This window comes from Equus asinus, chromosome 5, assembly GCF_041296235.1.
Source record: "Equus asinus isolate D_3611 breed Donkey chromosome 5, EquAss-T2T_v2, whole genome shotgun sequence".
Taxonomy (NCBI): Eukaryota; Metazoa; Chordata; class Mammalia; order Perissodactyla; family Equidae; genus Equus; species Equus asinus.
Window position 1 is genome coordinate 83,366,394 of NC_091794.1, and position 69,467 is coordinate 83,435,860.

Consider the following 69,467-nt stretch of genomic DNA (forward strand, 5'->3'; position numbering starts at 1 on the left):
TTGTCTCTGCTCTTTTAAATTGCTATTTCTCTTTCATATTCTATACGGGGGTAGGTCTTGGTGATGGTGAATTTAACCTTGTGGTTTCAGGAATGAAAATTCGTGGATTTGCATTTGTGGCCAGTGTGCAAGAGACCCAGTTACATAACCAAAGAGTGAGTCTGCTGGCCACGGACCCCCACGCTCCAACACAGCTTCGTCTTCTGTTCCTTGCTCCCATGCAATGATGAACACTTCTCAATGGAAGGATTCACGAAGGTCAGAAGCTACTCCTTTCTCAGAGACTAGTAAATTCAGCAAATATTTATTGAAACCCTAAACATGAGCCTGACACTGGGATCCAAAGGTAAATTGGCATGACAGTCTCTGCCTTGAGAAGTCCCCAGTGGAGAGAGGGAGTGGAAGGAGTGAACGTGTGAGCAAGCAAATGCCCTTCAGTTTGAGGATGTGAGTGAGTTGGGAAGGAGAGATCCATCTACCCATGAGGGTGGAGAGGGTCTCAGGAATGGGGGCAGGGGGTTGCTTCAACTGCGTCTTAAAGAGAGGTAATACTTGACCAGACAGGCCAAGGGGATTTTGACCTTCTTGGTAAAGAAATCCACTTGTAGATGAACAGAAATGTCAACAGCAGAACAAGTGAGGGGAGCACAGGTAGTCCCATGTGACTGGAGCAATGTGTACACTGTTAGTGGCTAGATAAGACTGTGAGGAGGGGTCAGCACCAGAGACCAGGTGATGAATGTCAGACCACTGAGTTCTGGGGACTCCATCACATCCTGGTCCCCGAGATGTGGTCTTCAAACCCTCCCCCCCCAAAATCATGGTCAAATGCATTTGGAAGACATTGAGTTAAAGCTAAGCAGGTTTCTTTACTGCAGGACTTCCCAGAGCTTAATGCCAATTGCATTAGGACTCTCCTGGGGCGGGGGGGCAGCGGGGAGGAATGTAGCATACAGTGTTTACCAAACTTCTTTTCATAGGAAGCCCCTCAAAAACTTCAGTTCGGGAAATTCTGCTGTAAGCGATCAAAGGCCATGGAAGGATTTTGAACTGTTTAAAAGATATCAGGTTTTTATTAAGAAATTCCTTCTGGGGAATGGAGAGTGAGGGAGGGATGGGGACTGAGATGAGAAACAAGGAGACTTGTTGGAAGCCTGTTACAGCCGTCCAGGGTGGAGATGCTGCATGAGCCACATTAAGTGTAGGAGGGTCTGGAAAGGCTCGGCGGACTCCAGAAGTGTTAGAAGGTAGATGAATAGACTGAACTGCCATCGGGAGGGAGGGACCTACATCACCAACCAGGTTTTTTTGGTCATGTCTAATCAGTCATTGGATATAAGATTCTGACGTCCAGGAGGAGGGTCTGCTCTGGGGATATATTTGAAAGTCAGGCATGACCCTATGGTGGCACTGAGGTCTCAGGTGGATGAGCTCATCACCAGGTCAAAAATCTAAGAGGGAGAACAGGACTGTGGACGGAACCGAGGGGCCCGTCAGTGTTTAAGAAGTGGGCGAGAAGGAGTTGTTGGGGAGCAAGGAGGAGAAGCAGGAGAGTGGGGGTCCTGGGAACCCAGGATAATATGAAGCAAAGAGCTTAAAAACTGTGTATGCCCTTTGATCCAAATATTCCATCTCTAGAAATTATCTTAAAGAAATCACCGCAGATGGGCACAGATTATTGAACAAGATTGTTTATAACAGCATCACACATAATATTAAAAAATAAACTGGGGCTGGCCCCGTGGCCAAGTGGTTAAGTTCGCGCGCTCCGCTGCAGGCGGCCCAGTGTTTCGTTGGTTCGAATCCTGGGTGCGGACATGGCACCGCTCATCAAACCACGCTGAGGGAGCATCCCACATACCACAACTAGAAGGACCCACAACAAAGAATATACAACTATGTACCGGGGGGCTTTGGGGAGAAAAAGGAAAAAATAAAATTAAAAAAAATAATAAAATAAACATGTTTTTCAATAACACAGGGTTGCTTAAATAAATTATGATAGCCATATGATGAAAAAATACCATGAAGCCAGTAAAAAAAATAAATAGCTTTTTGGAAATAATAAATGGCATGGTGAAATATTGCAATATATTATGAAGTCAGGAAAGCAAGCGTGATTCTGTTTTTTGTATTAAAAATATACACATGTATTAATAAAAAGATACACCAAATATTACCAGTGGTTGTCTCTGGAACATGAGTTTGGGTGGTTTATGTTCTTTTTTTACTTTTATATATTTTAAAAATTTCTACAATAAGCAAGTTACTTTTGTAATTAGGAAAAAGTATTTTTTAGAGCTTTGAATAATCGCTTCTCGGCCTTTTGGCTAAGATCAAGTGTAGAGCTTTGAATAGTATAATAATATTATTTTGATAGTAATAACAATAAACAATCGCTAGCATTAATGAGAGCTTAGTGTATGCCAGTCACCATGCTAAGTGCTCTAGATGCTTGCTCCTGTAATCCCCATCACTGTCCTACAATTGTGAGCCCCATTTACAGATGAGAAACCGAGCCTGAGAGAGGTTAAGTGACTTGCCCAAGGTCACAGTGTTGCCAGGTGGCTGGGGAAAGCCCTTGTTTGACACCACTTTCTGCAAGAAAGCTTCCCCACCTCAGTTCCCTTGCAGCTCTGGAGTTCTAGGATTCTACGCACACATCACCGCCTCTGCTCCCTCTTCCCTTCCAGGCACTTTGCCCGCCCCTCTGTCAAAGAACAGCCTTCACTCTGCCTTCGGGAATGACTCAGGTTCACCTGACTGTCACCCCTGTTAGAGTGGGGGCCGCTCGGGCCAGGGAGCTGGCTGGCTTCATCTCTGACTCAGGCCACAGCACAGAGCAGCCCAGGGGTTGTTGCTGAATCGAATCATGGGGTGACGCCCTTTGGAATGGCTAAAACCCAATGTTTAGGTTTATGGGAATGTGAGGCCCATTGTTTAAAGGACACAGCTATCTCCGCTTGCCCTAAACTGAGTGAAATGATTTCTGCTATTACAAGAATCAGCCCAGCACTGGGCTGCTTGCAGTCTAGCTGGGAGCCCGGTGTTGCACGATGCACACCCTGAGAATTACAGGCTAGATCTGAGGCCCCAAATGATAGTGTGGACTCAAAGGGGAGTGCAGAGGAATGCCCAGCAGCACAGAGAAGGACAGTGAAGGGCGCAGGAGATTCAGAGACCCAGACCAAGCCTAACAGTCAAGGACACCCCCTTGACTCTGCTCCCTGCCTCCACATGCAGTCACCAAGCCCTGTGGATTCAGCCTCATAACAGCCTTCTCCTCTGCCCTCCACCCATGGCCACTGTCTCCCTCTCTGCCCTCTCGTTACTGCGACTGTGTCCAACTGTGGCCCTGACTCCAGTCTCTCTCCAGTCCATGGTCCCCTCTGCATCCAGGCTCTGGTCTCGCCCTGGGCACATTCAAGGCTAACCTGCATTATCCTTATGATAAAGTTCAGCATCCTTATTGGGCCTTACCAGCGGTGTGGAAATTAACCTTTTGGGTAAGACAGACTAGGCATGGGCTTAAGGCAGCAGCAAATGATTGTTTAGATTTGAATTTTGGTATTTTTTAGAATTGAAGTCATCAAGGAAAAGTGCGAATTTTATTGGACATCATACATTCATTTTGAAGTTTAGCCTTGAATCTACCTAGGGGCCCATAACTGCCTGGAGTCCAGAGCCCTCATCCAGCCTCCCTGCAAGGCCCCTTGTGGTCTGTCCCTTGCCAGCCCCTCCAGCCTCAGCCTCACCCTCCCCTTTTGTCCTGCCCTTCTCCCCGCTCCAGGCTCTCCAGGTTCCACTGAACAGCTCACCTGCACGTGGCCACCTGCCCCACCCCAGCTCCACTGTTGTGTGACCTCCGGTAAGCCTCTGTGTGCCTCAGTCTCCTCATCTGTTAACAGAGGGGATTTAAATGGCATCCACTCTATACAATGTATGTGCATGAAAGCCTTGCCACTATGTGGCAAGCACAATTCTAAGCACTCTAAATGGGTTTTGATGCAGAACGTGCCTGGCACACCGTAAGCGTTATTTGTTACCTGCCGTTGTTATGCTCCCTCGAATCTCAGGGCCTTGACACAAGCTGTTTCCTCTACCTGGAACACTTTCCTCCCACTGACCTTCCCTGTCCTCCCAGGCCAATTCCTTCTAGTCTTCCCAGCTCGGTCTAGGTGTCACCGCCTCCCAGCGCAGCGCCTTAACCGTAAGCGAATAGACGCAGTGAGAGCGCGCCTCGGGAAGTGCAGGCTGTGCGGAAGGGCTGGTCCACCGAGGAGTTTCCCTGAGGAGCCATCTCTCTGCAGGCCGCTGGGGGCCGTGACAACTTAGACGCGCAAAGGCTCTTCCTGGACGCTGGCGAGGGCCCCAGAGCTCCTGGGACGGCCGGAGGCGGGTGCGCGTCTTCCGCGCCGGGCTGAATCGGCACCGGGTTCCCCGGGGCGCACAGCGAGAGCTGGCGGGGACCGCGCAGCCGCAGGAACAGCTGGGGCGGCCCGCGTGGGCGCAGCCGGGGAGCACGCGGGAGCCAGGTGGGTGGGCGCGCCAGGAGCAGCGACCGAGCAGGTGTCCGGAAACGACAAGCCCCCAAAAACGGCTCAAGGGGACAGCGGGGAAGGCGCCGAGAGGCCACGAGGAGCTGCGGTGGCGGGGAACGCGGGCCCGGCTGCTGCTGGCAGAGGAACGCGCCCCACTCTCGGGACATGGCCAGCACCCGCGGGGCTCCTCTACCTATAGACCCGGCTGAGGCGTTTCGGGTTCTGGGGCGACAGTCTGCGCACCAAGGCTGGGCTGTCGGGTCCCTCCGCTGGCCGGACCGAAACTCGGGATCCCCGCCCAGGCGAGGGCGCCCGGACCCGCCCCGCGGGAGCCAGGTTCCTGATTTCCCCGGACAGCGCTGCTGCCCTGGGGTCCCTAGGCCGAGGCCCCCAGCCTGCAGGACGGCGCGGCCAGCGGCAGGGAGCGGAGCCCAGGACGACCCTGAGGCCCCTGACGGCCGGGCTGCGGACCCCTCGCCCGACGGGCGCATCGCCCACTAGCGGGTCGCATCTCGAGGTAGCCACCTCCTGCCACACCAACCGCACCCCAGAGCCCCTTCCCGGGGCGTGGGTTCCGCGGCCTTGGCCCCGCCCCTGCGCCCCATTGGTCGGCCCGGAGGGGGCGGCACCCGGCGGCCGCGCGGGAGCACCGGGGCGGCGGCCCAGACGGCGGGGCCGCCCGGGAGGAGCTGGGGCGTCCGCGCTCCGCGAGCCCGACGGCAGCTCGCCCGCCGCCCCTGCGCTGAGCCGGCCTCGGCGACGCCGGACTCGCCGACAGTCCCGGGTCCCCTCGGCCGGAGCGCGCCAGGTGCGGCGCGGGGGGCGCTCTAGGGCGGCGCTCGCCGTCGGGGCCCGGCCGGGCGGCCGCGGGGCGGATGCGCGCCCGGTGATTGCCGCGGTCCGGCCCGCCATGGCCGCGCGCCCCGGCCCGCTCTGGCTCCTGGGCCTGGCGCTGTGCGCGCTGGGCGGCGGCGGCCCCGGCCCGCGCCCCCCGCCCGGCTGCCCGCCGCGCCGCCTGGGCCCGCGCGAGCGCCGCGACCTGCAGCGCGAGATCCTGGAGGTGCTCGGGCTGCCCGGGCGGCCCCGGCCCCGCACGCCGCCCGCCGCCGCCCGGCCGCCCGCGTCCGCGCCGCTCTTCATGCTGGACCTCTACCACGCCATGGCCGGCGACGACGCCGAGGACGGCGGGCCCCCCGAGCGGCGCCTGGGCCACGCCGACCTGGTCATGAGCTTCGTGAACATGGGTGAGCGCGGGCCCGGGGGGCGGCGGGGCCCGGCGGTGACGCGCGACCTCCGCCCAGCGCGCGTGCGGGACGGCGGGCTGTGTCCGCGCCCATCGGGCCCCGGGGGAGGGACGCGGGCTGCAGGGGAGTGTGGAATGACCTGGGCAGGGCGCGCCCTGGCCATGAGCCGGGCGTGACCGTGTCGTGGACAGGGCCCCTCAGGGTCAGGGCAGGGCAGGCTAAGGGGTGTGGAGGTCGGGGCGCTGCGGGAAGGGCAGGGGCAGACGCGGGAATGTGAGTCAGGGCCGTGAACCTCCACCCGCCTCCCAACACACCCAAGCGTAGGAACCATGTCGTGTCGGGTGGCCCTGGGCAGTCCAGGAGGACGGGCTGGGGCTGGGCAGACAGATGAGTAAACAGAGGCTGTGATGCTGTCCCTGTGATAAGGGCAGCGCTGAAGACAGTGGCAAAGTTCAGTGTGGAAGAGCCTGGTCACATCATCAGAGTGACCAGAGCTGAGATGAGAACCGGTGTCCTGGGTCCACAGCAGCCTCCTCCCCGGGCCAGGGCCCCAGAGGCGTGGGTGGGGGTGTGGCTGTCAGGGAGCCAGTGGGCAAGGAGGTGACTCTGAGCTCAGTGGGGCAGGCTCTGTGATCTGTCACCCTGGGCCCGTGCTTGGGACATGGCTTGGCCTGTGGAATGACCCACTGGGCAGCCTGGACCCTTTTCATTCTCCCAGGCAAAGCCCGGCTTTTCCTCTGCAGAAATTTTACGCCAAATTACGGAGCCATTTGCCCTTAAAGTTCTCAAAGAAACCTTTTCCATCACCAAACTCTCTTTAATCTACTGTCATGAATGTTTGTCCCCTATCTGCTTTGCCTGCTGCCTGTGGCTAGGGAGGGGCAGGGGCTGGGCTGGGGCAGACACCAGCCTGGACCTGGGGACCCAAGGACTACAGCTCAGCCTGCGGTGGGAAGAGCTGTGGGCCCGAGAGGAGGGAGAGGACCCTTGCAAGGCCACTAGCCCCCTTCACCTACAGCATCGCCCTTAATCCTCCCAAGAACCCTGTTACCAGCCATGATATTTGCCCCTCTCTCAGATGAGGACAGTGAGGCTCAGAGAGGCAGTGACATGCCCAGGATAGCACAGCCTTTCTATGGCCAGAACAGGCTCAGACTGTTTGGCCCGCCATCCAGTGCTCAAGGTGGCCACGTTTCTGCTGTCAGTGGATGGCTCTCGGAGCAGAGAGAGATTTCAGAGGGGTTCGGGTGGAGGAACCTAGGGACCAGGCAGCACCGGGTTCTGTGGGATCTCAGCCTTTTGCTTCGTACACTATTGCGGGAAGAGGGGACAGCCATGGAGGCCTCTGTCCCCCACTCCAGAGCTGGTGGTGGGCTGAGCTGGGGGAATGAGCAGCAGGAGGCCACTGTCACCCTCTGCTGAGAGCCCAGTGCCCGGCACAGCACTTGGGCCAGTGGGTTCTGGATGCCACCTTCCTGGCTAGAGGCAGGGTGGGGACTCGGGACAGAGAAGACCATATGTGGACCTGAGGCTGGAGCTCTGTCCTCGGGACAAGCTGACCTGGGCTCAGGACCAAGAAGAGCTGTAGATGCAGTCACCCCGGGAATGTCCCCAGGGGAGCCATCCATTAGAGTGAGTCACCGCCCAGCCTGTGTCCTGCTTCCCTCAGCGTCTCCTGGGTCAGGGCGTGCACAGCCTCGGTGGGAGCTGCTGCTGGAATCAAGCAGTGCCCTTTGCTCAGGTGGACCTGGTCCCTTTCCTGCCTCTGCTGTGTGATCTTAGGCAAGTCCCTCCCCCTCTCTGAGCCTCAGGTCCCTCCTTGTAAAATGGGGATCCTAGTGATCAATGCATCCTTGGGGTTGTTGTGCGTTTGGTTGATGGGGGGGAGGAGCAGAAATCAACCCCTCTCGTAGGGTGAACCGGGCCCTGGTCACTGCTGACCCTGTCCCTCCCAGCTGCCGCCCAGCCTAGGTGTGGATGTGACAGGAATGTCCCCATGTATCTCATACATACGAGAAACCCAGGAACAAATTTTAAAAGCCAACCAAAGGTGTGTCTACCTGTTTTAGACTAAAAGTTAGCATTTGAAGGTCCATAGCTTTATAATTCCCCATTTCATCCATGCGACGACGGGTGAAGCAGTTTCACCAGCCTCATTTCATGGGCTCAGAGAGGTTAAATGTTCACCCCAGGGCCACACAGCACCTCCCTGGCATCATCCAGGCTGTGGATGCCAAACCCCAGCTTCTTCCCGCGCCATCTCTGCGCGTTTCATTAAGAGCTGAGGCCTGTGACGCTGTGAGATTCACCAGCAGATCTCTGTTCGTGGAAGCCCAGGCTGCGGACGGCCCAGCCGGCTGTCAGAGGGCCTGCTTCATTCTGATGGCCTCATTGCCCTCGCAGAGCTCTGTTGGGTACACTGGTTTTAACTGGTAATTACCTGGGCTGATGTGGGGGTTAGACACCTACCAGGATTCTGACCTGGTTTGGAGGCCCGGGCCCCAGGCCTCTGTGGGTCGGCGGCCCCTGAGCCGCCATGGAGTCTAATAGCAGAGTCGCTGTGGCACCAGCGCCCACGCCCAGGCTCCCACACCCGTTGTCTCCAGCTCCAGCTCTCCTGGCAGCCACATCTGGCTCCTGGGAAGCCAGAGCTGGTGCCTGCCGGGCTGCCGACCGTCAGTGGCAGCCAGTAGGACCCAGAGGCCGTGGGCCTCTCGCAGCCCTCCCGCCCGTGGTCAGACGTCTGTGTCCGAGCAGATGCTTTAGTTGCCCGGCTCCTGACTGGCAGTGCCTGTGCTGGGAGGTCACGGCTGTGGCCAGGGCCGCCGTTGGCCCTGCCTGGCCTGTCTGTCAATCTCAGCCTTGTGGACTCTTGGTTCCCCTTGGCCAGGATGCTGGAATGGGGGCCGATACCCACGAGGAGCAGACGGAGCCTGTCCCTGGTGTCGCCTGTGCTCAGGGAGAGGAGAGCCCTGAGCTGGGAGGCCACACGCAGGTTCTTGTACCGCCTGGGCCCACCACTGATTCCTGTACGTCCCAAGTCGTGTCCCTTCCCTGCTCAGGGCCTCTGATTCTCGTCCAGCCTACGGTAATGGTGTCAGAGGACAAGCGGCCTCCAGCCCTGGCCCTGTGGCTCTGTGTGGGAGGTGCCTCCTCACAACCCCGCCCGGTCCCCTCGACCCGAGTGTATGCGTGACTGGTGCACCTGGGGCGCCTCAGGCCGGCCCCGGCCCCTGAGGGAGGAGGAGGACATGAAGGACCAGCTCCACGTGTTCCTCCTGAATCCTGTCACCTCGTGTCAGCCCAGCAGCAGGTGCCCGCGTTCCAGACTGAGAAACTGAGGCACAGGCAGCACTGTGGGCAGAAGGCTAGCCAGGAACAGATGGAGCCACCTTCACTTTTGTCCCGACCCTTCCCTGCACCAGACTGAGCTATTCCTGTGATCTCCGGCGGCCGGGGACAGGGGTGTTGGGTTTGGGAGAGGCAGGGCTGAGTGGGAACGAGGGACTTGCCCGGGGCCTGCTCGACTCCGTGACCTTGAAGGGGTGATGCTTTACCTCCACGAGCCCCGGGCCACTTTCTTTGGATCTTTACTAGGGAATTCTTCCCTTTTTTCACCGAGTCACTCAAGGATCATGACGTACCTGCTCGGTGCCGGGCACAGTTCTCGTTCCTGGGATATGACAGTGAGTGAAACAAAGTCCCTGCCTGCATGGGGCTGACCTTCTAGTGGGAGAGACAAGTGACAGATACATAAGCCACGAAGATGAGTGTCAGGTGGTCTGGACAGTGACACCCCCATCTGGACACCAGGAGGGGATGGATAGTGGGAGGGCAGGCAGGACTAGGGTGGGGACTTCTGACCTGGACTCAGATGGGCAGGGTTTGCATCTTCGCTCCACCACGTGCTCTCAGTGTGACCTGGACTTTCCAGTCCATCTTGGAGCCTCAGTTTCCTCCTCTGTAAAATGGAGATGCTCACGGCGCCCATGCTATGGGGCTGTTCAGGGATTGTGTGAGATGGTACCCAGTGACGACCACTGCCCAGAACTTTCATGTTCCTTCATTTGCATGTCACAGTTACTGTCACGTCTTTGTTTTAAAAAGAGGAGAGTGAGGCTCAGAGAAGTTAGGTGATTTTCCCAAGGCCACATAGCAGGTCGTCTCCCTGCCTGCACATCTTCTGCTCTTCTGCTATACAGAAGCTGTTTCTCCACCCAGCCTGGGGCCTGGCCCATCATTAGGTGCAGTAAGTGCTGCTGAATTGGACTGTGTTGAATGTATGTTGTAAACTGAGAATCTCACTTACACAATATCTGTGTTTCTAGGGGTCGGCCTGGTGGCGCAGCAGTTAAGTGTGCACGTTCCGTTTCGACAGCCTGGGGTTCACCGGTTCGGATCCCAGGTGCAGACATGGCACCGCCTGTCAAGCCATGCTGTGGTAGGCGTCCCACATATCAAGTAGAGGACGATGGGCACAGATGTTAGCCCAGGACCAGTCTTCCTCAGCAAAAAGAGGAGGATTGGCAGCAGATGTTAGCTCAGGGCTAATCTTCCTCAAAAATCAAAACAAAACAAAAAACAAAAAACATCTTTATTTTGGGATTTATAGAACTAACGCATGTTAATTGTAGCAAATTAATACCATGTAGATTTATTATAGAATTTTGTTACAGAAAATTCAGACCGTATGTTCAGAAACATATAACATAGCCCCCCAACCAGCCCTGATATTTTGTCGATACAGATACTAATACTTTATTAATACTTTTCACAAGGTGGGACAGAAATGCCCACTGTTTTGCTACTTTGTCTTTCATTTAACACTAAATCCTTTCTCTATCTTAAGAACTATTAGAGTGACCAAATGCCCAAAGATATTTCTCTTTTTAAAAATTAATTCATTAATTCAGCTTTATTGAAGTGTAATTGACATATAAACTTGTAAGATATTCAAAGTATACATTGTAGTGATTTGATATATGTATGCATTGTGAAAGGATTCCCCTCTCATTGCGTTAATTAACACATCCATCACCTCGCTTATTCATTTGTTTATTTTTTGGTAAGAACATTTAAGTTCTACTGTCTTAGCAAATTTCAGTTATACAATATGGTGTTGTCAACTATAGTCACCATGTTTTACAGCAGATCTTCAGACCTTGTTCATTTTATAACTGAAAGTTTGCACCTACCAACCTCTCCCTATTTCCTCCACCTGTAGCCCCTAGCAACCACTTTTCTGCTCTATTTTTTTTTTTTTGAAGTCTAGCCCTGAGCTAACATCTGCCACCAATCCTCCTCTTTTTTGCTGAGGAAGACTGGCCCTGAGGTAACATCCGTGCCCATCTTCCTCTACTTTATATGTGGGATGCCTACCACAGCATGGCTTGATGAGCGGTGCCATATCTGTACCCAGGATCCGAACCAGTGAACCCCAGGCCGCTGAAATGGAATGTGTGAACTTAACCGCTATGCCACCAGGCCGGCCCCTCTACTCTCTATTTTTTTGACTTTGACTTTTTTTTTAGATTCCACATTTAAGATACCATGCAGTATTTGTCTTATTTTACTTAGCATAGTACCCCCAAGGCCATCTGCATTGTCGCAAATGGGACAATTTCCTTCTTTCTCATGGCTTAATAATATTCCTTTGTATATATATATATGTATACCACCTCTTCTTTATCCATTCATTCATAGATGGAATTTAGGTTGTTTCCATATCTTGGCTATTGTGATAATGCTGCCGTGAACATGGGGTGCAGCTATCTCTTTGAGATCCTGTTTCCCTTTCCTTTGGGGATATCCCCAGAAGTGGGCTGCTTAGATCACATGCCAGTTCTATTTTTAATTTTTTGAGGAGCCTTCATAGCGTTTTCCCTAGTAGCTGCACCAGTTTACATTCTCCCCAATAGCGCGCTTTTCTCCACATCCTCACCAACACTTACTCTCTTGTCTTGTTGGTGATTGCCCTTCTAAGAGGTGTGACATGATAGCTCATTGTGGTTTTGGTTTCCATTTTCCTCATGATTAGTGATGTTGAGCACCTCGTCGTGTACCTTTTGGCCATTTGTATGTCTTCTTTGGAAAAATGTCTATTTAATTCCTCTGCCCATTTTAAAATCAGGTTATTTGGTTTTTTGCTATTGAGTCATATGGGTTCTTTATATATTTTGGATATCAACCCCTTATCAGATACAGTCATGTATCAGTTAACAATGAGGATAGTTTCTGAGAAATGCGTCATCACGCAGTTTTGTCGTTGTGTGAACATCACAGAGTGTACTCACATAACCTAGGTGGTGTAGCCTATGACACACCTAAGCTTACGGTACTAATCTTATGGGACCACTGTTGATTACGCGGTCCATCGTTGGCTGAAACGTCGTTAGGCAATGCATGACTGTATGTGGTTTGCAAATATTTTCTCCCATTCCGTAGGTTGCTTTTCATTTTGTTGATGGTTTCCAAAGGTGGTTTCTCTTTCAAGAGTTGAAGGTGGGTCCCTTTTCTCTAAAACTCTATCTGGCCACCAGGACAGTGTGCCCTGTGGATCCTGATGCCTGACTCTTTCTCCCCCAATCCCTGTCTCCTCAGTGTTTTCTCATCCTTCTGGGTAAATGACTACTATTGCCTCCAGATCTCAGGGAAGGAAGTTGAGTCTCAAAGAGTATAAGTGACTGACTCAGTTCCTGGGTACCCAGATGCATAGGAGCAGATGCGCAAACTGGATCAGAGCAGTGAGGAGGGTGGGCCCTCGAGGTGGCGGAGCACAGTGGTTAATTACTCCGGAGTAGCGCACACCGAGTTTCAATCCTGGGTCTGCCCCTCGAGAGCTGTGAGATGTTGAACAGGTTACTTAAAGTCTCTGCATCTCAGTTTCTTTACCTTTAAAATTGGAATAATAATACCTATATCATAGTACGATGGTTAGATAGCTTACGGCATTTAAAAACTTAGCAAATGCTTGGCACTGCTCAATAAATGGCAGTCAGTATGCTGAGGAAGGACCTGCTGTGCTTATCTACACCCCTCCCCCCCAGCCTGTCATTTACTTAGGGACCTGTCGCTGAGTGGTAAAGAGCACAGTTCCAGGATCAGGCCGTGTGGGTTCAGATTCCCATTCCACCACTTACTGTTTATAGTGGATGCTGTGGTGCCCCCCTGACCTGCCTTTCAGGATTGAGTCACTCATTGCCCCAGCTGCCTGGGCAGGCTCTTGAAAGTTGAGTTCTTCTCCAGGCATCCATCAACTAGGCCCACAGGAGCTTCTTGCCCACAGTTAGGCACCCCATGGTTAGGCACCCCACATTCAGTGACTGGTTTGTGGGAGTATAAATGTCCAGCCCTCTTGCCTCAAGGAGGGACAACTCGGAAGGGCCACCAGCCCTGAGCTCTCTGTACAGATGGAATGGGCTGAGGCCTTTGTTGTGGTTGCGTCACTGCTCAGCTGTGTCCAGTCCTGCACCCTGCATTCCCTACAAAGAAACACACTCTCCAGTAAACGAGCTGACTCGGAGTCTGTTCCCCGGGAAGCCTGACCTAAGATAATATTTATTTGATTTTTGTGTGAGTTATTTAATGCCCTGTGCCTCAGCTTCCTCATCCATAAAAGGGGAGAGCTAGTAGTTCCTGCCTCATGGGATGGCTATGAGTATTAAATGACGTAATAATCTCTGTAAAGTGCTGCAACAGTACCTGGAAAATGCTCAGTACTGTCACGCGTGGCTTAACGACAGGGATACGTTCTGAGAAATGCGTCATTAGGAGATTTCGTCGTTGGGTAACATCACAGAGTGCACTTACACAAACCTAGGTGATTTCGCCTACTACAAACCTACGCTGTACGGTACTAATAATCTTACCATCGTGTACGCCATCTGTCCTTGACCGAAAAGTTGTTATGCAGCCCTTGACTGTAAATGTTAGCTTTGTTTATTTGTTTGTTTTTAGCCAAAGGCCAGCTGGTTAGTGACAAGACCAGAAGTAAACCCCAGTTATTTCCTTTAACTGCTGGCTCTGTGCCCTGAGCAGCAGCCGTTCTTCTGAGCAATCTAGAGCTCTGAAGATGGTGAGGGTTCTGGGGAAGCTGAAGGCTGCAGACTCGGGTATGGAGCAAATTGCGGTAATTTGCGTCGAGCTGACCGTGGGCCTGTCTTTGCCTCTGTAAGGGCGGATCAGGGGCTGCGGCTGGGCTCTGGAGTCGGCTCCGAGGTAACCGGGAAGGGGAATCGCGCACAGTAGGTTCACGGTAGTGTCGGTAAGGAATGGCCACAGAGCGAACAAGCCAGTACTGCAGAAGAGAGACAAGGTCTCTCTCTCATTCTGTGGGCGACGAACAAGGCTGGAGGAGGAGGAAGAGGAATGGCCTCCTGGCGGGGCTCAGAGAAGTCTTGGCAGGAGGTGACCTTTGTGCTAGACCTTGAAAGAAGGGTAGGATTTAGTCAGAAGGAGGTGAGAGGAGATGCGCAGGCAGAGGGGAGGCATGGAGGTGAAAAAGCTCTTGGCATGTCCCGGGACTCCAGTTCCTCAAGTGGAAATCCACTCTTGGCTTTCCCTGCCCAGGATCCGGCTGTGTGTCCCTTCAGGTCACAGTAGGTGTCAGGCTCCCCCAGCCTGGCACCCAGCGTTCCACGTTCTAGTCCAGCTAAACCACACAGTGCTCCCTTGACACGTCCCCAGCTTGGCGAGGCCGTGGATGAGGGGAAAGAATGTAGACTTTGGAGACGGACGCACCTAGACCCTAATCACACCTTGGGTCCTTCTCACTGTAGCCCTGGGCAAGTGAGTGAACTTCTCTGATCTTCAGTTTTCTCATCTATAAATTGGGGTGAATAATAAATCTTTTACAGGGTTGATGTGGTCACCAGACTCCAGTCTGGCTCTCAATGATCCCTGCCTCCTGCTTGTGTAGACCCCTCCCACCCTGTGCCACTGCTGGTTTGTGTGACCAATAGTGATGATATGTCACTTCCAAGATTAGGTTATAAAAGACTGCAGCTTCCCTCTTGGCACCACCCCCCCCCCCCCACCACCAGATTACTCATTCTGAGGGAAGTCATGTCAGGAACAGCTCTATGAAGAGGCCCACGTGGTGAGGAACTGAAGCCTTCTGTCAACAACGGCCATGTGAGTGAGCTTAGAAGTGGATCTGTTCATCCCATCAAGTCCTCAGAGACTGGAGCCTCAGCCAACAGCTTGACTGTCACATCGTGAGAGACCCTGACCAGACCCACCCAAATAAGTGCCTGGGTTCCTGATCCTCAGAAACTACACGAAATAATAAGTGGTTGTTCCTTTAAGCTGTTACATTTGGGTTAATTTGTTATTCAGCAGTAGATAACTAATACAGTTAGGTAAGCATTAAGAGAAAAGGCATGTGTAACGTGTCCAGCATGGTGCCTGATGTGGTTTAGTGCTTAAAAAATGGGAGCTGACACATTATTTTCCACCTCTATGTCTTTGCCTAGAATACTCTCCTCCATTTCTGCTTGTCACAATTCTCCCACTACTCTCAAATACATTTTCTAGAAAAATGTTCTCTGACCCCTCCTTCCCACGGCACCCTCCATGATCAGAGCCCTTGCCTTCGTCGTGTGTGTTTCTCTTAGGATGCTGGTTGCTTTCCACCTGTAGATTCAGGGGCATGCCTGGCTCCTTTCTCCTGCTTCCCAGGAGACCATGAGCAACCTGAGAATGGCACCAAATCTGACCCTCATGGCACTGCCACCCACCGTGCACCCCAGCCCCAGCGTGGCAGATGCTCAGGGTAGACTGGCAAAGTCATAGGACGGAGGAATGCAGCAGGAGGCAGGGAGTGCTGAGAGCTGGGTGAAAGAGTCTGGGCCCGGTCAGGTGGGGCAGAAGCTGAGCCAGCCCTCCCTGTCTTTGCGGAAGCCGACAATGGGTGCAGCATCTCCCTGGGCCCTCGCCTGGGACCCTGAGTCCCTGCAGGGCCCTGCCTGGAGGAAGGTGGCTTCAGCAGGCACTCCCGGGGCACCTGTTGATGGGAGAACCTTGTTAGCAGGTGACCCCCCCACCAATATTGCCACCTGGGGGAACTCTAGGGCCACTCATTGTATATGGGCTCCATGTCTGAAAGCCCACACGAAGGACCCCAACCTGACACGTGACCCCTGGCAAGTCTCTGCTCCTTCTGGGCCTCAGTTTCCCCACTTATGAGGTTGCCCTGGAGGCCTTTCTAGCTCTGACCAAAGAATGGGCCCACCTCCTCCCCGCTGGTGGGGTTCCTCCAGGCAGGAGGCACAGGGTGGGGAGGAACACCCAGCCCACCTCCTCACAGGATCCCATTCCCCAGGGGAGAGAGGGGATGTGTCACCGTGACCACATCTTCCTGGAAAACTCCCACAGTCGGTTCTTTCCCCGGTTTGAACTGGGGGAATCGCATCCCTCTTGCTCACATCTCCTTGGATCTATTTCTGGCCTTGGCGGGCTTGATGTGGTGGAGCGTGTGGCTGTTCCCTTCTCATTTGGGGTCCGGCCCGTCTGAGGCCTGCACCGGTAATTATGAGTGCAGAGCCGTTTATGGAAACAGCTCTTGAGAAAAGTCAGTAATGAGAACTGACTAAAAATGCCTCCAACGTGAGGCCTGGCCTCCTCTCGGCAGCGCTGAGATTTCTGGGTGGGAGGAGGCCCTCAGGGTGCAGGTTTGATAGCGATTGGCTCTGCGGACCCTGTGCGCCTGCAGAGGCCGGGGGCCCGGGTCTTGCTTTAGGTCGGAAGTGGGGCCCTCGGCCTTGTTGCTGCCCGTCTGCCCCTGGGGCCCCGGGGAGCCTGCTCTCCCCTCCGGGGCCGGGCCGTGAAAGGAGGCACGTCCCACAGCAGAGTGAGAACATGGGTGGCTTCTGCTGGAGACGTGCTGTGATGTGGGAGCCACTCCCAAGGGGCTGAGGAGGCTGGACACTGAGCCGCTGTCCTGGGGACCAGGAGCCCTCGGGAAGGACAGAGGGGGACATCCCCTCCGGGCCTCAGAACACAAGGGGATGGATGAGCCGACTGCTGAGCAGCCCCCGTTTCCACCCTCCATTCTTCGGTCCCTGCCCTCAAATTGCTGGCCGTCCAGAGGGGCAGACGAGCCAGGGACGGGGACCCCTGGGATGGGGAAGGGCGAGCCTGGCGGGCTGATCTGTGTTGGGGCAGAAGAGGACGAGGGGGCTTTACAGCTGGACCCGGAGGAAAGTAGCCTGTAGACGTGGCGGGATGGGGTCAACCCAGGCGAGAGGGACTCCGGGGAGGGCGTGGGCAGCCAGGAGGCCCAGGAGGCCGTCGGATGGGCTGGCCCGGCTCAGGGGGCCTGGGACGCAGAGCCGAGCTCAGGCTCCTCCCAGGGGCCCTGTGGGGCTGTGGACGGGTTTGAGGGCAAGAAGGACGGACGGACAGGTCAGAAGATTCTGTTTTCTTAGCCATTGTGGGCTAGAGGAAGAGGGTGTCTTTTGAAGTCTTACGTTTTGGTCTGAAACAAGACCGATTTAGGTCATCTGGGTGACTCTAAGTTTTGTCCAGAGCACAAAAATAGCCGAAGCCTTTGCTGGTGTCAGTCTGGTGGACACAGGGTGTGGCATCTGGAGACCTGGCCTGTGAGTGGCAGGCACAGGGCCTCAGACGTGGAAAGGCAGAATGTGGACTGCAGCCGTGGCGGGGGAGGCCAGCTCCTGCCCACAGCAGGCCCTTCCCGAAAACGTGGGATCCCGAGGAGGTTTTATCAGGGGCTGGAGGAGAAGGCGGAGGGTCCCATTAGCACACGTTGGTGAATCATGATCGTTGATTGTTCTGGAAGCCACATTAAGGTGATTCAGAAAGTATTCATTTGCTGCTGCTTCCCCAGACAGAAGCTGGTTCAGTGTTTGGACATTTGGGGCAGCTTTTATAATGTGTGGAAAATAAACATTTAAAGGTCCCTATTGAGCCAGGTATAGCTTTGTCTGTTCCCCATGCCCAGTGAATAGCCTTGTCCACATATCTTTTCATATTTTTGCCAGTGCATCTTTGGGATTGTTGTGTCAAAGGGCAAATTCATATATAATTTTGCCAGGGTACCGACAAAGGATATTGCCAAATTCCTTTCCAAAGCACTCTACCAGCAACGTGTGTGAATGCTCACGTCTGCTCTATCTATTTCTGTCTCAGAGTCCGTACTGAGCACCCTATGGAAAGCACCCCCGTTACTCTTGAGCCCATGACTCTCTATATTTCACTTACGGTAGAAATATCTCCTATTTTGTTTGTTTGTTTATATTTTCCCTCCCCCACTGGACTGTAAACTCCACGAGTGCGGAGACCCCTGCTAATCTGGCTTGTTCACTACCATGTTCCCAGTGCCCTGAACAGAGCCTTACATACAATAAGAACTTGACAAATTTGTTTATAAATTTAACTTCATAAATTAACAAATAAATAAATGAGCGAATGAGTACATTTACTTAGAAAAAGGTCATTCAGAATCTCCCCTTTTCCTCTAGCCCATGGCCTTGGAATTTCTGGCATGGCCTCCTGAGAGTGTCACATCTTAGCACAAAGTTGGGAGAGTACAAGTTAGGCTCCTCCAAAACTCCTTTTGAATGGCCACCCCTCCGCATTCATTGTCTGACTGTTTACAGAGCCGTCTCTCAGCCCCATGAGGAAAACTGGGCAGTATCCTTATGCCCGGTTCACAGAGGAGATGAGGGCAAGAGGAGGAGTACGAGCCTGGTTGGTGCAGGGTCAGGCCTGCAGTGAGGGTCCTGACCACGGGCCAGAGCTCTCCATGTTGCCCGAATCTGCCTCTTTGGCTAAAGTAGGCATGGTCTGCACAGTTAACACGGAGGGTAGGGGGGCCAGAAAATGCTTCCCCAGAACACCAGCTTTTGAAAAATATATCTTCTAACTCAAAGCAACAGCCACTGAAAAAGCTGCAGTTCCACAGGTGGCCTCTCCCCACTGACTGTCAGACAAAGGAGTTACTCTCTTTACCCAGTTCCACACTTCAGGAAGTTTCACCAATTTTTGATGAAATTCTTATTTTCCTAAGTGTGCCACCTTCCAGCGCCTGCCTGGAACAGCGGGGCGGGCAGTTTCCCGAGCTGGAACTATGGGCTGGTTTGTCAATTTCACAAACCCACAGGACGGAAGTTTGGACCTGGGCTGAGTTCAGGTGAACCAGGCTCTCTTGACCCAGAGCACCTGGGCCCCCCAGGTCAGCAAGGGAGGGAGGCCGCAGAGCAAGCACCAAGCGCGCACGGAGCTGGCAGACTCGTGGGTTGTTCCCTCAGTCGCCGGATCCAAGAGAAATCAGCATCAGGCCTGCAGACAGAACTCCCAGTGGGCCCCCAGGTCCCAGCCGTCCGCCCCCACTGTGCCTTGGGGACAGATCCCCTTACTGATGCTTTGAGAGGGGTCAGGTGCAGTGTGTGACTGAGCAACCCTCCTTCACTGTCTGTGCCACACGCTGTGACAGCCAGCAGCCTGGGTCTGTGTCATCCTGCAGATAAGGGATTCTTACACAGCCACGTGACAGAAGTGTTCTGTGCGGTCCCTGAATCCACAGGAATTGTCACCAAAGCTGTGTGTGTGTGAGTGTGTCTGTAGGAGGAGGGGACTTGTGTGTGGATATTCATGGCAAGCATCACTTGGCAGAGGTCCAGAACCCTGCCCTCCATCCTCTGTCTGTGGGAGGACAGGTGGCACCTGTGTCACCTGCCTCTGGAGCAGCCTGGCTAGAGGGTGGGCATGGGCTGCATGTCTGGCACCCTGTCAGATGATGGAGGTCCCATTCTCCTCCACGGTCTGGGGATGAAAAGCCCGTCTCTTGCCCAAACGTGTGTGTCCACCGGCCCCGCCCAGTGCAGCTGTTTGCCCATCCATCCCTGGACCAGGTCCCCACCGCGAGGACAGGAAGTGCTCCCCACATCCGCCTCTGCCACCAGCCTGGTGACTTGTGGTCACTGAGCCCAGTAGCCAGAGAGAGAATTTTTAAAAAGACTCACAGACATGTCATTAAAATCTCAGTGTTGGGTTTTGGGGGAGGCGCTGGGCGGCTCCCGCCCCTGCTTTGCGTAAACACAGATTTTTAGTGTTTGAAAGTGACAGGAGGCTAAAGTGAGACGGCCCTAAATATACTGTCCTGGGCATTTCCGGGCAGCTGGGGAAATGTGGGACTTGGTCCCACCCGCGGTCTCTTGCCCGGACTCAGACACCCCCACTGGGCCGCCTCAGGGCCCCCTCCAGCCTGTGCTTCACCCTCGCCTCCACGCATATCTTCCACTCCACCCTCAAAAAACGCCACTCCCCTGCTGCCCGGAACCCTGGCCCCACAGGCCAGAGGCGAGGCCCACACCCCTAGGCTGGATTTCCAGCCCTCCACAGTCAGGCCACAGCCAGACTCACGCCCTGTGCCCCACACCGCTGATCTGTGGGTGGCCCCAACAACCCCGCACCTGTGTGTATGAGGTCCCCTCTGCCTAGAATGCCCTCCCTACCACCTTCTCCATATGCGATCCTTCAAGGCCAGTTCACATGTCACCTCCTCCAGAAAGGCTGCTCAGATCCCATCATGTCATGGGACCCTCCGACTTCCCCAGTGCTTGACGAGGCCTCTCCAGGAGCTGTCACTCCTTCCTCTCTGCTTCTCATTCCTTTCCATGCCTCCCTCCTTCCTCCTTCACCTCGTTCTACAAAGGGACCTGCCTCCTTTTGCCCTTTGCTGTGTTTCATGGCTGTCCGTGTCCCTGCCGGTGCCATCCGCTCCTCAGCTCTGGGCCTTTGTTCATGCTGTGCCCTCCTCCGCAGGGTCCTTCTCCCTTGATGTCGTGGCAAATTCACTGTCACCCCTCAAGCCCCAGCTCCAGCATTAGCGGCAAGCACCCTCCTCCCCCACCTCCCACCGATGCACATCGGCAGACTCGGGGAGACCCGGTCCCCCTGAAATGTGCTCAGTTATGTCCCTGCCCACCACCGTGGTCCTTTGCTGCCTCGGGTCTGATGTCCATCTCCCCAGAGGAGGGACCTGACCTCTGCCCCATCTGTGGGTCCCAGAGCCAGCAGGAGACTTTGCAGGACAGGCTGGGTTTGGGGGCCAGAAATGGGCCCCTTGTTGGCAGCCACCATGTGCCAGGCTCTGTGCTGGGGCCCTCACCATACGGCTCGTGGAGCCCGCTCAGCACCCAGGAGGCAGAGCCCAGGAGCCAGCCCCACCCAGGCTGCCCAGGCCCCTGGCTCCCACCCAGCTCTGCCCACCCTGGAGCCTGAGCCCAGAGCCACGTGTGACTGCCAGCCCTGCTTTGTCTTGCAGTGGAGCTCGACCGCACCCTGGGCCACCAGGAGCCCCACTGGAAGGAGTTCCGCTTTGACTTGACCCAGATCCCAGCGGGGGAGGCCATCACAGCGGCTGAGTTCCGGATTTACAAGCTGCCCAGCACCCACCCGCTCAACAGGACCCTCCATGTCAGCATGTTCGAGGTGGTCAGGGAGCGGGCCAACAGGTGCCAGCCCCGCGCCCTGCCTCCCGGTCAGGCCTCTGTCCGTGTGTCGGCCCAGCCCTGGGGGGACATTTCTCAGAGCACAGAAGGGGAGCTTCCTGAGGAGCACACCCTCAGAGACCGGAAGATGCTTGGCCCGAGGCCCCCTGCACCGTGGAGAGGGGCCCAGCATCAGTCCTGGCTTCAAATCTCCGCCCTGCCTGTGGGACCTTGGACGGGTCACTGAGCTCCCGAGCCTCAGTTTCCCCATCTGTACACGGGCGCAGTAACACGTTTGAAGAGTAGATACAGTGAGATAAGACACGTCAGGCGCCCAGCCCAGAGCCAGGCAGTAGATGCCCCACTAGTGGTCCCCAGGCGGGCACTGGAAACACAGAGACGGCTGTGCTGGCCCTCGGTTAATTGTTCTTTCGTGTCCACAGGGAGTCTGACTTGTTCTTTTTGGATCTTCAGACGCTCCAAGCTGGGGACGAGGGCTGGCTGGTGTTGGACGTGACAGCAGCCAGCGACCGCTGGTTGTTGAACCGTAACAAGGACCTGGGACTCCGGCTCTATGTGGAAACGGAGGATGGTAAGACTCAGGTCGGGCAGCGAACCTTCTCCTGAGGGCTCCTCCAAGGCCGCTGGCAGCAGACACAGCTGGAGCCGCCTCCTCTGGCCCTGGAGGCCGCCCCTTTCTCCGCAGGCCGCAGGGTGACAACGCCCTCCCCACCGCGGGGCTCCGTGGGGTAACGAGGTGAGGTTCCCACAGTGCGGGACAGCAGGAGGCCCCTGCCAGCGGGCGTTTCCTCCTCTCCTTGGGCAGAACCCTGGAGCCGGTGAGGGAGCGAGTCCGTGTTTCCCTCCCCAGGAAATGAGTGATTCTTTCTACTCCTCTCCGGAGCGGCCTGCAGGAGCTCCTCCGGGGGGTCCGTACTGGGCAGAGCACGGGTGCTTCCACCCTCAGGCTCTGGGCAGAGAGGCCTGGCTTTGAAGCCCGGCTCTGCAGCTTTCTACCTCGGTGACCTTGGCAGGTCGCTGACCTTTCCAAGCCTCAGTTCTCGCGTGTGTAGAATGCAGATTCACACAGTCAGTCATTCGTTAGCAGGCAGCTGAGGGGGGTGCTGCTTCATGCCAGGCAGTGGGGACAGAAGGGCTGACGGTAGGCCAAAGACTGGCGTGTTTGAGCCACAGCAGGGGGCTGGCATGCTGGGGCAGAGCGGGCCAGGCAGAGATTAGGCGGCATGAGATTGGGAGAGGTGCGCAGGGGGCGTGAGGAGTTCGGGGAAACCCAGCCAGGGGTGGAGTTTCTAGGGCAGCTTATTTTATTTAACAGCAGTGGAGGGCGACAGGGTCTGAGTCAGGATTTTATAAAAGAGCCCTCGGAGACCCCCACCCGCCAGGAGGTGCAGCGTCCCTCCCACCCCTTCAGTGTGGCCCAAAGTCCCGGACGGCCAGGGCTGGGGGAGGCACCTTGACAGTGGAGAAACCTGAGCAGCACGACCTGCGCCAGGTGACCCAGGTGACGTGAATAAGTCACGTAGATCCACGCAGCCTGATGCGCTGGGACAAGAGGGCGCTTCACCCCAAAATCCCCCAACCCAGTCTAACCGTGAGAAAACGTCAGACAAACCCAAACTGAAGGATATTCTACAGGATACCTGGAAGTACTTCTCAAAACTGTCCGGGTCATCGAAAACAAGGACGGTCTGAGAAAGCCCAGAGAGGCCTAGGGAGTTGTCATGACTAAATGTCTGGAATCCTGGAAGAGAAAAAGGGCACTGGGGAAAATGAAATCCTCGTAAATCATAGAGTTTCACTGAGAAGAAGAGACCAGTAATGGTTTGCTGGTTGTGGCATCTGTGCCAGAGGGATTTAAATGTTAACATTTCCCAGGGGAAGCTGGGTCTGCATATATGGGAACTCTCTGTATTATCTTGCCATTTTTCTATAAATCTCAACTATTATAAAACAAACAGAACAAAAAGACTTTATCATGTGTGTAAACCAAAGGCCCCCTGACGTCAGCGGGGAGAGCAGCCTGTGGGACAGGAGTGAAGTCAGAAGGCCCAGAGGCACACGGGGCGCAGGTAACAGCTGTGCGCCCTTGTTAGGGAAATGGAGAAAGGCTGAGCGAGGAATCCTGGATGACCAGGATTGAGCCACGGGATTTTTTAAATATTTTTTTTGCCTGAGTTGGGGAAAAATAGAGGAGGGGCAGGTTTGAGGTAGGAAACAAGGTTGTCTCTGGCGGTGACATTATTGAGAGCCCTGGTGGACGTCCACGTGGAAATGTCATTTCCAGGACAGGTGAGTGCGGGAGACGCAGGGGCGGGGACCACTGACACACCAGCGGGTTAGAGCCCTGGGGCTGGACCGGTCACCCGGGGAAGGAGGGAGCCACGGAGAAGGGAGGAGACCGGCGGCCGCGTCTTCCCTGAGTGTCGCCGCCGCGGGGCCTCCGTGCGCCGCCGTCCTGCTCCTGGTCCCGGGGGCCGACCGTCTGCGGCCGGGAAGCCCCGTCTTCGCCTTCCGCGGCCGGGAGGCGGGGCGCCTCGGGAGCCCTCGGAGACGGAGGCGCCGGGGTGCGGGGGGACCAGCCGGGCCGGCGCGTCAGCCCGCGGGCGCCCTGCCTGCTCTGTGACGCGGCGGCGGCGGCCCGGGGCGCACGCGGTCGCCGGCCTGTCCCCGCGGCCCGGAGCCGGGAGCGGACGATGGCGGCCCTGCGGCTCCTCGCGGCGGCGCTCGGGCGCCGCGTCTCCACCGGCCGCTCGGGGCGCGCGCTGGCCGAGGGCGGGGTGTGCGGCTTCGCCAGCAGCGCTCGCGCCCGCGCCCGGTTCTACACGGATCCCGTGGAGGCGGTGAGAGACATCGCCGACGGGGCGAAGATCATGGTCGGGGGCTTCGGGCTCTGTGGGATTCCGGAGAACCTGATCCGGGCGCTGCTCAAGACCCGCGTGAGAGACTTGACCGTGGTCAGCAGCAACGTGGGGGTGGACGACTTCGGGCTGGGCCTGCTGCTGGGGACCAAGCAGATCACCCGCATCATCTGCTCTTACGTGGGAGAGAACGCGCTGTGCGAGCAGCAGTACCTGGCGGGCGAGCTGGAGCTGGAGCTGACGCCCCAGGGCACCCTGGCCGAGCGCATCCGCGCCGGCGGGGCCGGAGTGCCCGCCTTCTACACGCCCACGGCCTACGGGACCCTGGTGCAGGAAGGCGGCGCCCCCATCAGGTACTTCCAGGACGGCCACATCGCCATCCTGAGTCAGCCGAGAGAGGTGCGGGAGTTCCATGGGCGCCACTACCTCCTGGAGCACGCCATCACGGCGGATTTCGCTTTGGTCAAAGGGTGGAAGGCCGACCGCGCAGGAAACGTCATCTTCAGGCGAAGCGCCAGGAATTTCAACGTGCCCATGTGCAAAGCTGCGAACACCTCGGTGGTCGAAGTTGAAGAAATTGTGGATGTGGGGTCGTTTGCCCCAGAAGACATCCATGTTCCTAACATTTATGTAGATCGCGTCATCCAGGGGGAGAAATATGAGAAAAGAATTGAGCGTTTAACAATCCGGAAGGAGGAAGATGGAAAAGCCAAGGCTGCCGAGGATATAAGAACACGGATCATCAAGCGGGCGGCTCTTGAATTTGAGGATGGCATGTATGCCAATCTGGGCATAGGCATCCCTCTTCTGGCCAGCAACTACATCAGCCCGAATATAACTGTCCACCTTCACAGCGAGAACGGCATCCTGGGCTTGGGTCCGTTCCCACGGAAAGACCAGGTGGATGCAGACCTCATCAATGCCGGCAAGCAAACCGTCACCATTTTCCCCGGGGGCTGTTTCTTCTCCAGCGATGACTCGTTTGCCATGATCCGAGGGGGACACATCCACCTCACCATGCTGGGAGCCATGCAGGTGTCCAAATACGGCGACCTGGCCAACTGGATGATCCCCGGAAAGAGGGTGAAGGGCATGGGGGGTGCGATGGATTTGGTGTCCAGTGCCAAGACCAGGGTGGTGGTCACCATGGAGCACTCCACCAAGGCCAACGAACCCAAAATCTTGGAGAAATGCACGATGCCCCTGACCGGGAAGCGGTGCGTGGACCGAATCATCACGGAGAGGGCCGTGTTTGACGTGGACAAGAAGAGAGGGCTGACGCTGACCGAGCTCTGGGAAGGCCTGACGGTGGAGGACATCAGGAAGAGCACGGGGAGCACCTTCGCCGTCTCCCCCGATCTCAGACCCATGCAGCAGGTGGCACCCTAACCCGGGAGGGGGGGTCTGTCGTTTGAAGCTCGCGGGTGTTGGTCCACAGGTAGTCAGGAACCACGTGTGTACACACAAGCGGTCTGACCAGATTTCTCCTGGCATCTCAGACTTGCTGCCCCTGGAGACGCACTTTGTTCTCTCAGGAGGATTTGACTCTAATTAAAAACAGAAGGAAAATGTAGAAGTTTATCGAGTCTGTTCTGTGAGGGCTGAGAAAGCTCTGCCACGTGACTGAACGTTGGACGCCCCCTTCCCTGGCTGCCTTTGCGTTAAATTCTGTGCAGCTGGAGATGATGCCACAGGCAGGGTTTCCTTGAGGTGCCTTCCCTCGTGAAGGAGTCCTGAAATTTAGGGAGTGAACGACGAGGGAGGGTAAGACCCCCGGGGTTCACCTGAGGCGCTGTTTTCCTAGTAACGTGGCAAGTACACAAGGACAGGTGTGCCTTTGTGATCGGAAGAAATGCTGTTGGCAGGAAAGGGTTTTCCTTTGGCCCCTCTGACTTTCCTTCTGGGGCCGTTCATTTTGTTGCTACATTTTGTTTCCCTGTAACCTCCCATCCTGCTCCCCCAACATGTCTCCTCCCCGTAGCTAAATAGACGTCTCTAGAAGGAAAGCAAGACGGTCTCGGAGGGACAGTGACTGGTAACAGGAGCGACTGAATGGGGGGCCTGCTGGTGCTGACCTTCCAGCGGGAAGTGTCCTCTGTGAGTAAACGTCCGTCTGGGGGTCGCCAAAGGCTGCGGCTTATGCTGGGAGTTCTAGAACCTGGATGGGTTTTCTCATCTTGAATCATGGTGTTCTTGTGTCGTCCAGAAGAGACACTTAGCTCCTTCCTCTCTGTGCTGGAGCCCAATCTGGCCTCCTGTCGATACTCCCTTGTGACCCAAGAGGGGCTGTGAGGTGTTTCATCCCGAACCCATAGTCGCAAAGACTAAAGAGAAAACAATGAGTGTGTGTGTGTGTGTGTAAAGTGTTAAAAACCGAGCCTGACGAGGAGCTGGCACTTTCTCAGTGTAGCTCTGGGATGCACACAACCGACGGGAGCACTTTGGGAAGAGCAGGAAGTTCTCGCTGCTCGGGGAAGGCCTCTCAGAGAGGTCTCCCTGGGGCCTCAGCCCGAAGGAAGGGCCAGATCCTGGAATGGGGAGCTGGACAGGGAGACAGTGCTCCGAGGGGACAGCCTGGGGTGGGGGGAGTGGCCAGGGACCATGGCCACGTGCGGGGTGGGATGGAATGTCATCGAGGGGACAGTGGGCCACCTTCACCTTTGAGGCTTCTGGGGAGGGGCCTGATCTGCCCTGGGTGTCAGGAGAAGTTTTCCAGCAGCAGCATGGAGCAGGCAGAGGTTTCCAGAAGCAGACAAGTTGGAAGGCTGTTAAGAGAGTACAAAGAAAGGAAAGGATTGCGTTCCCCGTTCTCCTGGGATGAGGAAGTAACCTCGGGCCAAAGCAGACCTTGTCCACAGCTGGGATTCCCTGCAAGGGTTTCAACCAGGGTCCTGATTGTCCTTCAGCATGGCCTCAGGGTCACGCCCATGACTGCAGGCTGCGGTGGGGCAGGGGCTGCAGGGAAGGGCCAAGTGGCACCCAGAGCAGGAAGAAGCCTCAAGGAGAGATGGGAGCAGTCTTGGCCTGGCACAGCTGGGGAGGGGTGTGAATTAGGACTTGACCGCCTGTCCAGGGTCGGGATAGGGCAGGTGAGCTGCCAAGACACCTGGGCCCTGATAGGCCGACACAAAGTGGGGCGAGGCCGGAGGTCTCATGGGGCCCACCTGGCCCAGAAGAGCAGCATCTTCCATTGGGGTCTAAGCAGGGAGACCCCTGTGGCCCCCATCTCAAGGCCTGGCCGCAAGTACTCCCTCAGCTGCAAAGGGGACAGCATGCCTGCCAGCCTAGGAGCCCACCACCCAGACAGCCCAGGCCTTCCCTGCAGCCAGCTGGAGGCAGGGAGCCCAGCCCGAGGATGGGTTGGGCAAAAAGCAGAGCTGGTGGGAAAGGGGGAGCTCTGGGCCCTGGAAGGAGGGTCAGGGGGTCCTTTCCCAGGTCGGCCAGATAGGACCTCTGAAAGAAGACCAGGCGTCAGTCCCTTGCCCCACACCCCCAGCCAGGCCTCTGCACGGTTTGCTGGGGGAAGATAGGAGGGTAGGAGAATCCTGGCTCTGTTGCAGCTTGCTCTGGGACCTTGAACCGTTGCTACTCTCTGGGCCTTAGTTTCTGCTTCTGTCAAGTGGGGACTTAGGATTAGTGACAGGCAGTGGCACACGCAGGCCTGGAGGGCTGCTCGGGCCCAAGGCCATGCCCATGTGCCAGCCAGGCTGTGGAGCTGCACTCCAGGGCCACATGGACCACACTCAGCCCCCCGCTCCCATCTGCCCCATTGCCGCCTCCTCGTGGCCTCCCTGGCCCGTCCCCTCTGCTCGCCAGGCTTTTCTGTGTCTCTGCGTCCTCGTGGTCCTGCTGCTTCCTCATGACTGCGACTTGCTGTGACCCAGACTCTCCTGAATGGCTTCTCTCACGGCTCCTTCCAGCATCACCTCCTGCGGCTGAAGACCTCCTGTCTCCGTATGTCCTTCCTGAGTGAGGCTCCAATGGGCCCAGCGCATTGGTTTGTGGCAGGTGATGTCATAGGTCAAATCAATCTCTGGATTGATTAGTTGTTCAGTCTATGGCCCATGGACACGGGGCTGAAGCACAGCTGTTTCAGGGCTGACCTTTGAGCAGGACAGGGTGTGGCGGGCGGTGTCCTTGACCTGTGGTGTGTAAGGCAGAATCATCTTAGACCGGCTGAGGGAAGAGTATAGATGTTATGTATGCGTGTGTGTAGACCCTGTATATAAATGCGTGTGCACAGACGTGTCCGTGTGCATCGGTGTTGCAACATTGAGGGGAAATGCACACGGAAGAGGAGCACTTGCACTGTGTCTTCAGAAACGTAAACATGAGTTGGCCGTCATGCTCCTGTGGTCCAGTGTAAGAAAATTCCACCGGAAGAGAGAGTGAGGAGGTCCCCTCACATTCTCGTCTTTACAATGGAAGCCAGGAAATAACCTGAATGTCTAAAGATAAGCTAATCTCTAAATATTATGGCGTATCTTCGCAAAGGAATTTTATACATTTAAAATGTTTATAGTTGAGACTTATTTTAACCAGGAAAATGTTTATGTGGAAAAAAATGAGAAGAAGACAAACTTCATTGCTGTGCGGACAATTGTGTAAAACTTAAACTGACATGAAAATAACCCAGAAAAGTGAAAATGATGTGTTGGAGTGGGGGAGGGGCAAGGAGTGGTATTCTTTCTCAGAAGTTTCTTTACAGTTATTATTTCATTGCTTTACAATTAAAACATCAAGAGGTCATGTGGAAATGCACAGAGCTACAGGAAGACAGCTGACTGGTCGAGTGACCGTTTCGAGGGCTAATTATATGTTTTTCAGGGCACCCTCAGTCTTTAAGCGGCTGTGGAGTAAAATGCCGCTTTTATAGGCCTCGCTGTCCCTAAGCTGAGGCCCCGATCTGTCCCTGCTCGTCCTCTTCTCTCCTGCTTCCCTTTTTAAACCACAAACCCGCTGGTTAAGGACTTAACTGGGTAAGAACTTGGCTCTGGAATTAGACCGACGTGGGGTGAACCTGGCTCTGGGACTTTGGGCCAATGTCCCTGCCCCTGAGCCTGGTGTCCCGTTTGTGGGCCTCAGGGCACAGTTAGTGCCCGGCTCTTGGGCGGTGCTCAGCGGGGCAGGTGCCCGCCCAGTCCTGGCAGCAGCCCCAGTCAGCTGGGGTTAGAAATCCTACGTCGAAATCCCAGCAAGTCCGGGGTGGGAGGTAGAACTGGGCCTCGGAGCCTCAGACCAAGGTGGGACCCTGGTTCTGAGAGTCCCTGGCAGGGTGGCTCTGGGCCATCACGAGTGACTCTGAAGTTTCTCAGTGCAGTATGAGGTCCGGGATCACTGGAAAGATGAGTGAGATCGTCAGTGTGAAATAACTTTGAACCCGTAACATGCTGCCCAAATGGCAGCGTTCACGATTATGGCTAATACTGACCCTGCAGCCCGCGAGGCCCCTGCCCCCAGCTGCTTCAGACCTGCCTGCGGGGGGCTGGGGCTGGACTTGGGACTCTGGACTTCAGATGAGGAAACTGAGGCACAGTGCGTCCCCTCAAGTCCTCAGCCTCCATGCTCCTGGGCCCACCCAGGCCCCGGCAGAGGGGTCCCTGCTGTGTCCACGTGCAGGGCCACCACCCTCAAGTGACCACCCTCTCTCCTCTCTCTGTCTCAGGGCTCAGCGTGGATCCTGGCCTGGCCGGTCTGCTGGGGCAACGGGCACCGCGCTCCAAACAGCCCTTCATGGTCACTTTTTTCAGGGCGAGCCCCCGTCCTGTCCGAGCCCCTCGGGCCGTGAGGCCGCTGAAGAGGAGGCCCCCAAAGAAAACCAACGAGCTGCCGCACCCGAACAAGCTCCCGGGGATCTTTGGTGAGGGCCCGGGATGGGCCTGAGGCCCGCAGGCTTTGGGTCACGAGCCAGGTGGTGGTGATGAACCCTCCAGGCTCTTGGTGGGCTTCCAGCTGGTGGTCATGCTCCAGCTACCTCTCCTGACTGTCCTCCTCTGCCCCTGCGGCCTGGGGACTGGCCACTGCCCTCTCAGGCCTCTGAGCGTCTGCGCTTGCCATCCCTGCCGCCCAGAAGTCCCTTCTCACTGGCCTTTCCCAGAAGTCTCCGTCAGAATGGGGCGCCCCTTCCTCTGGGCAGCACGGCCCTGGGTGCCCTCTGTCTCCCCGGGCACCCTGCAGGATGCACAGTTCCTTATGCGAAGGTCTCCTCCTGAGTTCGAGCCCCTCAGGATCAGGGATGGGCCTGACCCGACCACATGCCCTCCTTTCCTCACGGGGAGTCAGCCTTTGGCTGGCCTCAGGGGGAGCCATGAGACCCTGTGGAACGGGTTGGCAGGAGAGGTGGAATGAGGTCAGGAGGTGTCTCCAGAGGAAAGGAGGACGAGCCACTTGGTGGCCGAGGGTCCCCTAGGCTGTTTATTGGGGCATCAGGAGGCCCACAGGCTGAAAGTCAGGGGAGGCTGGGCTGAGCGTACGGTTACTCTGGAGCCATCAGGAGCCACTGAAGGTTCTTGAGCTGGGCCATGGCACCAGCAGAGCTGCAAGGATGGGCTTTACGGGACCAAAAGGTTTAGTTTCCCGTCATTCATTTAGTCAACAAATGTGCCCATCGGGGTGTCCCCCACCCTGGGAGCTCCCTGTGGTAGCTGCGTAGAGCAGGAACCCCCAAAAAGACTCCGCGCTGTCTGTCCCCTGCAGATGACGTCCACGGCTCCGATGGCCGGCAGGTTTGTCGTCGGCACGAGCTCTATGTCAGCTTCCAGGACCTCGGCTGGCTGGTAATTTCTGACTCCTCTTTCTTAACTGACAGTCCGTCCCGCGTCCCCTCCCCCACCCCCCCCCAGAGCCAAAGTGTTTCTCCAGGAGAAGGTGGAATTATGGGGGGTTTCAACTTTCTTAGCTATTGCTTTTTTCTTTCTTTTCTAAGTTTTCTAAGGGGAGAATGTGTTGCTTTTATAGTGAAAAGTGCTTTTTTTGTAAAACTGTGAGAAAGGAGACTATCTGAATGCTTAGCTGCGATTGTCGGAACTGTGACAGGGAAGCCAGGCTCAGTGGGCCGCGCTGGGGGGCCTCTGCTGGCCCCGCAGGACGCTGGTGGTGCGGGGAGGGGCACAGCGGTCTCCAGCCCTGTCTGCTGGGGTCCCCGGGGGGACGCTGGGCCTCTCGGGAGACTGCCGAGCAGCTGAGGGTGGGTGACGGGCCCTGAGGCCGGGGGAGGGGCAGGGCAGCCCTGAGTGTCCCGTGACAGATGCTGGACGTAGGGGCTCGGAGGGCCAGTGGAGGGACTCACCTCCTCCCATTCTCCCCCCAGGACTGGGTCATCGCCCCCCAAGGCTACTCGGCCTATTACTGTGAGGGGGAGTGCTCCTTCCCGCTGGACTCCTGCATGAACGCCACCAACCACGCCATTCTGCAGTCCCTGGTCAGTCCTGCGTCCGGACCCCCGACGCCCGGGCGGGGTCCCCATAGCAGAGGGGCCTCTGAAGCCGGGAGGTGGGTGGGTGCCGCTTGAGCCAGGGGGTGTCCTCTGCATGGAGTCTGTCCTGCACCCATGTGGTCACTGCCCTGTGCAGAGGCTGGTCCCTGTGGCCTCTGTGCGCAGACTCCCCACACCGGGACCTGCCTGCACCCCGCTTACACTGGCCAGTGCGCACACACATCCGTGCAGCACACATGCACATGCGGGACTGTCGCTTTCGTGTGAGGGGCGCCCGCACTGACAGGTGTGCCTGTTATCACATGCACAGCACATCCGTGACAGACGTGCATTGCCCATGCAGCCCTGTGAGCTCGGAACACACATGCACCCACGTGCCTGGTGTGTTCCCCTCCTGGATACACGTGCCGTGGGGTGATGACATGCGTGTGTGCCGCCCGCCCTCTTCGTGGCGTGTTGGGGTCGGGGATGCCCCAGGCACATCTGGGCTGTGGCTCCCCCTTCCCCTCCGTGTCCGTAAACGGTCCTTCTCAGCTCTGTGTCCCCCAGACTGTGTGGCTCTGATGCCCGGTGTCCGGGGGTTTAAATGCCAACAGTCATTCCCTGAGAAGTGTCCTTGCTGCTGCTCGTTGCTCAGTGTTCGCTCGTGTTTGCTGATCCTGGGGTTGAGCCTTTTCTCTAGAACCTTGACCTGGACTCCAGTCCCCTGTGCCCCGACGCCGATGTTTCTCTGGGAGGAGATTGTGTCAAGGCAACGCCTTAGGGTGAGAGTAACTGAATTGCGACGGCGGCTTGGACCCCCGAGGACGAGTGGGGTCTACTGGGTGCCCGGGTGCCACCTCAGCTGAGGAGCTGGGGTGATGGCGGGCGCCCCGGCCTCCCTGCCTTCGTGCAGGGCTCCTCCTGCGTGGCCCCTCCCGGCTCTACCCCGCTCCGCCCCAGCCCCCACCCTCCGTGTCCCAGCTGTCGGTCACCAGAGTGAGCACTCCCGCTGTGCTGGGCGCAGACAGGACAGTGGCTGACCGCTCGGGGAGGCTGTCTGCGGACACTCAAGCAGAGGGGCAGCCAAGAGGCTGGGTCTGTGAGGAAGGAAGATGGCTGTTCATCGGAGGGGGGCTGAGCCTCTGCACGGAGCAAGAATGTTCCAGGCAGAGGAGCAAGTGCAAAGGCCCCGGACAGGAGCAAGCTGGGTGGGCTCAGGGCCAGCAGGGAGGCGGGGGCTGGCTGGAGCAAAGCGGGGGTGAGGGTGGAGGGAAGTGACGTTGGGGTGGGCAGGGGCCGTTCACGTGGCCTTGGGGTCCCTCATAAGGTGACAGGTGGGGGGATTTAATCCCAAGTGAACCGAGAGGCCATTGCAGGGTTTTAGCGAAGCAGTGTCATGATCTGACTCACTCTAGAAGTTTCTCTCTGCCTGCTGTGGGAGATGGACTGTGGGGTGGAGGGTGGAGGAGGCTGGGGGCCGGGTGAGGAGGCTGCTGCGGTCACCTACAAGAGGCCCAGGGCGTCTTGGTGGGTGGTGGGCGTGGGCTGCGGCAGCTGGATGGTGGAGGCGGGCCCACTCTGGGCAGTGGGTGGAGGCGGCAGGGGGTGCAGGGCCTCCAGCGAGGGCTCAGCGATGTGCTGGCTGAGGGCCCTTCTGAGGACAAGGGGAGGACGGGCGGCTTGGCGAGGGCAGAGCTGCTGTGGAGTCAGAGGAGGGATTGGGGGAAACCAGAAGTTCTGCTTCCCACCCCGTATGTCTGAGGCCCTAATATCCCCACGTGGTGAATTTGGGTGGGTAGTTGGGTCCACGAGTCTGGGGTACAGAGGAGGGCCCAGCTGAAGGTCTGAATGTGAGAGATGTCGCACGGGGCCAGTGTTTGAGTCCTCAGAGCAGATGAGGCTCTGGGAGACAGCGGGAGGAGAGGTGGGGAGGACGGGCCTCCACGTGGAGAGGCCTGGGAAGGACGAGGAGCCGTGGGAGGCAGGGGCAGTGATGTGGGAGGGGTCCTTGGGAAGTCTGGGGGCCAGAAGAAGGACACTTGTCCATCCAGGCTCACCCTCGGGGTCGCTCTACATGCAGCAGCCGGGGAGTCTCACTACAGCACAAATCTGACCACCTCCTTCTCAGCCGAGAAGCTTCCTGTCGCGTCCCATTGTCCCCAGGAGGAATCCGAGCCCTTGGCTGGGACGCAGGGCCCCTCTTTAGCTGCCATGCCTGCCTCACCAATGTCCCTGCACATGGCCCAGGGCCCTTATCGCCCTGTACATGCTGGCTCTGTGCCAGGACCACCGTGTGTTCCCACCTCCCCCCCTTTGCAGTGGCCGCTCCCTTCGCCAGGAGGGCCTCCTCCCTGCCCTGCCCGCCTCACCTCTGTGTCCTTCTCAGCCAGGGGTGGTCACGGCTCACGCTCCCGGAGCGCTGAGCGCCTGCTGTGATTGCTGTGCCGCTCCCGTGGGTCCTGGTTGTCTGTTGGAATGTTCCCCGGTTCCCCTCCCCTCCCCACTGAGGCTGAGAGATGGGACCTTGTCTGGGACATTCCTGTGCTCCCAGCCCTGGCAGGGCTGGCAGAAGGCACGTGTCCAAGATACCTTTGTGCTGGAAATGAGACAAGTACAGTTGTGCCCGTTTGGCAGAGGAGAAACCTGAGGCGCACAATGCACTATTTGTACCCGACCCAATAAGGACCAGAACCTCTGCTTTGGTCTCCCATGTCGTCTAAGGCGAATCAGTCTATTTGGTGCCACGCGGAATAAAAGGCTGTTTCTCTTTCTGTCTCATCTGATAAAGCTCTGGTCTAGGGTGGAGGCGAAGGATGGCAGCACCCCTGTGGTGCTGACCTCTCTCCAGAGTCCCAACTCGGGCCCTTTCAGTCCTCGGTTTCCAGACACTCAGGGCCCCATGGCTGGTCCAGATGGGCAGTGTCGCCTACTTTCTTTCACGTGGGTCTACGAATGCCAAGCGCAGCCACCGCATGTGGACAGTGGGAAGTTGGGGAGCATGTCCCAGTCTGGCTTGACATCCCCACAGAGGCCTCGTTTTCCTCCACGGGCCTCAGAGAGGCTCTGGCCCCAGGCCAGCCCAGTGTCCGGTGCATGGTCCTCCCAGCAGGCTGGCTCGGAGCTGGAGCTTCCGGGACAAGGCTCTGCACTGGGCACTGGGGGCCCGGCTGCCGGGCAGGTTCCGCCAGACATCTTCGTCCAGGTCCTGCTCAGCAGCCTCCGTGGGGCCAGGAGGTCCAGGGCCGGCCCAGCGGCCACAACACCCCTGGACGGGTGGCTTCCTTTTCTCCTCCCCTGACGGCTGCCCACTGCCTTCAGGGCCCTTCTGAGTGGGGCCCCGACAGGGTGTCCAGTACCACCTGCAGCCTGTCCTGCCGAGTCTCAGGATAAATATTTTCGTGGAGCCAAAACAGCCCCCTCCCTCAGGCTGGTCTCTGGTGCGGAAGCTGCTGGAGGAGGGTGGCGGGAGCTGCCCCGGGGCCACATCCTGCTGCACCGTCAGAGCCGCGACTCCAGGCAGTCACGGGGCCTCTGTGCCCTCAGTCTCCGTCTGCCCGGAATGATGCTTGTCTAAGGAGTTGTTGTGAGGGCCGAAGCGAGCTTTGGGAAATAATTGTGCCGACCGCCCCAGGGTGAACTTGGACTTCTCGGCTCATCCAGCTGTTCCCTCACCTTCACTGGCTCACAGTCTTGGGGGCAGACAGACCATGAGCAGCTAACGCGGACAGGACACGGTCAGGGACGTTACAGAAGCTCAGAGAGGACAGGAGTGGAGGGGGGTCCTCAGAGGGGGATGCTGCAGAGGCGTCAGGCGCAGGACTGGGCACCAGGCACGCCGTGTGCTGGGGTCGTGTCTGAGGGAGTGGGTGTGGCAGGGAGTGGGCAGGTGCCCAGGCTGTGCCCTGAGGGCAGCAGGGCAGGGAAGGGGTCAAGGAGGGCAGGGGCGGCCACAGCTGACTGGTAGCACCCGTCCTGGCTGCAGGTGGAGAATGGAGCGGGCAGGGGTGAGCGGCTGGGGAGCCCGGGCAGGCAGGAGCTGGGGGCCGGGGCTGGGGGGCCCTGGGAGAAGCCCACAGTTCTCACGCCTCTGCCTGCTGCCCCCTCCCTGGCCAGGTGCACCTGATGAAGCCAGACGCTGTCCCCAAGGCGTGCTGCGCGCCCACCAAGCTGAGCGCCACCTCCGTGCTCTACTACGACAGCAGCAACAACGTCATCCTGCGCAAGCACCGCAACATGGTGGTCCGCGCCTGCGGCTGCCACTGAGGGCACCCCGGCCACTCGGCGCCTCCCCCAGCTCAGGCTCCTCTGCAGAGGCGGGAGCCCCTCAAACCCAGCCAGCCCCAGGCGGGGTTGGCACAGAGGGCCCTCCGAGATCAACATGTCTGTGTCCCTGCCTCCCTCCTGCCAGGCTGGGTCCTCTCCAGGCCCCTCCTCCTCTCTGCCCTGTCTGAGGTTGTCACAGACTTCTGGCTTCCAGTCCTCGTGTTCTGAGTCATCAAGCAAGCTTCTACCCCAGCCCCCTCACCCCTCCAGAGGCATGTGGTGACCAGCTCTTTGGGGCTGGCACGAAAGTCCTGTCTGTGGCCCAGGCTGTGGGTAGATGTGGGATGAACCGAGAGCACCTGGAACCCAAGATGGGCCCCTCAGGCTCTTCACTATCCATTCCAGGGTTTGCCGGTGTGTAGACAGGGTCTGGTCCACCTCTGGTTGCCTGCCCTTCCCAGGTGCAAAACTGGGCATTTCTAGGCATTTCTGTTAGAGAGCGTGGCGTTGCCCTCAGTGTTCCATATTTGCATCTGAATTACCAAACTGCTGACCACAGGGTCAACTCAAGAAAGAGCTGAATGAACACAAGAGTTAGGGCTAAGGCCAATGGAGTTTACCTTCCCCTGTCTTCCTGCCTTGATACGCCTCTTCTGCCTGGGGCAGACATGCAGCGCATGGACATTTTGCCTTTGGAGAAACAAAAGATCTTGGGGCCTTCGATGACCCATCTATCTGTCAGCATGGAACCATCAGGAGTTCAGCTCTGTGGAAAAGCTATCTTTTCACTGAGACAAGTACGGTGGATACATTGTGTGGCCCAAGATGACAATGCCCAGCACAGATGACATAATTTCCCTTGCCTTTCTGCATGGCAGACATCAATAATCAACCCCGATATTTTTCCTTCCAAATCTGGATAGAATTTGAAAATGATCAGCACAGAACTCCAGGCAGCCACTGCCAACAGACTAGAGTTGGCATATGAAGTGAGAATTGTTTGCCATCTCCTGCTAAGGAGCAATCCATTCCACCCAGAGCAATGCATCTTTGACACTGGGCAGCCTGTGACAAGGTGTGGGGCGAGGGTGGGAGCTTGTCCAGAAGTTGTCACAAACAGGCTGGTGACCAAAGTTTTTGTCACCTTGTATGCCCAGGAGCCCTGTCCTGTTTCTTGGGACCTGTGAGCCAAAGAAAAGGCTGCTGTCCCCGGGGAGTGACAGGTGGTAATTAGGCTGAGCTGGGTGGGGAGGTTCCCGGAAACCACTGTTCTCCTTGGAGCAGCCGCAGCAGCTGGAGTGTTTATTTGATTTCTGACTCGCTAAGCCTGTAATTTACCTGCTGGCGCAGACAGAGTCCAGCTGCCCGAACCCTGAAATACTGTGTCATTAAAAGCAGATCCTGGGTCCACCCCAGACACAGGCACAGCCCAGCTGAGGCCAAAAACTGGAGTGTCCGAGGATGCGCAGCTCTGGAATTCACTCCACACCCTGAGGAGGGGCTCCGGGGAGCAGATCTGGCAGCAGGGGTGGAGGCTGGGGCCACGCTGCGGGACAGCAGCCCCTCCACCCAGACCTGGGAGCAAGTGCGGAGGAAGAGATCCTGCCCATGTGCACAAAGGGCAGCCCAGCCTGTCTGGAAGGCATTAAGGTCCCCATCAGTGTATGGCTCTGTGCTCTGGCCTAGATGCTAGGAGACCTAACTTGTGGGTAGCTTCCTCCTCTGGGCCTTATTTCCCATCTGTAACATGAAGGCCTGGGACTTTTTGATCTCCAAAGGGCCTTCAGCCAGGGAATCTGTGTCTGCCGACCCTTTCTCACACTGAGTCCAGATGCAACCTCTTCCCCCTGGATGCCGAGCTCAGGTGGCCATTACGAATCCAAACTGGCACATAACCCAGAACCTACTGGCCATTCTAGTACTTATCTCACAATCTTCTCTTCCCAACAGCAGGGAGCGTCTTCTAGGTGATTGTAAATTTTAAATTCCAATTATTTTGAGAACTAATTTTTTACTTCACCTGGTATCTTTAGTGCCCAGCAAAGTTGGGGGTGAACTAGAAATGTCTATAAATTACCCAAAGTTCCGTAGATGTGGAATACACCTTCCCTGTCAATCCAGCAGTGCACAGCAGGAAGGAATAGGACTTGCAGTCCTTTTTAATGCAGAACAAGTCAAAAACAGTAAGTCATCACCTACCTGCCTGTCAGACTTCTAGCAACTTTTGCCGCCAGACAGTCACCAAATGAAATCAAATAGAAAGAGCCCTGAGCAGTGAAACAATTCTGAGTGGTCACAAAACCCATGCATTTTGTTCCGTGAGTTATCTGGTTGCCGAGCCACACACGGCCGCTGCAGTGGGCGGCCCAGGCTGGCAGATGCGCAGCACAGATACCACCGTTTCCTTCTCTTGCTCAGGGCATGGCTTGTTTATCTGGTGGCACCAGACTTGAAGGATAAATACAGGTAGTCAGCTCAGACCCGGTGACAGCAATGCAAAATCAATGACAGCTGACAGGAAGGGAAGACGCATGGAAAAGGGGCTAAGGAGAAATGCACAGCAGACTTGGTATTTGCAGTGCAATACTGGCCTCATGACCAAGTCATCATAATGCCAGTGTTCACCATCTTCTAACTAAGGCAGGGAATTCACACGTTCTCGAAAAAACCCTCAGAAATAGGAAGAGAGGCAGCATAGCAAGAGTACAGATTTTTGAAGGCACGTGGATTTGCATTCTGGTTCTTCTTCCTCTGCGGAGCAGCAGACCGGTTCTTTCCTTCTGAGCCATCATAAAGATGAGATGTGGACACACTTAGGACATCTGGCACATAAATGCTTAACAACTGGTACTTGGTATTATCACAAATGAATTTGCTAATTTTGAGCCCCTTCTGTGCTTGTCCACTAACCTTCCTCCCAGAACGTGTTCAGAGCTGTGCTTTTTCCTAAAAAATCTACACGCCACAATCCGTTGCGGGTAGGACTTGTGTTCTCACCTGCTTTAAAGGTCTAAGCAAGAGCCTGGTTATGCCAGCCCTGGCTAGGGCTGGGACACTTTACCCTGTGTTCCCGGAGACTTGGGGACCCCAGAGGCCTGCCGGCGCTCAGCGCTCCAGGTGCCTCTTTTGGCAATTTGAACGGGGGACTGTCCATTCTGCTTTTACTACTTACGGGAAGGCCTTTTGCAAATACTTGACCCACTTTTTTAGAAAAAGTGTTTTTCATTTACCACAAAAGTAATGTAGTTATGGAGGAAGTTTGGAAAAAAAAAAATACAGTTCAAATCACCATAGTCCTCTGATAAACACACTATCAATATTTTGATGAATTTATTCCTAGGATTTTTTCTTAGGATATACATATAAACATATATGTTCACATATTATAGATAGGTATTTTAAAAAATTGGGATCATACTTTATTAATTGCTTTGAGATATGCTTTTCCTGCTTTATTATATGGTGAAAATTTCCCTGTTAATAAATATTTTTCGAAAACATGGTTCTCTAGTTTTCTATCACCTGAAATCTACGAGACTCAGTTTTCATCACTAAAAAGTAGGTTCCACAGTCCCTTCCTTGGAGGGTTGCTGCAAGGCTGCCACAACTGACGAATTCACTGTGCCGGGGGCATCTGGAGGCAGATATGCTATTAGAGAGGAAACTCCAGCTGTCACAGGACTGATCCGGGGCCACAACCCCGCGTCTCTTCCTCGGGCCAGCACTGAAATGGGGCCCGACAAGTGCAGGTCTGCACTGGCAAAACCGAGCCCTGTGTTCTCCGTCGTGGTGCTGGAGCAACAGAGCAACGGGAACGTGGACAGGGAGGCCACCGGACAGGAGCCAGGCAGTCCCAGGAAGGCTGCACCCTGAGGTCCACTTCCCATAGGCCAGAGCCCTCTGGAGCAACAGGGCGTGGGCATTGTGCTGTGTGTAGCTGAACTAGGCGGCCAGGCTGCTGCGCCCCAGGATCTGGGGCCCCCTCCTGCCTAGCAGAGTGGGGCCCTGTTTCCTCGTGTCTCCCCACAAGGGCCCAGACCACTCCTGGGGACCATGACTGTCTCTCCCCCTGAAGGCACTGGGCTGCCCTGCCACAGACTGAGCCTAGAGCCCAGTAAACCTCCTAAGACTCCATTATGACTAGAGGGAGACGGCCAAGCTCCCGATCCCAGCTCTGCTCTTATGTCCCGAGCCCTGGTTTACCTCCGCACAGAGTTCTGGTGTGGATATAGTGAGATGACACCGTGGCCACCTGGAGGGGCACTGGCACCCAGTGAACTCCAAACCTGCTGAGCTTTCCGACCTGCTCACTGATCTCAACTGCCCTAGGCTACGAGGGAAGAGCAGAAAGTGACAGGTCACGTCACAGGAGTCAGTCCTCTCTTGCGAGGCTGGCTGTGCTAAGCTCTTCATACACACCCTTTCTTGGTTCCTGTAAAAGCCCTGAAGACGCTGCTTCCATCCCCACTTCACTAAAGCCTGCCCCATCGACTGCTCTGTGATGGGCACAGCTTGCACTGAGAGTGGGGGCCCATCTTTGAGGGAGGGTCTCTTTTAGGAGCTCCATCAGGATCAGGGGTACCTCTATCATACATGCCTGCCATGAGACAGAAACCCGGCCAACTGCAGCAGAGGGAGCTCAGTGAGGCCTGGGAGTCCATTTGACACATGGGAGCCAAAGGCAGGGTCAGAGTGCCACACCCCTCACAGGAGCTATCCTGGGGTCACCTGCCTCTCCAGCCTCCTACCTTGTCCAGATCTCTCCTCAAGACGAAGAAGGCCCGCCCATGGACCCCAATGGTCTGAGTAACCCAACCCACAGGGAGGTGGCTAGTGGCCTCAGGCTCAGTCGCTGCTCAGAGCCTTTAGCCAGGGAGGGATTCTTTCCAGCCACCCAGCTGACCAGGCGGGAGGGGGAGTGGGGAGAAGGCAGCCCAACTTGAGCTCCAAGCAGCACCTGCACAAAGGAGCACCAGACTGTGAGCTCAGCATCAGGGGCACCATCTGGCTCATTCAGTGGTCGGCAAACTTCCTGTAAAGGCTCAGACAGTAAATATGTTAGGCTTTGAGACTGTGTTGGTTAATTTTATGTGTCAACTTGGCTAGGCCATGGTATCCACTTTTTAGTCAAATACCAGTCGAGCTGTTGCTCTGATGGTATTTTTCAGATGTGATTAACATTTAAATCAATAAACTTGGAATAAAGCAGATTACCCTCCACAATGTGGGTGGGCCTTATACAATCAGTTGAAGGCCTTATGAGAGAAAAGAGTAAGGTCACCTGAGGGAGCAGAAATTCTGCTTCCAGATGGCCTTTAGACCCAAACTGTAACATCAACTGTTCCCTGGGTCTCCAGCCTGCCAGCCTGCTTTGCAGATATCAGCCCTGCCAGCCCCCACAATCACAGAGCCAATTCTATAAAGTAAATTTCTATGTACACACATCCTATTGGTTCTGTTTCTCTGGAGAGTTCTAACACAGGGACCGTACAGTGTCTGTTGCGAGCACTCTACCCTGCCGCTGCAGTGAGGGAGGAGCCATAGACAATACGTAAAGAAACAGATGTGGCTGCATTTTATTTATTTTACTTTCTTCACAAAAACAAGCTGGCTGTAGGCTGGCTTAGGCCCACGGGGTTTGCTGAGTTCCTGTCTCCTGACGAATAAGTACAGTACCTGGCACGCAGGAGGCACTTTGAGTTATAAAATATCATTTAAAAACTGTGTAGAATGAAAGTGAACAAATAAACCAGTGACCGCTGGGACTGGAGAGTCCACTTGCTGCCTCTATGATGGGCCGGCAGGGGGTCAGGAGGAGAGGCAGCACGAGACGGGAACTTTCCCACTATCTTCGATCCCACTGTCTCGACAATGGTCTGACAAGGGTATCTGGCTCAGAGATAGATCCCCTGGCATTTCAGGGAATCCACCCAAGGGAGGAAAGAAAAGCTGTGGGGAAGACGCTGTGCCCCATCCCTTCGCCAACCTGTCTCAGCGGGACAGCGCGGCCTTCCGTGCCATCTCTGACAGCTCCCAGGAATTCGCTGTAGGCAGCAGAACAAGAACTAGGATTTATTTCACCAGAAGGAGCGTCCAGGAGCCACACTCAAGGGCCCAGGAGAGGCCCTGGCACAGAGGCCACAGAAAGGCCATGCACGGCCGTCCACAGTGTGGAGGGCGGCACCAGTGTTGGCTGTGGGCCCACAGCCACGCTTGGGCAAGAGCCCAGAGTGAGCCCAGGCCGTGCCCGCAGCAAGCTGCCCACGCTGGCTCGAGGAAGGGCCCTGGCACAAAGCCCTGCTTGCTGCAAACGGGACATCCTCAGGTGCTGGCTCCCCGGGGCTGACGCTCCTGGATACGCAGGGGCAGCACAGAGACAGCGCCCGTCACACATACTCCCCACAGTCGGCGATGATCACCTTCTGCTTGGGCTTCCCGTCCTTGCTGCCCTGGGCCTTTGCAGTCGGAACAGAAGAAGAAGAGAAATCAGGGGATGGAAGGTGGAGAGGAAGGAGCAGCTCGGGGACACCCACCCGCCCCCCGCCCCCAGCCTTAGCAGAAGCAGCGGGGCCCCTCTCCCAGGCCACAGAGCGCCCTCGCCAGCTCTCCGCAGGGCTGCATACCAAGGGCCAGGGCGGCCACCCACCTCAATCTGCCGCAAGACGTCCAGGCCTTCCGTGACCTCCCCAAACACCACGTGCTTGCCATCCAGCCAATCCGTCTTGTCACACGTCAGGAAGAACTGGGAGCCGTTGGTGTTCGGGCCGGAGTTGGCCATGGAGAGCAGGCCTGCGGGAGAGAACGAGCGTGTTGGCTCCCTCCACCCTGGCTCCTTCAGCCCTCAGAGGACACCTGCCTAGAAGATGCGGTGGTGTAAATGCTGCCAGGAGGTGGAATAAGATGAGGGCTGAGAACTGACTATTGGCAAGACGGAGGCTGTCGGCCTCTTTGACAAGTGGTTTCAGTGGAGCGGTGGGGCTAGAAGGGGAGAGAGAGAATAAAAGGCCGGGAGTCTACACAACTTTTCCAAGAAGTGTTGCTTAAAAAGGGGATGAGAAGCATAGATGACAGCTAGAGAGGGACATGAGTCAAAGGATGATTTATTTTATTTATTAATTTTTTTGGTGAGGAAGAGTGGCCCTAAGTTAACATCTATTGCCAATCTTCCTCTTTTTGCTGGAGAAAGATTGTTGCTGAGCTAACATCTGTGCCAGCCTTCCTCTATTTTGTATATAGGATGCCTCCATAATGTGGCTTGATGAGCGGTCCTAGGTCCACGCCCAGGATCCAAACCTGCGAACCCCAAGCTGCCGAAGCAGAGCGTGCGAACTTAACCACTATGCCACCAGGCTGGCCCTGAGGATGACTTTCTTTTTAAAGACTGATTCTGCATACTTTTATGCTGATGGGCTCATCTAGCAGAGCAGGGGAAACAGATTACACAAGGCAGTGAGGGGACAACTGCAGTAAGCCAAGCTCCTAAGGAGGGGAGAGAGGACGGGGTCCAGGCCACGAGCATGATCGCTGGCCTCAGGGGAGACAGCTCATCCCCTGTGCTCGGAGGGAAGTCAGAGCAGGCACGTGTGGGTAGATGCAGCAAGTCGAGCATCAGCTGAGGCGGAGGGCGAGGGGGCACTTCAGGAATGCAGGCAGGTGCAAAGCCATCATCTCTGCCTGGGACTGAGCACCAAGCAGGGAGATCGAGGGAGGCTGCCAGGGGCCCCTGAAGAACCGTGTCAGCTTTCAACTGGACCAACCAGTACAGTTGTGTGTTTTTCTCCAGATGCTGGAAGACGGACCACTGAGACTTTTTACTGGGTAAGTGACAGAGAGGGGGCAGTGGGACAGAGGGACTAAGAGAGAGCTTACAGTGGCATCCAGAATCTAAGCTGCGCTAATAGGGAGCGTAGACACGGTGGGGGCACGGACAGCATATGCGGATGCGAGCTCACGCCCTCCAGCCAGGCGGAACGCCTCTGCTCTGCCCCGAGTCTCCCCCAGACCCCGAGCCCTCAGCCAGAGCCGCAGCCGTCACTCTGCCCTGCATACCATCCTGCCCCAGCCCGGCCCCACGCACCACCACCCGCCCCCGGTCCCACCTGGCCCCGTGTGTTTGAGGATGAAGTTTTCGTCATCAAACTTCTTCCCGTAGATGGACTTGCCACCGGTGCCGTTGTGGTTCGTGAAGTCGCCGCCCTGGCACATGAACTGGGGGATGATGCGGTGGAAGCTGCTGCCCTTGAAGCCAAAGCCCTTCTCGTGGGTGCACAGGCACCGGAAGTTCTCTGCGGTCCACAAGGAAAACGCGCTGAGGTTAAAAAACAAAACAAACAAACAAACAAACAAAACCTCCCTCTAACTAGACTCTGAACACTTCATTTGTTTAATGCTTATCTTTTCACTCTAAACCTCTGATACTGACATCTTGAAAGGACTAAAGGGGATTCTGGCTGAAGAAGGAGGAGTGAATACATGCATTCTAGCTCTGCGCCACAACTAAACTGGTGGAAAAGCGATTTTTTAAAAGAAAAACCAAACAAGATCTGAGAAGAAAACACAGGGGCAAATCTTTGTGACCTTGGATTTGGCAACGGTTTCTTAAATACGACACCAAAGGCATGGGTAACAAAAGAAAAAACAGGTATATGAGACCACCAAAATTAAAAACTTCTGTGCATGAAAGGACACTCTTTCATAGTGAAAAGGCAACCCACAGAGTGGGAGAAAATATTTGCAAATCACATATCTGATAAGGGTTTAGTGTCCAGAATATATAATGAATTCCTACAACTCAACAAACAAAAACACAAAAAGCCCAGTCAATAAATGGGCAAAAGACTTGAATAGACATTTCTCCAAAGAAAATATACAAATGACCCATAAGCACATGAAAAGATGCTCAACATCATTAGTAATTAGGGAAATGAAAATCAAAACTACAACGAGATCCCACTTCACATCTACTAGGATGGCTATAATAAACAGACAATTAGTGTCGGTGAGGATATGGAGAAATCGGAACCCTTATACACTTCTGGTGGGAATGTGAAATGGTGCAGCTGTTGTAGAAGAGCTGGGCAGTTCCTCAAAAAGTTAAACAGAGAATTACCGCATGACCCAGCATTTCTTAGGTACATACCCAAAAGAACTGAAAACAAGGATTCAGACACATACACATGTACATGAATGTTCATAGCAGCATTATTCACAATAGCAAGTGGAAATAATATTCGTGTCCACCAACAAATGAATGGATAAACAGAATGTGGACTATCCATACAATGGAATATTATTCAGCCATAAAATGAATGAAGCATTGACACGTGCTACAACATGGACGACCCTTGAAAACATTATGATAAGTGAAACAAGCCAGACACAAAAGGACAACTATCATATAATTCCATTTGTACGAAATGTCTAGAATATGCAAATCCAGAGAGACAGAAAGTAGATTAGAGGTTACTAGGGGCCTAGGGGGAGAGGAGAATGGGGGGTTATTGTTTAATGGGTAGAGTTTCTGTTTGGGGTGATGAAAAAATTTTGAAAATAGTGGTGATGGTTGTCCAATATTGTGAATGCAATTAATGCCATTGAATTGTACACTTAAAAATGGATAAAATGACAAAAGAAAAAAAAAGGAGAAAGAGAGAAGAGACAACAGCAACAAAAAATTTTTGAAAGCTAGAAAACAAATAGATGAGTCATAACTGATACAGCAGACCTAAGAAAGCGGAATCTTATGCTGGTAAAGCAGAGAAGCAACTCCATGTATGTTGCAGATACACCAAAACCTCAGACACAAGGGTAAAAGTAGATCTAAAAACAGTAAGTCTAGTTGAAAGCCTATTTAAGAAAGTAGCTAACCCCAGATCCGAGCCTCTCCCCTCCCCCGTCCCAGCTGGTAGTCTCCTCTCTGGTAGGTTCAAGCTGAGGTCTCTGCACTGGGACGTGCCACGCACAGCTGAGGGTGGAGGTACCGTAATGGCAAATGGAGGCTAAGGGGAAGTTTATATACCGTCTCCCTGCACCAACAAGGCAAACAGCTGGACACAGGGCCTCCAGCAGGAGACTTGAGTCTTCTCTGGGGACTCTGCTCTCTCCAAGAGAACATAACCCAGGGATACCGACATCCGGGATCCGACAGAGAGAATCACCCTACAGTGGAAGCCTCAGTCGCACCCCTACCAACGTCCAGGGAGTTTCCAAGCAGACTTTTCGGGCCCCATTCTTAAATATGAGGAAGACATCTGATGTGAAAAGCAAAGACCAAAACAAACAAACAGACCCAAAACCAACAAAGCAAAAAATCCCAGGAAAAAGCAACCTGAAACATAAACTGTATCAGAAGAAGAAACTTTAGTAATATCCCAAGATGAGATTGTATTACATCCATGAAACAAGCACAGAGCACTACCAAAAAGAACACTTAGAAAAGTTCCAGAGAGAAGAGAGAATCAGAAGGGACAGAAGCAAGGAAATAATTCAAGGAAATTTTCCCAAACCAAAAGCTAAGACTGTCCTGACTGATGGGCATGGTACGCAGACTAATGGCTCTCCAAAGATGTCCCTGCCCCAGTCCCTGGGGCCTGAGAACACGTTATGCCGCACACGGCAGAAGGTATCTGCAGATGTGATTAAGGTTCTGGACGTTGAGATGGGGAGAGCAGCCTGGAATATCCCGGTGGCCTAACACAATCGCAAGCCTATAAGCAGAGAATCTTTCCCAGCTGAAGTCAGAAAGGGAGCGTTAGAGAGGAGCGACAGAAGAAGAGGCAGGAGAGATTCATAACGTGAGAGGGGCTGGATCCACCATTGCTGGCTTTGAAGATAGAGGAAAGGGGCCACAAGCCTCTAGAAGCAACAATCCTCAGCTGACAGCCAGCAAGGAAATGGGTACCTCAGTCTCCAGATGCAGGAAACTGAATTCTGCCAACAGCCTGACTGACCCTGGAAACGGATGCCCTAGTGTTCCCAGTAAGGAATGTGGCAACCTGGCCACAATCTTCATTTTAGCCTGGTGAGCCCCGGGTCGGACTCTGGCTTACAGAACGGTAAGATAATGAATTTGTGTTCTCATAAGCTGCGAAGTTTGTGGTAATTTGTTAGAGCAGCAAGAGAAAACTAATACAATAGGGCCTCCCAAATATCCAGCTTGATGGATGGAAAGACATCTACTCCCAAGGGACACAGTTTGAGAACACAGGACCCTCCAGCCTGGAGACCAGCATTCTCTAACAGCTTTAAAGCACTTGGATAGTGTAACTGAGGAACTAAATTTTAATTTAAATTTAAATAGTCACATGTGGCTAGTTGCCACTGTATTGAACAGCCCAGCTCTAGACAGAAAAAAAAAAGATTCTGGGGGCTGGCCCCGTGGCCGAGCGGTTAAGTTCGTGCGCTCCGCTGCAGGCGGCCCAGTGTTTCGTTGGTTCGAATCCTGGGCGCGGACATGGCACTGCTCATCAAACCACGCTGAGGCAGCGTCCCACATGCCACAACTAGAAGGACCCACAATGAAGAATATACAACTATGTACCGGGGGGCTTTGGGGAGAAAAAGGAAAAAAATAAAATCTTTAAAAAAAAAAGAAAAAAGAAAAAAAAAGAGATTCTGTACAAAGGACCAAAGATCAGAACGACATCAGACTTCTCTAGAATTCTACGCCCAAACTATCAATCAAGTGGGAGGGTAGATATTTGCATACATTAGTCTCAAAATACTTACCTCCCAAGTTCTTTTCTCCAGAAGCTACAGAAGTACGTCCTCTACTGAAATAAGGGAATAAACCAAAAAAGCAACAGAGGTTCCAACATAAGAGGCAAAAATAGGAGATCCCATGACAACAGCTGTGCAGTGGGCCTGGAGGGCAACCCGCCCAGGCTGGAGGAGGTCAGAGGTTCTCCCCGGAGGAACGTCCACAAGAAAGTGAAACTGACAGAACATCTGGTGGGTTTGAACATGATGAGACATTTACACAGGCAGGAGGATTTGGGAGAGAATCAGGAATAAACACATAGAAGACTAAGCAAATGTGAAAACAAGACAATTACAAATTCTGGGGAAAACAAAATGCTATGCGGAAAGGAAGTTATCACAGGATGATGCTAATATAGTTAAAGTGACCTGGGACCCAACCGAAATTATGGAAACGACGTGAGAAAGATGAAGGGGCAGCACAGGTGACTTAAAAAGCTAACAATTCCTTATCCTCTGAGGTGGGAAGCTAATAAATAATGCTTAAAATGAAAACACCAGGAAGTAGCAACATAAATCTGTTACCTACCAACAAGGAGGTAAAAACCAAGAGAATCAACTAAGAGTTGAAATTGGCTGCATCTGAGGAGAAGCAAATGCTGTCGGTGGTGGGGCAGGGCGGGGGCACAGCACCAGGGGACTGCTGTTTTTCAAAACAAGCTTTTTGAAATTGACTTTTTAAACTATATAATAAATTTTAGATTAAAAAAAGAATAAATAGATGTCAATATTTAAACCTGGAAAGAATACTCAAGAAACTGTTAGCAGTAGTTACTTCTTTTTTCTTTTAAAGATTTTTTTTTTAAGTATGCTTTTCTTTGGTGAGGAAGATTGGTCCTGAGCTAACATCTGTTGCCAATCTTCCTTGTTTTTTTTTTGCCTCCCCAAAGCCCCAGTACATAGTCGTATATCCTGGGTGTAAGTCCTTCTAGTTCTTCTATGTGGGATGCCGCCACAGCATGGCTTGATGAGTGGTGGGTAGGTCTGCACCTAGGATCCGAATTGGGTGAACCCTGGGCTGCAGAAGTGGAGCGTGCAAAACCAACTACTATGCCATGTGACTGACCCAACAGTAGTCACTTCTAGAGAGTAAGGCTGAATGTAGAGAGAGGAAGAAGACTTAAGCTTTCAATTTATTACTTCAATACAGTTGGAATTTATGTGTGGTATTCTTTTTTTTGGTGAGGAAGATTGTCCTGAGCTAACATTGTTGCCAATCTTCTTCTTTTTGCTTGAGGAAGACTGCCCCTGAACTAACATCTGTGCCAATCTTCCTCTATTTTATACGTGGAACACTGCCACAGCATGGCTGATGAGCGGTGTGTAGATCTGCACTCAGGATCCAAACCCGCGAACCCCAGGCCACCAAAGCAGGGTGTGCGAACTTAACCACTACACCACTAGGCCAGCCCTCTTTTTTTTTTAAGCATGAATACTTGTTTACTTGTATTAAAAACAAAAGCCAAAAAACTATTATTAAAAAATTGTAAACCAGGACTTATAAAACTTCAAAGATGCCAGTTGACTCATCTGTTACTAGGTCTCAGGATACGAGATGCAAATCAACTCAGGTCAGAAACAATGTCTAGGACAGAAGAACTGAGGCATCGAGGACCCTGGGAAGGCTCACAGCTCAGCCACCAGCCTCCTGGCCGTCCTGACCGGAGCCCTGCTCACCTGCTGTCATGGGAACGACGTCTGAACGCAGGAGCATCTGGATGCGGCCGGCTGGCTTGTTCCCAATCTTGATGTCCATGTACACCTGAGGGTTTGACCGGGCCTTTTTTGCAGTGGGCTCTCCCTAGGCACAGAAGAAATCGCCAGGTTAGAGAGAACTCCCTAACTCCCCAAGCAGGGAGCGAGTATTCTTCTGAACACACGCCCAGAACCCAGCTGCAGCGAGCAAGCTGGAGCAAGGTGCTCACAGGGAAGGCCTTGGGACTCCATGGGGTCACAGAAGGTGGGGGCGACAGCCACAGCACGCAGCTGGATGTCTAGTGACAGGAGATCTCAGCACTATCTACTCGAGCCCCACCCCACAGGCACATGTTATCTCGTCACACTGGCCCTCATACACATCAGCTTGCTTCACCCTGCCCTGCACTCACAGAACACTTTTCTGGCCCGCAATACCCAACTCTCAACAACTTCAAACCCCAGTGCAAGCCCACTCACCTCACTCCAGTTAAGTGGACCCATTTATGTAACACCATCCCCTCCTTCTATGTGTAGCCCTGGATACCCATAGGCTGGCTACAATGGAAGCAAGGAGGGCAGCCCTCTGGCCTGGGTCTAAGCGCTCAGAAGCCAATGGAGGAGACTGGGACCTTGTTTATACCCCAAGTAGACGTGAGGCTAAGCAGAGACATTTAATACAGCTGTCGCACTTGTTCCAAAGAGAAAAGTCAAATGTTCTTAACCTGTTTATGGTTTGGTTTAACAAGCACGTGTTGAGGTATCATGCTGGGCACTGAGGATACTATGACTATTATTTGCCACTAACAACACCAGTGACATAGCAGCAGCAGCAAATACTCACATAGCACTTGCCACGTACTGGGTACGATTCTAAACGCTTTATGTATATTACCTCATTCAATCCTCACAACCACCCTTATCAGTACCACTATCTTCCCCATTTTATAGATGGGAAAACTGAGGCGCGGTAAAGTTCAATAACTTGCCCAAGGTCACAGAGATGGCAAGTGGGGAAGCTGGAATTCAAATCTAAATGCTCCCCGCCCCCCACCCAAGTCCACACTCATAATCACATTAACCCACATTTTTATTAACAAGCCTAATACAAGGCCCCTATCCTCACAGAATTTACTGCCTAGAAAGGGAAAGGCAATGAGCTCTTGAGTAGCCTGTACACAAACAAAGACATACAGGCAAACACAAAGACTGGCTCCACCAAGAGTGTATGGTGGCCTGCAGCGTGGAGGGGCGCGCAGGGTCAAGAGCTCGGAGAGGCCCTCCCAGACTATCCTGCGGGCCAGGGATGGGGAGCCACTGCAAAGCTCTCAGCAGGAGGGTCAGACGATTAGTCTTGTCCTTTAAAAAGATCATTTTAGAGCTCTTTGTGGAAGACTGGAGGAGAGCAAGACTGCAGCCAGAAGACTAGTTAGGAAGCTAGTGCAATTATCCAGATGAGATGAGAGGCTCCACTAGGATGACGGAACAACCAGGGGAGGTGGGATTCAAGGAAGATTTAAGAGGAAAAGTTAGCAGAATATAATAACGGATTGGCGCTAATTTTTTTTTTTTTTTGAGGAAGATTAGCCCAGAGCTAACATCTGCTGTCACTCCTCCTCTTTTTGCTGAGGAAGACTGGCCCTGAGCTAACATCCGTGCCCATCTTCCTCTACTTTCTATGTGGGACGCCTGCCACAGCATGGTTTGCCAAGTGGTGCCATGTCTGCACCCGGGATCCGAACCAGCGAACCCCGGGGTGCCGAAGCAGAAGTTGTGCACTTAACCCCTGTGCCACCAGGCCAGCCCCAAGGATTACCTCTATTTTAAAGAGGGGTCTAGGATGCCCTAGCGTTACTCCACTGTGAGGGCCATTTATGGTGCTCTGCTTTGTGTCCAAGTTTCTGGCTTGGGTCAATGTGTGGATGGATGGCAGCAAATTGACAAGCTAGAGAACACAGGAAGAACAGGCTTAGAGAAGGGAGGGCATCCATTTTAGGGAACTTTAAGCTGCCTGTGAGACTTAAAGCAGAAACATCTAAAGCTCAGGACTTGGAACAGAGACCAGGAAAGTCAATAGCACAGGAGAAGCTGTGAAAAATCAGAGCGACTGCTACTGTTTTGGCCGAGAAGAGAGATCCATGAGCCAAGAAAGAAATCCAGAAGAACAACAGTCACAAGGGGGGGAGCGGAGGCAGGGGATTGTGCTCAGAGAAGTATGCTGAGTCAGGAGCAAACGCCAAGGCAGGCTCTCTTAGGCAGGGAGAACCCTGAACCTATGCACAGACTGACAGGAAGGTACCACGACCCTATCCTGCCTCCCCTGCGTCAGGGCAGGAGCAGGAGGCCTGTGTCGCCTCGGTGAAGGAGGGGACTGAGCAGGAGGGTGAAGGGGAGCACTCATGACTTTCCTCACTCAGGCCTGCGGGACCTGAGGGGAGCAGAGAAGCTCAGGACGCAGAGCACGAGGATGAGAGAACCAACGCCTCTCCTTCTAGTTCACTTAATACTGCCTTCACCAAAGGACTAAGAGTTCATTCTTTACTCTCTCTGCTTTTGTACGCACACTTGCAAATTCCCATAAAAACTTAAAAAAAAAAAAGTCTCCTGCGGAAAGCACCAGCCTCCCCTCTGGCAGCCCAGCCTTCAACCTCACCTCCTGGGTTTCCACTTTGGGAGGCTCTGACCCTTCTTCCTCTTTATTCTCTTCAAGAGTCTTCCCAGAAAACTTCCTCAACCAGTCATCATCTGACCAAACTACAGGGAAAGAATCAAACAAACGTGAAGAAACTCAAGCTATCAGCCAACTGCTAATTAGCTGCTTTGGTGAGCAAAGGAGAACACACTACGTGGCCCACTGGGCCGGAGGATTCCGCTTTGGGAACTCCCAAGGGTAAGGAAAGTTCGTGGGGAATGTCAGCCCTGAAGGCCAGCTCTCAGCAGGGCTAAGTGAGAAGGTACGCTAAAGGGAAAGGCGGAGCTCTTGCCGGTTCTAGCCGGGGAGCACGCCAGGAAGGGAGTGCCGAGAAAACTGGGAGAGAGGAGATCAGGCAGGGTTTGTCTCCTAAGGGGAACGATTATCCTGAGAAACACAAACTTTATTTTCCCACAAAGGTGGCGCACGGCCTTCACCAACGTGGACATCCTCTACACCTGTCCACCAGGAGCGGTACTCATTCCAAGTAAATACGGATAAAATTGCAACCAAGGCCACATTGGAGGACATGATGGGGAATGTGTAGTTGCCCCCACTCACCTGGTCTGGAAGAGCCTTCCTTAATCCTCATTGGTTTGGCCAAATTGACACGAATTGTCCGTCCAAAGAGTTCAGATTCATTCTGAAAAGATTAAAAATCCAGCTGCTTAAACTGTTAGGTTGAAAGAGAGTCAGACAGCTTTCCACCTGCTTCTGATACATCTGAGACTTGCTCATTTGTTTTCCCTTAACCCCTGAGCCCCTACTAGCGAGCTCTGTACCACCACAGGGCAGAGTTGGGTACAGGGAAGTTCCTTCCTGGACCCCTCACACACCTCCCGTCTTCCAGCACCAGCAAAGACCTGTGCTACCAACAGCAACTCCAGGTTCAGGGTGCTCTAATTACAAGGATAACTGTACTTTCCAAGTCCCTGAGGTCACCTTCCAAAGCCAAGATCAGCTTTGAAATGGTGAGAAGTGCTCTTTCTCTGAGAGCTGAGGAATATATTTGGTGAACGGGTAACAGAACAGGAATAAAGGAGAATCTTATTATCCAAAGATAATTGGTACCATGAAAGGTCACTTAATGTGGTTTTTTTGTTTTTGAGGAAGATTAGCCCTGAGCTAACATCTGCCGCCAATCCTCCTCTTTTTGCTGAGGAAGACTGGCCCTGAGCTAACATCTGTGCCCATCTTCCTCCACTTTATATATGGGACACCTGCTACAACATGGTTTGATAATCGGTGCGTAGGTCCGCACCCGGGATCCGGACTGGTGAACCCCAGGCCGCTGAAGCGGAACATGCAAACTTAACCACTGTGCCACACGGCCAGCTCCAAAGGTCACTTAATGTGAATCCATTTAGAGAGCAGTGAAGAAAATTTCATGGTAAAAAGTAAAGGAAAAAAACATTTGACTGGGACTTCGTTGTGATGAAACTAAAAATAATGAAAATCAATTTATTATAGTTAAAATTCAGGTTTAACTACGCACTAATTTGTAGAACAAAGTAGTAACGGGTGCCGATTAATTTGCAGTATTTTTTCCAACAAGTCTAGCAACAGTACGGTACGACATCTTTGCACTTTGTATCTCATGTGAAAATCACAAGGATCTCAAAGAAGGACTCAAGAGCTTCAGCATTTTCCCCAAGGACCTCTCCAAGTGATTCAAATCATTTGCAGTGTAGCACACCCTGTCATTATCCTTATCGAATTCCTCTTCTCAGTTGTTAATTCCTCTAACACTTCGTGAAATCCTACCTCGTTGGCAAAATACGCAATTCACTGTACAAGCAGTTTACATAGTATTTGCAATTTATTATCCTAGACATGGGGCAGCCAGTGAGAGATTGGCCAATAAGGACGATTCAGATTTATATTATTTGGGGAAGGATGTTTGAGTAAGGGCTAATCTTCTAAGTGATCAATTCACAGTGAATATTTTCACGGGATGACAATATTTACTTCGCCATGTAACTTTGTAGGTCCACCCTTGTAACTTTGGAGGTTCAGCAAACCAATATATGAACAAGGACCCTCTGTACCACCAAAAAGCTTTAGTAAGAATGAAGATTCCCAGCCATACCATGTTGTCGATAGCTGCTGCAGCATCCTGCCAAGAAAAGACCAGGTAGGAGTTTAGCTTTTTGTGGTGTCTAAAAACATACTCAGTAGCAATAAAAACAAGACAAAGTCACCTCTATCCTTCCTGCCAAGGGGCTGTGTGTGTCTCACAGAGAGCACCTCCTGGCTGACTGAGGAGCTGGTGGTACAGCCATCTGCCATCTAGTGGGAGGCATGAGAACTAATCACCAGCGCTGCCAGGCAAGAATGCCAATGAGCAGGGCTGAAGGAGCTCTGCAGAGCAAGAAGGGCAGGACCTGGCAGGTCTGTGATGCCAACCATGGTCTACAGTTTGATTAAGAGAGGGAACTTTCCTTCAAACAGCACTTCTTGTCTTTCTGGAAGCATGAGCATGGGGCCGAGAAACCTAGCCGAATGGAGAACAGCTCCCTTTGTCATCGGTGACAACACTGACACAAGCCAAAGACTAAACATAGCTAACACAGAATCTTCTCACCTCTGCCAACTCAAATTCAACAAAAGCAAATCCTCGGTGCTTTTCTGAAAAAAGAGGAAACAAAAACAAGTAATTGTTTTGGGGCAAGGGGAAGAAACAGATGGTCACAATGGAAGTGAAGTCAGTCACGTGCCATATCCAGACACTAGAAATTCCACCCAATCACTATGTGGGAAGAAGGAATCTCACTCTTTGATTCTTCTTAGTCTAAATGACATTTTAAGCAATACAGCTAATGAACATAGCTACTTTTTTAGTGAAGACAGCTAATGAGCTATACTTTTAATCTTTAAAAACAAGCATTTGATTCTTCTACCAAAGCCAAATTAAAACCTTAACCTTTGCATGCAAGGCAGCTAGAAAAATGAAGTCATTTAACCTACCAATTATTTATTCCAAATATACACTGTGAGCATCAACTGTGCATAAAGCATGAATCCTAAAACCTGGATAAGGATGCTCAGCCTTTATCTTCAGGAAAATGCTGATCTAACTACAAAGGGCCAAGCACAACAATGTTAATTTAATTTCCCAAGTAACCTTAGAGAACGAATATAACCTTATCATTTTTTACAAAGGTCCCAGGCCCAGAGAGTTTAAAGACCTTGCTAACAATACATATGCAGGATCGATCATGGAGCTGGGCCTAAAGCTCCAATCTTAAAAATGACAACAAAGGTAAAATAGAAAACTGAACTGTAACTGTGATACCAATTGAAGGAAAACTTACCCAGCTGCACAGAGGCCAAGGCCCCACTGTTGGAGCTGGGTTTTCCTGCTGCCCTGTTTAACAGCACAGCTGCCAAGAAGGGGGCAGGTATGGTAGTGTACCCGGCAGGCACTTTGAAACAACAGTCAGATGTCCATGTAGGTCAAAACCTATCTTCCTTCTGGGCTACCGAAAATTTTGTTATCTCAAACCCAACATACAGGACTCTCTGCAAAGTTATGTTATAGCTCACAACTGCAAGCCTCAGAACATTCCTTCTGCATCAAGATCACCGTCATGCTGCCCTACTGAGGCACCCTCCTCCCGAACTTTCCTACATACCAACCATATTTAGAATGCTCTGTGATATGCCTTTAAAAAAGTTTTAAGTTCTTTTCCGAGTAGGAAAATTCTGAACACGGGAGACACTAAAAGGACTCACCTGTTTCATAATCCAGAGGAATCTGAATATCTGTGATGTCTCCAAAAGGGATGAAAGCAGCATGAAGAACTTTGTCGTCCACTTCCTCTGCCAGTCCACCTAAAAAGAAGCCAAGAGCCTCTGTACCACTGTCCTCCATTCTCTTGAGAAGTCCCTGCAGCCCAGTTAGCATGCTATAGCCACAGGGGAAGTGTCTTTCCATTTAGTCTTATGGGTACATAAGCACCCCTCTCATCTGCTCCCTCACCCTTACTATGAAGCACAGTTCTCTCTTCACCCTTCTTTCAGACCCCTTCATCTAGCCCCAGGATTACTGCAATAGCTTCTTCCTTTTTTGTGTGTGAGGAAGATTGGCCCTGAGTTGACATCTGTGTAAATATTCGTCTATTTTGTATACTGGATGCCCCCCCACAGCATGGCTTGATGAGCGGCGTGTAGGTCCGCGCCCAGAATCCCGGGCCTGGGAATCCGGGGACACCAAAGCGGAGCTCAAGAACTTAACCGCTACGCCACCGCCAGCGGGGTGGTCCTGCAATAGCTTAACTGACCTCCCTCTCCTCCACACAGCCAACTACAACGATCCTGGGAACGCGCAGATTTTAACCCATCACTTCCCTGCTTCAACTCCTTCAAAGGTTTCCCACCGTCCTCAGGATAAAGTACAAACTCCTCCGCAGTATATACAAGGCTCTTCATAACCGGAGCCCCGCCCACCTCTTCAGCCTCTTTCCCTTTGCTTCCCCAATTCCCTGGGTATCCCGCAAGATGACACACTTGCCCCCAAGAGTAAGACTCTTGCACACCTTTGGGCTTTTGCTCTTGCTGTTCCCTTTCACACTTGCCCCTACTTTGGCTACCTGGATAACTCAGGCTCATCAGCTCCGGCGTCACCGCATCCTGAAAAGTTTGCTCTCACCTCTCTAGATGGAGGGGTCATTTCTCCCCGCACCCAAGCCCACGTCATCTTTGTCCATCCCCACTAAAGCGCTCATCAAACTGTGCTACTGGGGTTATTCTCATTTCTACCTGGCTAATCTGGGAACTCCTTCCTTTAGGGTAAGGAACCGGGGCTGAGCCATCGCGACAGTGAATGTTTGCAAAATGAATGGGCGCGAGGATCTGGAGACCCATAATACCCCTCTATCAATGCTCCGAGTCCAGGAGGTGAAGAGTTCCGGTTAGAGTTTAGCGGACTTGAAAGAGAGCCGGAAAAATCGTGATGTTCGGGCTAACACTCTGAAGCAAGGCAATACTGCCAGAGATCTGGCCTAGACAGCTGTTCGTCGCCCTCCGCGTCCGGAGACGTGTCCCACCCCAAACCCGGACCCACTCGGGGCCGGTTCGCCGGCAATCTGCCTAGCGCCCGCGACTGCTCACCCACGTACAGCACGCGCTTGGTGGTGGCCATCTTACTTCCCTTCCGCGCGCCCGTGCCGGAAGCCGCAGCTCGGCCCGCCCCTGCCCCGGCCCCGCCCCGGCCCCGCCCCGCGCTCGCAGACCCCGCCCACTCCAGCGCAGGCCAAACGCGCCTCTGGCCCTGGTAAGTGTCGGGCGCTGTGTCAGGTGCACCGTGGGGAACAAAGCGATGTGGTCCTGATGCTTTCTATGTTCCACGTGCTCAGTGCTGCAGGAGACAATACTCGGCCGAATCAGCCCAGGTCGGCAAATAATAATCTACTGGTAAACCAGGGTCCGCGCGCCACCCACGCCTGCCTGTTTCTGGGCAACCCGGGAGCTGCGAATGGATTTTACAGTTTTAAATAGTTGGAAAGAAAAAATCAAAACAAGAATAATATTTCGAGACACGTTAAAATTATAAGAAATTTGGTTTTCAATGTACATAAGGTTTTATCGGAACATAGCCACGATCAATCTTTTGAGTATTGTATGGCCGCTTTCACACTCCAACGGCAGGAGACCTATAGCCCGCAAGGCCTAAAATACTTACCACTTGGCTCTTTAGGACAAAAGTTTGCCGACTTTTGGAATAAACCAACAAATACATAAATCGCAGATTGACATACGTGGTAGACAACAATGGGTTAACACCTCCCTGAGGTCACATTTAAGCTGAAACCTGGAGGAGGAGGAGCCAGGGAAAGGAGGAAGCAGGAAAAAGGATTTCAGGGAGAGGAGACAGCTTCTGCACACTCAAGGAACTGAAAGGGCAGTGTGGAGGGAGAGGGGGGTGGGGAGAGGGCATGAAATCAGGCAGGAAAGGTGGGCAGGGGCCACACCATGCAGGGCCCTGTAAACCGTGTGGAGGATCTGGGGGCTCTGAGAAGCTGTTGAAGGTTGTAATGGGGAGTTCCATGGTCACATTTATGTTTCAAAATAGTTCTCTGACCACTATGCCCAGAATGGATTGGGTGGAACCGTGGAGACCAGGAAGCTAATGCAGTAGCCTAGGGGATAGTTGATGGTGGGTCTCACCCTCCAGCCCACCCTCCAGCTGGTTCGCAGGGTGATCTTTCTTCAGAAGAAACTTAAATTCTCTAGAATTCCCTTCTTAATTCACTGCTGTTGATAACAAGGCTCCTAGAGCCCTTGACAAGGGGCCATGGCTAGGTCAGGTCAACCCCGACCTACACACCAGCTCTGGCCCTTACCTCGTGCTCTTTTTCCTTGCCTCTGCCTCTGCTCCTTTCTCTCCTTTCTCCATCTGGAAGCACCCAGCAGTCCCCATCGGAGGCCCTAGTTAAGCTTCACTCATCCAAGCCCCTGTAGACAGAGGCCATGGCCCCCAGGTCTAGAAGTCGACTGGAACATTCACACTGTAACTGTAGTCAGGTGTGTCTGTCTCTCCTACTTTGACACCAAGGCCTATGGCCAACTGTGTTCTCAGAGCTAAGCAGTGGCTGCACACATAGCCCACCTCACCAACCTCAGGCCAAACAAGGGGGATGCTGCTCATAGAAATGAGGCTGAGGGGGGCCGGCCCAGTGGTGCAGCGGTTAAGTTCACATGTTCTGCTTCGGCGGCCTGGGGTTCGCCAGTTCAGATCCCGGGTGCAGATATGGCACCGCTTGACAAGCCTTGCTGTGGTAGGTGTCCCACCTATATAGCAGAGGAAGATGGGCACTAATGTTAGCTCATGGCCAGTCTTCCTCATCAAAAAGAGGGGGATTGGCAGCAGATGTTAGCTCAGGGCTAATCTTCCTCAAAAAAAAAAAAAAAAAAAAAGAAATGAGGCTGAGGGATCTGATTATGAGATCTCCTTGTGTACACATCACTATTCCAGACCAACAAGGTCACTCTTAAGAAGAATCTGACATATATCCTTTATGTGGGTGTGGTATAATAAAAAATATATTTGGTCTTTGTCCCTAGTACCTGGCACAGCGCTCCTAAAACCCTCCTGAGTGATGAGTGCCTTTTGTTATTCATGATGAACCACTTTTGACCATACCTGAGTTTACACCAAGGAGGTGACTCTTGGCGAGGTCCTATATGTGTCAGGATTCTGCAGAGAAACAGAACCAATAAGATACATATCTATAGGCAGAGATTTATTATGAGGAATTGGCCCATGCAGTTATGGAAGCGGAGGAGTCCCACGATCTGTCACCTGCAAGCGGAGACCCGGGAGAACCAATGGTGTAAATCGCAGTGCAGGGCAGGAAGAGACGAGATGAGATGACCCAGCTCAAGTAGCCAGGCGGGAGAAGGGGCTCATTCTCCCTTCGTCCACCTTTTGTTCTATTCAGGCCCTCAGTGGATTGGATGAGGCCCACCCCCACTGGGGAGGGCCATCTGCTTTACTCAATCTACTGATGCAGATGCTGATCTCATCCAGAAACACCCTCACAGACACGCCCAGAAGTAACACTTGGCCAAATATCTGGGCACCTTGTGACCCGACCCAGTCAAGTAGACATATAAAATTAACTGTCACAGGCCCCTAGATAGCTTCAAGATGGGGGCTGGTCACCAGAGGAACCAACCACACGACTAGAGGGTTGGAACTTTCAGCCCCACCCCTTGATCTTCAGGGAGGGGAGAAGGAATGGAAATTGAGTTCAGTCAGCAATGCTCAATGATTCAATCAATCATGCCTAGGTAATGAAACTTCACATAAAAGCTCTAAATGTGGTTTGTTTGGGGAGCTTCTGGTTGGTGAACACATCGATATGCTGGGAGGGTGGCATCCCTGGAGAGGGCATGGATGCTCCACTCCCTTCCCTCCCCAACCTTGCCCTATGCATCTCTTTCATTTGGCTCTTCCTGGGTTGTAGCTTTTATAATAAACTGTAATCATAAGTATACCTCTTTCCTGAGTTCTAGGAGTTGTTCTAGCAAATTATCGAACCTGAGGGAGGGGGGTCGTGGGAACCTCCAAATTTGTACTTGACTAAGCAGAAGTGCAGGTAGCATGGGGACCCCATTTGTGGCTGGTGTCTGAGTGGGGGCAGTCTTGTGGGACTGAGCCCTTAATCGGTGGGCTCTGTGCTAACTCTGGGTAGTGTGGGGGACAGGTCTTGGCCACGCCAAGATATGTCTCTTTGGCATGAGGATTATTTGAGGCTGATTGCTTTTGATAAACTGGGACAGGGAAGGAGGCTCTGAGGGGTAGAACTTGCTTGCCCTTTGTTAGGAGACATTTACATTGTAAAGGAAATCTCTATCTGTAAAGGTGCCTCCCTCTCTGTACCAGGAAGAAGGGGATGACCTTCTCTCTAGAAACTTTTAATCAATACCAAAGTCAAGGACTTAAATCTGCATAATAATCTTATTCCTGTTTCTGGTAACCTCCTGTAACTGACTTCCTTCCCCCTCCCAAAGTTGGCATTTCTTTAAGGATTAAGCATCTTTCCTTAGGCTAGGAACTGATTGCTTCACTCACCTGTGACCACCCAGCTCAAGACTTGCCTCTTGCTGTGTCCATCAAGCGCTGTGCCAACAGGGCAATCTTTTGACTATTGTGGGAGGGACATTTCAATCATGTGTGAAACACCCTGTTTGGGGGTATATAACCACTCTGTGCACCCCACTTCTTTGGTGTCCTTTCTTCCTTTGGAAAAAAAGTCCCCGGGCCATGGTCCTCATAAAGCTTTGTTTAATTTTCTCTTGCTATTCTGTCTCATGTGAATTTAATTCGTTCTCCGGCCAGACGAACCCATTATTAGGTAGAGGAAAAGTCTTCCTCCCCTACAGTAGTTAGTGTCAGAATTGACTGTAGTCAGATGTGACTGTCTCTCCCCCTTTGACACCAAGGCCTGTGGCCTGCTGTGTTCCCAGAGCTAAGCAGTAGCTGCACACACAGCTAACCTCACCAACCTCAAGCCAAACCAGGGAGATGCTCATAGAAATAAGGCTGTGGGATGTGATTATGACAACGCCTTATATATCCGTCATTATTCCAGACCAACAAGGTGATTCCTGAGAAAGATCCAACCAGGTGCTCTTGTTGTTTGCTCCTCATAATTTACAACCTGTACTCCTCTCTTCTCCGTATTAACTCACCTAGATGACAGGAAAAAAATCCAGGTGCCAGCCTGCCCAAGTTACCAGGTTAAGTGGCAGAAACATGGTTCTGTACACAGCCCCTAATCTTTTAGGAAGATATTTGCAAGTCAAAACCATTGCAGAAAACAAGAACAGCCAAACATACAGTTTTTCCTTGTCTAGGAGGTAGCAGCAGCGACAGCGCCCACCTTCTGGGCAGCTTCCTTCTTGGCGTGATGAGCCTGCAGAACCGCCACAGCTTCATCCACCTGTGAGAAATCTCCAGGGGCTCAGTGACATCTGAGGAGAGCCCCTCCCACCCCTCTCTGGTGCCGACCACTTTCCCAAATACCACACCCCAGCCGCCCTCAAATCACAGGCGAGGCCCAAGAAGGTCATGGGGCAGCAGACCCTTCTCTCTGCTGCTCCCAGGTGTGCGAGGCCGCCCCTCGTCCTCCCGAGCTGAGTGAGCGAAGCCCCAGGGTCAGAGAAGCAGCTCATCTTGGAGCGGAGCGACTCAGGGGACTCCATCATGTGCAGCAGCTCGGAGTTGTCGATCTCCAGCAGCATCCCTGTAATCTTTCCAGCCAGGTTTGAATGCATGTTCTGTATGAGCGGGAACAAACGTTCTCCTGTGGGAAGAGATTTCATTAAAAAGCAGGTGAAATCCCAGTAAAGAGTGGACCTGGTGTCCAGGTCAGTACCAGACTCTGGCCCCCTCTTCTGCAAGCACGTGGGTCACTCACCCAGCATCTGCTTCTGTTCCTGGGGGGGTGCTGCAGCCAGCATGGAGGCGGTCAGGGGCTCCTGTCCCTGCACGTGGACCGCAGGCTGGGGTGCCTGGAAACCAGAAGCAGCGGTCAGCACCAAGGAAAGGACACTTGACGGTGGTCGAGATTAGGACAGTCCAACCATTCAACACCTGAATGCCACCATTCAAAATGCCAAGGGAGGGGAAGACAGGTAACAGTCCCTGAGCAAACTTGATCCACTGAGAGGCAAGTGGTGGCAATATAAAAAACTATGTAGACTCATATATATTTAAAAGTTCAAAGGATTGGAAAAGGAAGGTGAAATGAACCCACACAGAACGCACCTGCTCTGTGTCAGGTCTAGTGCTATGCAGCTGTCCCACACGCAATTAGTCCTCACAAACTTTTTCAGGTAGATGTTTCAGGTGATATGATATCACCTCATTTTATCCGTGACAACCAATGAGCTCAAGTAATTTGCTCACATTAGCCAAATAATAGCTGAGTACCATATTTGTTTATTGAATATACAAAGCTACCGTAACTATCTATAGCAGCACAGCTTTTTTTCTAAAGACTACGTTATCCCCTTTGGAGGGATTCCCAGAAGTGACTGGGCCAAAGGGCATACATATCAAAGCAGTTACAATTATTATGTACCATACTACCTCTCTTGTAAAATGTTCTAGAAACACCAGATGTTTCTAGATGTCAACGTCTAGATGCTTCTATGAGGTCAGTGATGATCTCAAGTCTGAAAGCAGTTCTCTGAAGGTTTTAGGAAGGATTCATATCTTTTCACGTGGCTTTTGGAAATCCCATCTTTAGAGATCGTAAGGTAGTGAAATGAGTGGAAGGGTGGGACGCATCCATTTCTCTCCCACGTTTCTGAAGGGAACAGTTGCACATCATGATCACACTCGGCACAATTTGTATCTACATTTTAAAATCCTCTTCTTCTAGAGAAAGAGCATTTTGAGAGCAGGGAGCGTTGTCAGTCTGTTTATCACTGTAACCCCAGCCCACTGCACAATTCCTTGGCATTTAGTGGAGTTTTAATATTTGATGAATGAAGCAGAGAAAAGCTTCTTTCAAATAATGTTGAAATGGAAAATTCTATTCTTAGCACATTGGGAGCCTGGGCCTCCTCTGCAGAGGCTGAATCACAGGACGTGGGCTGCCGACGTTGGAGGTGCATTTACGTGGGGCAACAGCCAAGGGAGGAGCATGTGCGTGAGTGGCGGATCAGATGCTAAGTGTCACACGGCAACAGGAACCCCTAAGAAAAGAAGAAGCCAAATTAAAGCCCATCACTTGGCAACCACAGTCCCCAAGAATCCTCCTTCGATTCAGTGTTTGTACTGTGGGGACCTGGAAATGGCCACCCCAAGATATGTCTCTTTGGCATGATGATTATTGAGGCTAGTTACTTTGCAGACAGGAAAGCAACTGAAAAATAGAATTTACTTACCCTTTGTAGGAGATATTTACATTGTAAGGGAACTCTCCATCTGTAAAGATATCTCCCTCTCTGTACCAGGAAGGGGAGATGACCCTGTCTCTAGAAACTCTTAATCAATGGGGAAGGCAAGGACTTAAATCTGCATTTGTTTATTGTGCTTGTCTGGTAACCTCCTGTAACTGACTTCCCTCCCCCTCCCAACGTTGGCATCTCTTTAAGGATTAAGCATCTTTCCTTAGGCTAGGAACTGATTGCTGCACTCACCTGTGACCACCCAGCTTGAGACATTAGAATTGCCTCCTGCTACGCGCCCGCCAAGATAGCAGACCCACTACCTGCTGTGTCCATCAAGCACTGTGACAGGGCAATCTTGTGACTATTGTGGGAGGGACATTTCAATCATGTGTGAAACACCCTGTTTGGGGGTATATAACCACTCTGTGCACCCCACTTCTTTGGTGCCCTTTCTTCCTCCGGGAAGAAAGGCCCCGGGCCATGGTCCTCATAAAGCTTTGTTTAATTTTCTCTTGCTATTCTGTCTCATGTGAATTTAATTCATTCTCTGGCCAGACGAACCCACATTAGGTAGAGGAAAAGTCTTCCTCCCCTACAGTACCATGGAGACTGTTTGAAGGATTAGAATCTAAAACGTTCTCTCTGCTAGCCAGGGACCTTTTTCTTCACTGGCAGCAGAAGGGGCAGATGGCCAGGTCTGCCAGAACCTAGAGGGGGTGACCTCTCTTCCTGCCTTACACACCATCTCAGCACTGTTCTGACCAATGCTCTAAACTCCAGTCTTAGGTGTGGCAGGTTCCGTATTCTCAGACGGTGGTTCCAAACTTGAGCATGCATCAGAATCACCTGGAGGGCTTGTTAAAGCATGCATTGCTGGCCTGCACTCCCAGAATTGCTGGTTTAGTAGGTCCAACGTGGAGCTGAGAATGTTCATTTCGAACAAGTTCCCAGGTGGTGTGGAAGCTGCTGGCCTGGGAGGCACACTGTGAGAACCATTTTTTTCTGAGAAAAGTAGGGACCTATCAAGAGCAGGGCAGTACAAGCTGTCCATTCTGGGTGCAAACAATAAAGGGGTATATTGTCTGTACAGAATTTTCAAACAATAATAAAACAGCTAGGAAGTCAGTCATTTGTTATTATCATCATGCTCAGGCAACTCTGAATGGTATCAGTCACAAAATACTCCTCCTGAAAAAAAAACTTCCACTGGTCTAAATTGAAACAATTACTGTGGTTACTCTTGAATAGGCTTCAAATTAGCACATTTTTATTACTTATCCTTAATAAATATTGTATTCTATATAAAAGCTACTTTGGGAATCTAGTTATACAGTTGGTCCCCAAGGCACCTGGAGTCAGATACAAGTGCTTATTTGGAGAGTAAGCTCTTAGCGGTTCAGGATGCTTTGAGCTCCATCAAGCTCACTTTGGGCACAGTTGGTGTCTCTAACCCATGTGTTACTACAGATTTCTGCATTTAAACAGCAGATTCAAAATTTAAAAAGGATATAGTTGTGTGTAATTTTTCTTTTCTGAGTTATCTTTTTTTCTGGAGTGAAGTTTTAGATGAGGTTAGTAAGACAAAAATATTTGCAAACAGTGGGACTCAGTCTTGAACAATGTACAGTAAAATACTAAGTTTTAAAATTGTCCCTCGGACTTGGCAATGGTTTCATAGACACCAAAAGTGTGAGCAACAAAAGAAAAAGTAGGTAAGTTAGACTTCATCAAAATTGAAAACTGTTGTGCGTCAAAGGACACTATCAAGTGAGTGAGACAATAACACACAAAATGGGAGAAGATATTTGCAAATAATATACGTGATAAGAGTCTAGGATTTAGAACGTGTAAGAACTCTTAAAACTCAACAACAAAAAGACAAAGAACTCTATTAATAAATCAGCAAAGGACCTGAATAGATATTTCTCCAAAGAAGATATACAAATAGTCAACAAGTGTACGACAGTATCAATGTCATTACATCACCTATATGTGGAATCTAAAAAACCAAACTCATAGAAACAGAGGATGGAATGGTGGTTACCAGGGGCTGTGTGGGGGAAATCGTGAGATATTGGTCAAAGGATACACACTTCCCCTTATAAGATGAATAAATTCTGGGGATACAATGTGCAGCATGGTGACTATAGTTAATAATACTGCATTAGATACTTGAAAGTTGCTAAGAGAGTAGATCTTAAATGTTCTCACCAGAAAAAAGAAATAGTAATCATATAGTTTGAGGGAGGTGTGAGCTAACATTATGGTGGTAATCATTTTGCACTATGTAAGCACATCAAGTCAGCACACTGTAGACTTTAAACTTACACAATGTTATATGTCAACCATATCTCGATAAAGCTGAAAAAAATGCACACACAAAAATGATCAATGTCATTAGTCACTAGGGAAATGCAAATTAAAACCACAATGAGATACCACTTCACACCCGCTAGGATGGCTATGATAAAAAAATAAAATAAAAAGTAAGAAGTGTTGGCAAAGATGTGGAGAAATTGGAACCCTCATACATTGCTGGCAGGAATGTAAAATGGCACAGCAGCTGTGGAAAATGGTTTTGCAGTTCCTCAAAAAGTTAAACATAGCATTACCCTGTGACCCGGAAATTCTGCTCCTAAGTGTTTACCCAAAATCACTGAAAACAAGTGTTCAAACAACAACGTACACAAATGTTCGTGGCAGCATCATTCATAGTAGCCAAACGAGGCTTAAATGTTTATCAACAAACGAATGGATTAACAAAGTGTGGCATATAATATATATACGTATAATGGAATATTATTATGGCATATTAGATGTATAATATGTATATACAAAATGAAATATTATTCAGCCATAAAGAGAAATGAAGCCCTGATACATGCTACAGCAAGTAAGTGAAAGAAGTCAGACACAAAAGAGCACGTATTGTATGATTCCATTTATATAAAATATCCAGAATAGACAAATCTATAGAGACAGAAAGCAGTTTAGTGGTTGCTGGGACTCAAGGTAGGGGAGAGTGAAGAGTGACTGTTTAATGGGTACAGAGTTTCTTTTTGGGGTGAGGAGAAAGTTCTAGAACTAGTCAGTGATGATGGTTGCACAACATTGTGAATGTACCAAATGCCACTGAACTGTATGCTTTCAAATGGCTAGAATGGCAAATTTTATGTTGTGTGTATTTCACCACAATAAAAATATGGTCCCTTGGACAGGACTTCTGGTGATGGTAGAATGAAGAGTTCACAAACTCTCTCACCAAAAAACAAATATAAAACTGGACAAAATTGTCAAAACAACCATTTCAGGCCTCTGGAAGTTGACTAAAGACACACAAATTAAGAAGTGTTTATTTATGAAAAATCGCTGAACTTCAGGTAAGAACAGTGGGACTCTGTGGTGTTCTGGCCTGGGGCTGCTCTCATCTCTCCCTCTTCCCCCTCCCACACGGACGGCCCAGTATCGCTCCCAGGGCAGGGCTGGTTGTGAAAACCAGCAGCTTTGCTGCTGGAAAGGGCTGACTTGATTTAAAATGGAGGGCAAAAAACAAATGTCAAGGTGTATTGTTGGCAAAGATATCAAGCTCAGTAGGAGATGCATGGGGAAAGCCCATATGTCTGCTAGCCTGAGGTTGCAGCCCCACTTAGAAGTCATCAGAAATTCACTAGGGAGGTCCTGGAAATGAGAAAGCTGCAGAGGGACTAGATGATCTCTCTACACATCCCTGCCTGGCTGGAAGGCTGCACACGTGTACAGGGAGACCGAGAGCAGCCAAGCTCTGTACACATCTCTAGCTGACTTGGAGGCTATAAATACGTGAGGAAGTACCAGGATCGGCCCATTGGAAAGGAAAACCTGAGGAAGACTTGAAAAGTGCCTGAGCTTTGAATGTGCTCCTCAACCCACACACAGATTCATAGGCAAAGAGTGGAAGCCTTATAGGCACAAGGTTTTTGAGCAAAACCTCTGACAAATCATTGGTTACCATAAGATATTCAGACCCCCTGGAAACCAAGCTAAAAAATAAAAATAAGGATTAAAAAAAACCCCGAGACGCACAACTCTAGAATACTGCTAGAGAGACAGATTCTGCAGACTTAACCCAGGCGAGTCACTAAAAAACAATAAAATAACAAACAAACAAAAAACAAACCACAACAGAAATAACTCTCAGGGGGAAAAAAATCAGAATCCAGAGTTACCACAATATATTATTTGAAATGCCCAGTTCTCAACAAACTATATGAAACATGTAAAGAAACGGGAAGAAAAGCTGTCGATAGAAAACTGTCCCTGAATGGGCCCAGATGCTATATTTAGCAAACAAAGACATCAAATCAGCTATTATAAATATGTTCAAATAATTAAAAGAAACTACGTTTAGAGAATCAGAAGAAAACATTATGATGCTAAATCAACAAATAAGAAATTTCAATAAAGAACTAGAAACTACAAAAAAGAATCAAGTGGAAATTCTAGAGTCAAAACTACAATAACAAATCAAAAATTCACTAGAAGGACTCAACAGCAGATCTGAGATGGCAGAAGAAAGAATCACTGAACTTGAACATAGCTGAGTAGAAATGATCTAAGCTGAAGAACAGAAATAAAAAAGATGGAAGAAATAGGAACAGAGCCTCAGACCTGTGGTACGACATCAATCATACCAACATATGTGTAATAAGAGTCCCAGAAAGAAAAAAGAGAGAGAAAAGGAAAGAAAAAATACTTGAAGATATAATGGTCAAAAACTTCCTAACTTACTGGGAAAACATTCATCTACAGATCCAAAGGATTCCAAGTAGAGTAAACAAATTCACATATAGATGCATTATCATCAAACTGCTGAAAGCCAAAGCACAGAAAATTTTGAAAACAGCAAGAGAAAAACAACCTGTCAGAACTCATAAAGTACAGTTCTGATGAGCCTTACTTCTAATCAGAAACAACAGAGGCCAGAAGGCATTGGAATGACACAATCAAGATGCTGAAAGAAAAAAAAACCTGTCTGCCAAGATTTCCATGTCCAAAAAAATTATCCTTCAGAAATGGATAACGACTTTTTTTAGTTTAAATAAATTGAATATCAACAACAAAAAACAAATGAAGATGAAATAAAAACATTTCCAGATCAACAAAGACTGAGAGAATTCATTACTGGCAGACTTGACTTACATGTAACATAAATGAAGTCCTTCAGGCTCAAAGGAAGAAATATCCGTGGTAACTTGAATCCACAGAGAGAAGGGGAGAGCACCAGGAAAGTTATATTTGTGGGTAAATATAAAGAACTATACAAATATATATATTCTCTTTTCTTCTAATTTCTTTAAAATATATATGATTATATAAATCAACCATTATAACACTATTGGTGGGTTTATAACATGTATTGATGTAATATATAGGTAACAGTAATAACACAAAGGAGGGGGTAAGAAATGGAGCTATATTGGAGCAAAGTTGCTATATCTAACAAGATTTAAGGCAGTATTAACCTAAAGAAGTTTGTGATAAGTCAAGTTGAATACTATAATCCCTAGAGAGACCCCTCTACGTATATAGTTCGAGTGAGTGAAATGAGTGAAATTTTTCACCGAGTTTGGATGAGTGAAAATAACTCAATAAAATATAGTTTAAAAAATCAATAAATTAAAATGGTACACTAAAAAATATTTTTTTAACACAAAAGAACACAAACAGGGACAGAAGAACACAAGAAGACATGAGAAATACAGAAAATAAATAGCAAAATGGTAGGCATAAGTCCAGCCATATCAGTAATGACATTAAATGTGAATAGACTAAACAATTTAATCAAAAGGCAGATTGTCAGATTAGATTTTTTTTAAAGCAAGATTCAATTATATGCTGTCTATCAGAGACACAAATCAGATTCAAAGACACAGGCAGGTTGAAAGTAAAAAGATAGAAAGTGAGCTGAAGTGACTGTATTAATATCAGACGAAATAGGCTTTAAGATAAGAAAAATTACTGGAGATGAGAGGGAAATTTCATAATGATAAAAGAGTCAACACATCAGGAAGATGTAACAACTATAAATATATACACACCTAACAACAAAGTCCCAAAATACATGAAACAAAAACTG

General features: G+C 52.1%; 3 protein-coding genes and 1 pseudogene across 15 annotated transcripts; 3 read left to right on the forward strand and 1 right to left on the reverse strand.

Moving 5' to 3' along the window:
* Positions 1-2,310: 2,310 nt before the first annotated feature.
* On the forward strand, positions 2,311-2,457 carry LOC123286194 (U2 spliceosomal RNA; annotated as a pseudogene).
* Positions 2,458-4,761: 2,304 nt separating this feature from the next.
* Positions 4,762-39,297, forward strand: BMP8B (bone morphogenetic protein 8b). Of its 2 annotated transcripts, XM_044770437.2 has the most exons (7): positions 4,763-5,785; positions 21,075-21,264; positions 21,684-21,832; positions 29,785-29,979; positions 30,816-30,895; positions 31,429-31,539; positions 35,650-35,940. In XM_044770437.2, exons 1-7 carry the CDS (start codon positions 5,452-5,454, stop codon positions 35,797-35,799), a joined length of 1,209 nt encoding a protein of 402 aa, XP_044626372.2. In that variant the 5' UTR covers positions 4,763-5,451; the 3' UTR covers positions 35,800-35,940. The 2 variants fall into 2 exon arrangements, with proteins under 2 accessions (XP_070366343.1, XP_044626372.2); XM_070510242.1 differs by lacking the exons at positions 29,785-29,979; positions 30,816-30,895; positions 31,429-31,539 and having other exon boundaries at positions 4,762-5,785; positions 35,650-39,297.
* On the forward strand, positions 21,839-29,778 carry LOC123285819 (succinyl-CoA:3-ketoacid coenzyme A transferase 2, mitochondrial-like). The gene has a single exon (XM_070510241.1). It carries the CDS (start codon positions 23,955-23,957, stop codon positions 25,506-25,508), a length of 1,554 nt encoding a protein of 517 aa, XP_070366342.1. The 5' UTR covers positions 21,839-23,954; the 3' UTR covers positions 25,509-29,778.
* Positions 39,298-41,351: 2,054 nt separating the features above from the next.
* PPIE (peptidylprolyl isomerase E) lies at positions 41,352-57,154 on the reverse strand. 12 transcript variants are annotated; one of them, XM_070510258.1, is made up of 11 exons: positions 57,064-57,108; positions 55,679-55,777; positions 54,528-54,571; positions 54,145-54,232; positions 54,033-54,059; positions 52,505-52,586; positions 51,905-52,005; positions 49,234-49,357; positions 43,899-44,084; positions 42,446-42,588; positions 41,352-42,254 (listed from the first exon to the last, which is right to left on the reverse strand). In XM_070510258.1, the coding sequence occupies exons 5-11, from the start codon at positions 54,033-54,035 to the stop codon at positions 42,186-42,188; spliced, it is 708 nt and encodes a 235-aa protein (XP_070366359.1). In that variant the 5' UTR covers positions 54,036-54,059; positions 54,145-54,232; positions 54,528-54,571; positions 55,679-55,777; positions 57,064-57,108; the 3' UTR covers positions 41,352-42,185. The 12 variants fall into 12 exon arrangements, with proteins under 12 accessions (XP_070366359.1, XP_070366357.1, XP_070366360.1 ...); XM_070510256.1 differs by having other exon boundaries at positions 57,056-57,108; XM_070510259.1 differs by having other exon boundaries at positions 53,912-54,059; positions 57,056-57,104.
* Between the last annotated feature and the right edge of the window lie 12,313 nt (positions 57,155-69,467).

Bases quoted from the DNA above. Each gene is read 5' to 3' on its own strand.
- BMP8B (XM_044770437.2), top strand. From the start codon at position 5,452: ATGGCCGCGCGCCCCGGCCCGCTCTGGCTCCTGGGCCTGGCGCTGTGC. The intron at 5,786-21,074 runs GTGAGCGCGGGC...TTTGTCTTGCAG, and splicing joins CATGAGCTTCGTGAACATGG to TGGAGCTCGACCGCACCCTG. The intron at 31,540-35,649 runs GTCAGTCCTGCG...CTCCCTGGCCAG, and splicing joins ACGCCATTCTGCAGTCCCTG to GTGCACCTGATGAAGCCAGA.
- LOC123285819 (XM_070510241.1), top strand. From the start codon at position 23,955: ATGGCGGCCCTGCGGCTCCTCGCGGCGGCGCTCGGGCGCCGCGTCTCC.
- PPIE (XM_044770433.2), bottom strand. From the start codon at position 56,809: ATGGGTCTCCAGATCCTCGCGCCCATTCATTTTGCAAACATTCACTGT. The intron at 52,587-53,911 runs GTAAATATTGTC...TAATCTTTTCAG, and splicing joins CTACAAAGTTACATGGCGAA to AATGAATCTGAACTCTTTGG. The intron at 44,085-49,233 runs GTGAGCAGGGCT...TGTGGACCGCAG, and splicing joins CGTCGTTCCCATGACAGCAG to AGAACTTCCGGTGCCTGTGC.